At 42.8% G+C, this 72,089-nt stretch overlaps 1 long non-coding RNA gene across 4 annotated transcripts; it reads left to right on the top strand.

The window, feature by feature from the left end:
- Positions 1 to 32,360: 32,360 nt before the first annotated feature.
- LOC308483998 lies at positions 32,361 to 61,319 on the top strand. Of its 4 annotated transcripts, XR_013989859.1 has the most exons (4): positions 32,361 to 32,517; positions 55,231 to 55,294; positions 60,561 to 60,617; positions 60,888 to 61,319. It is a non-coding gene; the product is annotated as an uncharacterized lncRNA (long non-coding RNA). The 4 variants fall into 4 exon arrangements; XR_013989860.1 differs by lacking the exon at positions 55,231 to 55,294 and having other exon boundaries at positions 32,361 to 32,767; XR_013989861.1 differs by lacking the exon at positions 32,361 to 32,517 and having other exon boundaries at positions 55,080 to 55,290.
- Positions 61,320 to 72,089: the final 10,770 nt, after the last annotated feature.

Here is a 72,089-nt window from a genome sequence, read left to right as displayed (position 1 = left end):
CACACTCTTCAGCCAAACTTCTAGTGAGAAACTCTCTTAATTCTGTGGAGAAGAGAAATCGTTGACCCCCTTCATCATATATCTAAAGTCCTGGTCAAGGGAGGGCAAAAGGTAAGAACATCAGAAGAATCTTCTGGATCAGGCCAAAGCCCTGTCTAGGCTACTGTTTCCTCAGTGGCCAATAGTCTGGCTCCAGGAGCAACATAGGCTAGGCATGAAGGCAACAGCCCTCTCCCGTTGTTACTGATAAGAACACAAGAAGAACCCTACTGGATGAGTCCAGTGACCCATCTAGTCCAGCATCCTGTTTTCACAGTGGCCAACCAGATGCCTGTGGGAAACCAGCAAGCAGGACCCAAGCACAAAAGTACTCCCCACCCCTGTCGTGATTTCCAGCAACTGGTATTCAGAGGAACACTGCCTCCGGTAATAGAGGCAGAACATGCCCATTGTGACTGGTAGCCATTAGGAGCCTTATCCTCCACGGATGTGTCTAATCTTTTTGGGAAGCCATCCAAGTCGGTGGTCATCACTACATCCTGTGGCAATGAAATCCGTAGCTTAACTGTGTGTTGTTGGAGGAAGAAGAAGAAGAAGAGTTTGGATTTATCACTACTCTAAGGAGTCTCAAAGCGGCTAACATTCTCCTTTCCCTTCCTCCCCCACAACAAACACTCTGTGAGGTGAGTGGGGCTGAGACACTTCAGAGAAATGTGACTAGCTCAAGGTCACCCAGCAGCTGCATGTGGAGAACCCAGTTCACCAGATTACGAGTCCACTGCTCTTAACCACTACACCACACTGGCTCAGAAAGAGGTACTTTTGCCCTGAATCATCCAACACTCACCTTGATTGGATGGCCCTGTTGGGTTTCTAGTAATTATGTGAGCAGGGGAAACCTCTCCTATCTACTTTCTCGACACCATGCTGGACAGCAGCGCTGGTCACACGATCAAGATCTGGAGATACTGTGTGTATGGAGATGGTTGGGAGGGGAGGCAGTGATCCAAAAGGCCTGAAATGGGTTATGTGAGAGACAGATTTTAATATTTTGCCTAAAGGCAGCCCTTCTCACAGTTAAGAAACTGTGAAATATAATGCACACTTGTGTTTTCTTCTGTAAATGCCATGCATGTTGTTGTTTTTTGCACAAAACACAATGGACGAACGGAGAGTGTCAGGGATGGGCTTTGGAGGGGAGGGGGTGCACAAGGTGTAAGTGCCTAAAATACCAAAGCTCAACTTCACTTCCAGGCACTGTATTTTATTGCCAAGAAAATATTTTCTCAGCTGCTTTTGCGCAAAGGTGGTGATGAGTAGCTGGTAACGCCATGTAACGCCATGTGCTTTGACCATGAGATAGCCCACAGATCTACTCGGGCATACACTTCCTGCTCGGAGGTGGCAGTCTGCTTGGTCGACCCAAGACAGGTCTTGAACCTTTACATTCAGCTGAAATTGTTCTCCTCCCATGAAAGATTATGCCCCTATAAAATACAGTGGAAAAGTGGATCTTAACATCAGCTGTGAGATTAGAACATCTGTCTACCTTTCTGTGCTGGGGTGTCATGGAATGGTCATGAATATTCCAACATTCGAGGAGGATAGGTCAGTAATGGGAAGCTTGCAGTTTTCATGGGGAGGCCATTTCAGCTGGGGAAGGGGGAAGGATCCCTCATGTAAGGTCTATAACAGCAATAACCCCCTGCCCTTTACCCCAAGGTCCTATGGTGGCTTACAATTAAAACACAATATTAAAACTGGTTTAAAACACATTTAATATGCACATTCCCCCCCTTGCAATTTTGCCAATGTCCACATCTGCAAAGGAATTGTCCCCAATAGCATGCATTTTTATATGTTGTCTTCACCAATATATGCATTTTTGTGCACATGACTTGGCTGGTTAGCGGAATTGCAAAATTCAGAAAAAAAATGTGAATTTCAAATGAAGTCTTTGTTCAGGTTTTCATATTGTTTCAGAAAGTACACATTGGACAGTTTTGCCTTTTAATGCAAACTGAATTGGATTTCTGCCCCATCAGCATAGAGGTGCTGGCTGGAATGACAGTCCAAGTCATTTAGACGGTTGGCGAATGCTGGTGTAGAAACCCAGGCGAAGCTTGCAAGAGGGAATTTGCAAAAAAGAAAGAAGAGAAGAGAAGAAAAGAGAAAAATATTTCCTGCAGCATCTCAAGGGAAAATCAGGGTTGTTTCCTCCACCTCCCTTTTCTCTTATCTGAACGGCGGGCCACATGGCCAGTTGACCTCCAGGCCACTTATGTTCCGGGGCTGATTTACATGAAGCATCTGCCTCTTCTCTCTGTGTAGGAGCTTCGCTCTTAGCAAAAGGGCATGGCTCTCACCCTGGGACATTATAAGGGATTCTGTCTGCTGAGATGACCACTTGTCCTCTTTCAAAGGGAAGTCGCAATCAGACCTTTTGCTCTGGCTTCAGACTTCCTGTTCCTGGTTGACTTATCACGTCGTGGCTTCTGCCTGACTTGAGCTTCCTCTTGGGTCAGCTAAGAGAGATCCTTCATCCTGTATCATTATTACCTCTTCCTGACACAATGGCTCAGATTTCTCAAGGGGACAGCAGTTCTAAAGAGTGCTGGGCTCCCATCATTGGTAGTATTGGGTCTGTGTGGAAGAGCAACACCCATATTAAAAAGCAGCACCATAAGACAGACGTGGGGAACCTTTTTCAGCTTGAGGGCCATATTGTCACCTGGGCAATGTTCCGGAATGATGTATGGTTCCTAAATGCTTAGCTTTGGAGCATACCGTGACTAAAAAGCTTCCCTTTCATGCTGATTGGATGGTTCTAGGACACTGGGGACAGGGACAATGCTGCAGAAATACCAATGGGTTTCCCCCAAGACTACAGACCACTGCACATCCATCGTGTTTCCTTGTATGCATCTTTTTTTCTAAACTAAACATTTTCTTCCTGAAAAGCTGACAGGTAAAGGTTTTATACCTGTCTTCCTTTCCTTTAACATGGAAAGAAGCTACCGAACATGGGTTGTTGTTTTCTTAATCGTGAAGTTTTACGTTCTGGCTTTACGACTTGGGCGCTCCATCGTCCACGCCGCAATTTCCCCCTCGTAGCATGGAAAGCAGCGGGGTACCTCCTTCATGTCCGAACATTAAAATCTTGGACTTCTTTCAGGAAAAACGGTGAGGGAGACATAACCCACTCTTCGAGATTTATCTGCAGCCGAGGAGCCAAAATTACGTTTGCTCAGAGTTCAAAAGATGGCGGAAAAATATTTCAAGCCGTTTCTCCTATTAATAATAGTAGTCAATCTGTGCAAATTAACATGTCAGCTTCTTTCGGCCTGGGCTATCTCAGCGCCCTTTCATCCCTTCACTCACGGCCGGTGGCCCTGAAAAATGTTTTCACTCCATATTTCCCCCCTGACGGCTTTTGCAGGAAAAGCAATTACATTATTAAAACTTTAATTGCTTTCCTGTATATAATTTTCGACAGTTAAAGGGTTTTACCGGGGTCTGGGAAAGAAAGACCTAGTTTCCTTCACACAAATGCTTCTCCTACACAGACACCAGATTCACATCCATTGGAGAGAGGGTGTTCCATTGATGTGTACATGACATGTAAGTCCATTTTAATTTGCCGCCCCCTCCGTGGTATATTTATTTTATTTTCTTTCTACAAAGATGGGCACTTGGGTTTAAAAAGTGCAGTGATGGCTGAGATGGAAGCAATGCATTAGCAGAATGATAAAATGGTGCCTCTTCAGTCAGCAGGTATGTGCACTCTTATTATGCCTCTGAATACTGCTTGAAGATCAAACCTCTCCATTCTTAAGGAAATCAGCCCTGAGTGCTCACTGGAAGGGCAGATCGTGAAGTTGAGGCTCCAATACTTTGGCCACCTCATGAGAAGAGAAGACTCCCTGGAAAAGACCCTGATGTTGGGAAAGATGGGGGGCACAAGGAGAAGGGGACGACAGAGGACGAGATGGTTGGACAGTGTTCTCGAAGCCACCAGCATGAGTTTGACCAAACTGCGGGAGGCAGTGGAAGACAGGAGTGCCTGGTGTGCTCTGGTCCATGGGGTCACGAAGAGTCGGACATGACTAAACGACTAAACAACAACAACTGATTGATGGGGATCACTGGTGGGAAGAGTGCTGTTGAACTCATGTCCTGCTTGTGGGCATCTGGTCAGCCACAGTGAGAACAGGATATTGGACTAGAAGGGGCATTGGCCTGATCTAGCAAGCTTGGCTTATGTTCTTATGTTCCAAAAAATACAAGATCTTGAGCAGAAAGAGATGTTACTAGCAGAAAGCTGCACAATTCTACTTCAGTGCAATGCCATAGTTACTTATGACTTCTTTCCTGTCCACAATAAGTGTTGGGTAGAATCCAATTAATGGTTGCACCGCAAAGGAAGAAAATTAATTCAAGGTCTATCTGTATGTGCATTCGTTTACATAGTCCTATTTAGTCTAAAGTGTGTGGAAATAATGCAAAGAGGGGACATGAGGCAGCATGCACGACACCCGCCCCAATATTCCCAACTTGTAGGCTGTACCCCTGACATTCCTGTGCTGAGCAGGAAAGAGGATTTCTTCATGCTATACATGCTTAGAATCCTTTCCATAGCTGATGGCACTCACAGCCTGATACTTTAGCATCACACTAAGGAAACTCAGGGTGGAGATATGGGGACAAAGAGGTGGGATTGTGCAGATCAAAGAGGTGGGGCCATGTGGATAGGGCCTGGCTCACTGACTCCCATTCATTTATGGGAGACTCTGTGGAACATGATCTGAGACAGACTTACAAGGGAAGTAGAACCTCATCATCAATCCATCCAACTAGGTTCACTAGGGTAGTCCATTCAGGTCTCCAAGCACATCCTTTTACATTCTGCCAAGAGAGCGTCTCCTCACCTTCAAATTGTGGGGAATGGAGACGCTGCCTCTCTGTAGTTTGCATCACACTGGTCTCTTCAAAGGTCCTGTGTCAACGACTGCTTATTTTCAGATCTCACTGGTTTAATCTTGGAACAAACATTAACCCTCAGTGAAAGCTTGGATGGATGGATTGCATTGATGAATCAATTAATTTAACCAGCTCTATGCCTTATATTTTAGACGTTTATGCCCCTCATTACCCTACTTGTGAAAAAAAATATGGTGCTGTTTTGATGGCTGTCATTAGAATGGCCAATCATAATTTCCATTCTACAGAGGGTTTTTTGGAAAGGATTTCTGGGAACAATGCCCGAGCGAACAGGGTGCCAAATTCTATTTGGAGAAACGGGGAGAGGAATTAGCGATGAGATGCTAAAGGTCCCACGCATACCCAGATGCCTTCCTGCAGACCAGCCACAAATTTCCAACCCTTTCAAAATGGCCTCTTTTTAAGACGCAAAATGTGTGAATGGGGTGTGTCTGTGTGTCTCTAATTTGTAGTATAGATGTATTGGCAGTGCAAAGGAAGAGGGACACATTTTAATTTAGAAAACACAACACCACAAAACAAGGAGGCGATGCATTTAAGGTTTGTCTCCTTGCAGTTTTTAACAGCAACACTCACCAGGATCAGAAACCCAAATAAACCAAGCCGAATCAATGAAAAAGGAATTGTGTGCCTGTTTAATATAACACTTTCACACAAGCATACAGAAGCTAGGAATGAACTCAGCTCTGTGCCAGATAGTGAAGGGACGAAAACAAAACAACAATGAGAGGTCCAGTCCTATGAGCTGTGGCCAGGTTGCTCACGGTTTGAGCCAATCCTGGTCTGACTGCACTGACAGCCAATTAATTTCCAAGCCCAATTCAAAGTGCTAGTTTCAACCTATAAAGCCAAAAACCGCTCAGGACTGCAATACCTTAAGGGTGTGTGTGTAATTGTTTGCTTTTTATTATGTATTTTGTGTTCTCATTTTGTATTTTTATGTTGTGAACTGCCTTGTGATCTTTGGATCAAGGGTGGGATGCAAATTTATATATTATTATTATTATTATTATTATTATTATTATTATTATTATTGAATCATGGAATGGTAAAGTTGGAAGGGACCACGAGGCTCATCTAATCCAACCTCCTGCAATGCAGGAATATTTTGCCCAGTAAACCCATGACTCTGAGATTAAGAGTCTCATACTTTACCCAATTTCAGTGTCTCTGAGCTGAGGCCACATACATTCACAACATACATTTAAAGCATCATGTTACCACAGTCATGGCTTCCCCTAAAGAATTCTGGGAGCTGTCATTGGTTGAAGATGCTGACAGTTCTCAGGTGACCCCTATTCTCCTCACAGAACTACTGTTTCCAGAATTCTGTGGGAAGAAGAATAGACTGTTGAACAACTCTGGGAATTGTAGCTGTCTGAGGAGAATAGGTGAGTCCTAATAACTCTCAGCACCCTTGACAAACTTGAGCTCCCAGAATTGTTTGCGGGAAGCCATGGCTGTTTAAAGCGGCTTCCTAGTGCCTTCAATGTATAGTGGGAATGTGGCCTAGCAGCATAGACTGCAACTCTGTAACAGCTGCAGGCTTACCCAAGGATTTCACCAAGACAATCCCCACCCCAGCTATACTAAAATCTTGGATTTCTCCATTGGTTTCAACAGGCAGCTTCCAACATCTATTTCTGGAGACATTTAAAAACAACATCAGGAAAATTACCTATCCAGAGAATGGCACCCACCTCCTCTTCTTAAGCCACACCCTTCACTGATGAGGACTCAGCAACACAGCTGCAAATAAAACATTTTAAGTGTGTTTTAAGTGCAATATACAATGTGACTTTGGATGGCGATGGTGAGCCTTATGGAAAATTCAACGTGTTTTTTTCTTTTCTTTTCAGAATGGCTTTTATATATGTGTAGATTCCACCTGAGTGTTGCACGCTTTTTGAGTGTTTTTGTGTGGCTAGATGAGTCCTCAAATGCTGATAATGTCTATTCTTTGCCTGGATGGATGGATGGATGAAAGAGCGTGAGGGTGCATATAGAAACTAGCCTACTGTACAAAGATAATGTTTACATTAATTGCTCCACCCATTTTTGCCTCCAGCCACGCCCAATACTGACCTGTGGCCCCCAGCAAGTTGTCTAGATGGAACTGTGGCCCTCAGGCTGAAAACTGTTCCTCACCCCTGATATAGATGACCTGATCCACCTGGGCTCCTCTTACATTCTTGTATCCCTTGTTGGATCACAGTCTAGTTTCCGCCCTGTCCTGCTCCGTATGTGGGTTGTTTACGCATGTAGCCCCTTTCTTATGTTTAGCAAGAAGATGCCATTTAGCTGCAGGAGGAGTCTACCTCATACCTCTCTGGGCAGATGGCTGGGTGGAAAATGATTCACAATAGCGAGAGAGTTGGAAGACAGCAGAAAAGAGGAAGTTGCTTGGTCCGTGGTGCTCTTTGGTCTTCTGGTCTAAGATTTCAAAGTTCCCCTTGCTTTGAAATTATTAGACCACCAAAAAAGTGACAGGCTGCCAAAAATGACTGTAAAAGGTAATAATTGTTAATAACTTGGCAACCCCTTGCTCATTTGAGCAGCGGGGGTTTGGCATCCAGTAAAGACAACATTGTAAGCAAACAGAAGAGCAAAATGCCTGGTGTGTAATATTGTTAACCACATCATAACTAAATATTAAACTGGAGGCAGCAGCGCAGTTTACACTCTAAATAAGGCTCTCTGCAGCCGCTTTGCAGGGATTAACATGAGTCAGCCTCAGAAGTTGCTAATTATAACAGGGGGAGATGGAGAATTTGGAGAGATCAGAAGTGCATCTCTGACCTTATTTTAAAGCTATTTTTTACTTCAGAAATTTAATTGAGAGTTAAAACAAGCTTTAAGCTTGGATTCATAATGGCATGTATTTAAAGATCCATTACCCTGTTTTCTTCTGTTGTAGGCTTTCCCTGGTCCCGGGGAAGACATGTATGATCTCAGTAAAGACTGGGAGAAATATTTAGGGTTCTCCCCTTTTCTTTTAACTTTATGTTCTTGCAGTGGGGAGTCTTGGTGTTAGGAAGAAAGCACTGATTTCTTTTCTGACCTTCACACCCCCCCCTCTAGTTAATGCTTCCTTCGTTAGGAAAGCCAAACTGCCCTCAGCTGATCTTCTAAGAACATTAGGAAGTTGTCTTACACCAAGTCACACCATTGGTCTATTTATCTCAGTATTGTCTGCACTGGCAGCAGCTCTCCCGGTTTTCAGGCAGGGGATATTCCCAGTCTTACCTGGAGATGTTAAGGCTTGAACCTGGGACCACCAGCATGCAAAGCAGAGGCATGCTCTTGAGCCATGGTCATTATCTTCTTATGGTACTGGTCTTTTCTTTTTGCAACTACTTTTTTTTTTTTTTTTTGGCAAGTCCCAGGTATGCCCTTCCATCCACGCAGGTGCCATTTCTCTCCATCCAGCTAAACTAGCAGCCACCAGCAAGCAATGCTCATTTAACTATCATATTCTAGCAATCGGTGCCAATGGAGGAAGCATCTTTTTGAAGGGGAGAGAGGTAAATTTATTGCCTGCTTCCTTAATTCTTTGTAACAAAGTGGATGGACTTGTGTGGCAGGGTAAAGAATTGGGAAATGGGGGTGGTTTCCAAGAAAGGCTTCTCTTTCAAAAGGAAACACACACACACAGAGAGAGAGAGAGAGAGAGAGAGAGAGAGAGAGAGAAAAGGATCAATTTCTGCTTTCAGCTCAAATGGGAGAGGAGAGCTTATTCGCTGGCTTTTGTTTTTATAAGTGGCGCATGCTAAACTGTTTTTCCAAGGCTTGCCAACCAGTGTTAAAACATAATGCCATTAAATTTGAGGTCCTACTGGGAAAAGTAATGCAAACTTCATTAATGCTAACCAGGGTTTCCTCCCTCCCTCTCATTCTCCACCCTGCCCCTCCCAGCTCTGTTTTCTACAAGAGCTTTTTTTTTTTTTTTTTTTTTTTGCTTATAAAGCACTCACTCAGTCAACAAAGTGGCTGGAGCCAGGATGGAAAAAGGTCAACCCAGCCCAGCAAGGGCTCAGGAAAACAGCAGGCAGCAGTGCAGACACCACAAGCATGGCATGGGTGTAGAATGGGACACACACAATTACACGGCAAGAGACCCTAAAATAGAATGTTTTGATTTCACTTTCATTTCCCCTGATGGGTTTCAGACAGGAGTCTCTTCCAGCCCTACCTGGAGATGCCAGAGACTGAACCTGAGACTTTCTGCATGCAAGGGAGATGCTCTGAATGTAATAGCAGCAATATGGCTGAAAATCCAGACAAAAAAGTTGTTGAGCTTTTTTTACTTTTGCCCAAAGTTTTGCAAAATCTAATGGCCGAATCCCAAAGGCAGAAGGGCAGGCTTTCCATATTTCCCCATATTTACATCAGGTCCGGCCAATCAAAAGGCTTTATGGTGCCTGCCACTTCTGCAGGCTGATGTTATGCACTCCTAATCCCTTTCTCTGTCTGAAGAGGGCACCAAAGCTTGAGTGTGTCCAACCTTAAGTACCTCATTTGACTTAATCCCATCGAACAAACACACAACAACAAACAAGCAAACCACCTGAAACCATGGAATCTCTCACAGAGAGACCAGTTCTGTGCTGAATTTTTGCCCGTGAAGATGCTAGGGTAAAAAGTGAGATTCCTAAATGTCCCCCCAAAGTGCAATTACTTGGAGGCTGGGTTAATAATAATAATAATAATAATAATAATAAAAAATAATAAATTTTATTTATATCCCGCCCTCCCCAGCCTGCCTTCCAAAACCAAAACAAATGCAAAATCAGCACAATTTGTCAAAGGCAAAATAGGTAGGTTCACATTAAAATCTGAACCAAACCAAATTCATCTCCCCACTCGCTATTCTCCCTGTCCCAAAAACTAGCTGGAATTACATGATGGAGAAGAAAAGCACCAAGAATACCACAAATGCAACCTCCATGAGCTGCCTGCACCAATGAATTTTGTTAGTTAATTAATTAAATTTATATTCCACACTTCCCCTTTAAGGTGTCCAGGGTGGTCAACAACAATCAATAAGATAATCTTTAAAATCTTTAAAACAATTGCAATACAGATGCACACCGGAAAACTTGTTGCCTATCTGATATTCAAGGGGACGGAATTAGGTGCCACAATACTAAAGGCCCAATTCCTACACTGTGGGGAACTGGCTTTCTGGTAAAATGGTGTTTGCAGGAGGCCCTCACCTCCAGAGTGCAATGATCAACTGGGTGTGTAAGGGGCAAGACAATCTCACACTTATCCTTGTCCCAAGCTGTATAGAACTTCATGCACAAAACCGGCACCTTCAGCTTTGCCAGGGAGATAATTGGCAGCTATGTGTTAGTTTACACATATGTTTATGATAAATCAATAAAAACGATAACCAAAAAAGTGGGGCAACCCTTTGGTGATACCCTGCCCCAGTGCGCAGTCAAGCATTTTGCAACAGCTGTAGCTTCTTGATCAACCTCAAGGGTAGCACATAGGGTTGAACCTCGAAACTTCTGCTTCAAGAATGTATGACCTGGCAGTTGCACTGCCTGGCGTAATTGCATTTGACATTGTCCTTCCAGCAAACAGTTGAACAAGTTCAACATCTGAGCTTGCCATTTCTTCTAGGCACTGGACTGACGTTGGCCTCAAGCGTTTGCTTGCATTTAAGAAGCCCTATCAGGACAGAGGACCCAAGCCTCGTTGGCTGCTACCGTCTGTGCTAAATCTTCTCTACCAGTCATTGTTTCCCCCACAAAAAACCCTTTTGTTATTCAGCGTGTGAGTCCCATAGTGTTCTCCCTGTGGTGTCTCCGTTTTGATAAGAGGCACCAGAATAGAATTATCAGCCTGCGGAGAATTCGTATTTGTCTAAAATTCAACAGGTTCATTACCCAGACATTGCTCCCCACCCCCAAACCCTCTCTCTTGCAAATGTGAGCTTGATCTAGCTCTGTGATTACTAAAAAGCTATGAGTCTCCCTTCTGTAAGGGCATTTCCGGAGCAAAAATCAGCAGTGTGACATCTCTTTCTTTCCAGTACCCCTGGAGTATAAGTGTGTGTGTGTGTGTGTGTGTGTGTGTGTGGATTAAGTGAACTACGCCTACATGGAAAGTTCCCATTTCCTCCTCTAAACAACACACACACAAACACACATACATACAGAAAGGGTCTTTCGGCTGCCTTGTTCTACAATTGTGGCAGGTTCCCGCCGGAGCTACACTATAGGCCAGCTTTGGCACCATGCCGAAAACTCTCGTCTGTTTTCCAGACAGGAAATATGAATCAAAATAACATGACAGAAAAAAACAGTAATTAGCTTTTGTGTGAGACTGCTAAGGCCTTAATGAGGAACAGGCCTGCAATAAAAATGTTGGCTTCTCCCGCTCCCTCTTTCTCTCTGTTTGCATGTGTGTGCGTGCGCACGTCTCTGCGCGCTTCTGAAATGCACATGCTTTGAAAAAGCAGCCATTTGCTTGTAAAATGAGATGGCTCCCCAATGAGGGTGGCAGCTTTTTGCATTGCCAAAACAGAGGGAATGCGCTGTCCAAAAAGTACAGAGTTGCATGAAGTTTACATATGCTAACTTATAGATGCAAATTTAGAAACAATTTAAATAGAAATTCAATAGGCCCTCCCGTAGTGTGGGAGACTGCAGAAGGGAGTCCAAGAATCTTAGGAACACAAGAAGAGCCTTTCTGGCATAGCTGTCAACTTACAGATTTGAAAATAGGGGACCAACAGCCTTAAAAATAAGGGATCAGCAGCCAAAATAAGGAACCTGCAGCCCCACCTGTTCCAGGCACTCCAGTCTTCCTGTCCTCCTGTAGTCTGGTCAAACTCATGCTGGTAGCTTCGAGAACACTGTCCAACCAACTTCATAACCAGAGGTTCAACTGAATAGAATCTGAATCACATGCACCACAAGGCCTATGCAGCCTCAACTTAAGATGGCTCCCCGGCCTGGCTTTGCACTGCAAAGTTTGCAGCAGCACGTGCAACAAAATGGCGTCCAGCATTCAAAACCCCCCTCAGCTTGCATTAACTAGCCACACACACACAACCTCCCCCCTCGCCATGAGATCACCAGTTACCCACCATTTTAGTCAACCAGCTCCTTTCTTTTTCCCCATAAGTCAATCGAAGGAGCCTCCAAAACAAATTCAAAAGCCCCCCCCCACGAGATCTCCTTTCCTTTCCCCCCACCATGTGCCCCCGCTCCAGACAGTCCTTTTCGCCGGCAAGGGTGAGTGGGCCATTGATGACGTATCCATCTGATTCTGATCCGAGCACTCAGCACAGGTATGTTCAGCTTCTGAGCCCCTCTGAGCCAAAGGCAGAAAGCCCAGCCAGCAGCCAAACGAAGCCCCAAGGAAAACCACCGTCACCTCTCCGCTGGGAAGCGCTGAGCAAAGGCAAGTCCCCAGGCAACACAGCCGATTTGATCAGCACAAGGCATGCAAGCTCCACTCCCCAGTCGTTCTTAGACTTCTTATTGGGTGAGCAACACAGCCAAGCAACACAGTTGGAGCCTCCCTCCTCCCTGGCCGGGAGGGAGGGAGGGAGGGAGAGGAGCTGCTTCCTTTGAAATTTAAGGGCATCATTTAAGGGACATTTAAGGGACATCCATCAATAAGGGACAGCAGTGGGACATGGCGCTGGAATAAGGGACTGTCCCTTCAAATAAGGGACGCTTGACAGCTGTGCTTTCTGGTTGAGGTCAAAGGTATACCCTCCAACATTTCTCCAATGGAAATAGGGATGTCTTAAGGAAAAGCAGGACATGCCGGGATCAAATCAGAATCCGGGATAGCTTCTGTAAATCTGGGACTGTCCCTGGAAAATAGGCACACTTGGAGGATCTGCAAAGGTTCATCTAGTTCAGTAGCCTATTCTCACAGTGGTCAACCAGATACCTATGGGAAGCCTGCAAGCAGAACCTGAGCACACTCCCCACTAGTAACCCACAGCAACTAGAATTCAGAGACATGATTGGACAGAGGCTATAGCCCTTGATAGCCTTTCACTCCCTGAATTTGTCCAATCCTCTTTTAAAGACTTCCAAGTTGGTGGCATGTTGTGGTGAGACGTCTGCTATCCAGGCACTAACTGTTGATGGGCAACTTCAAGGCCTATGCTCCCCCTTTCTTCTGTTTCTTTATCCTTAAACTTGTCACGGGCCCCTCAGTGCCAACAGGAACTGGCATGGTTTGTCAGCCGCTGGCCGAAGAGGTGGTGGTGGAAGGAGAAGAAGCAGAAATCACAGTCTCTCGGCCTACCTACCTCCCAGAGTGATTGTGGGTATGAATTAGTGAAGCAGGAGAACTGTGTAAACCACCTTGAGAGTCTTGTAGGAAAGGTGAGATATAAATCTAATCATAAACTTAAAAACGTCCCTGGTCCAATTTCTGGCACCTCTGCTCATCAGAGAACCTGGACAGCTACTGCCAGTCAAACAGAAGAGACCATTGCGGACTAGACGATAATAAGGCAACTTGTTGTTCTCCTGACATGGTAAAAAAAATGCCATATCTTGCTGTGTGAGGGTGAATTCCAATGGCCCAGGACCGCAATACCTCAAGGACTGCCTCTCCCCATATGAACCAACCTAGTCCCTGCGATCATCATCTGAGGCCCTTCGTTGTGTGTCCACTCCACAAGAGATCTGTTTCGAGAGAATAGGGCCATAAGAAGGAGTGGAAACTCTGACAGAATTTGTTCGTTTATTTTTTAAATTAATGGGTTCATTATTAGGTATGGCCATAACTTCTCATTGTATCAGGAAGGACACCAGCTTTTGCCCACATCCATGGTTTGGTACCTGGAAAGTACGAAGCTGAGAATAGCTGCATAACAGTCGTATTGTTCTTTCTTCCCTTCTTGCCACTACATCAGTCCCAAATCTTACCATTTCCCCTCTGATGTCATTTGAAACATTTCATCATAGCTGATGTTCTCCTCTCAGACTTCTTGTCCACATGGACTCCTAAGAGATATTCCTACTGACAGCCACAATTTGGACAGGAAACATGGGAGGCAGGGAAGCATGAGGGATGGTGGCGGTGACTATTATCAGCTGACAAGCACTGGCTGAACATATCCTGAATGGAAAGTGAGCCAAGGTTAAAGTTGATACCTTTCCCAGCTTTCAAATTTAAAATTGGAAGCAAAATATTTTTGGATTGAAAGTCTGTAGGAAAGCTTGTCCTGCTAGCGACTTTCTTTCTACAACCTGGTTCAATGGGCCTGGGCACAACTTTGCACAACCTTGCTAACTTTAAAATTTAAAGCGCAGGAACAGGGATGGCACCCTACCTGACCCCACCCCCTTGGCCAAAGGACAGTCCACAGCTACACTCCCAAGGAGACTCCAAACATGCAGGCAGGTCTGTACAATCTTGTGCCCACGTGTTGCCATTATGATACTGCTATGAAGTAAGAACCCAGACAAAGGAAAGGAAAGAAGAATCTAGCCTCTCTTTGTTTCCCTCATTGTCTGACCTGAACACTGTACTGCCACAAGCAAATGTAGAGCTTCATTCTTTTGCTAGAGCAAGGCAGCTTCCTCATTTACCAGGGATATTCACACCATTTCATTCAACAAGTATGCAATCTGTTTACCTATGTACACAGATGGACCACTTGTTGAGTACACCTCTCTAGTACTGAAGGTAAGAACAAGGCTTAAGATGTCTTCAGTCAAGAGATGCCATAGCTCTGTTTGAAAATGAAGTTTTTTTACCTGTGTTGGGATCCCAGAGCCCATGTACATCAGCTCTGCCCCAAACATCTCCACATGAACCAGCTTCACCCTCTCTGTTTCCAGCCTTCCCCCCAGGGAGCAGGGATACCTGTGTTTGCTTGGACTAGAACTTTTTGTGCAGCTGGTAACCTTGATAAATAGGGGTTTCCAATCTCACAAAGGATGCTACTCCTACTCAAGCGAAGGTGCATTGAAACCTCCTCCAGATCTTCACTGCTAAGCAAGGGAAGGTCTGGAACTAAGCAGGTGAGGATGGGACATTTAAACCAAGGTCAGCATGTATGGTTAGGAATGGAGGACAAATCCAATTCAGTTCTCATTCAGAGGCAAAACTATCAAATTTGCACCATCTGAAACAATTTGAGAATTGAAACAGCCATCCTTCAAAATTCACACTTCCCTAAATTTAGCAATGTCATTCTCCAACCAAACAATGCTTACAAAAATGTGATTATTAGGGGGAAGTGTCATTTTAATGCATATATTAGGGGAAAGTGTGTATTTTAATGCAAATATTAGGGAAGATCACATATAAAAATACATTAAGTTATGCTTGCAAAAATTCATCAAAACTGCACACAAAAGCATTCTTATTCAGAGAAGTTCAGAGAAATTCAGGAAAAATGTACTAAAATACTGGTGAATTTCATGATTCTAGCATTATTATTAAAACCAAAGTTGCAAATTGCTACAGAGATGCAGAGAACTGGATTTAAGATTGGAAAATGATGGAAATGGACATTTCCTTCCATCCCTAGGAATTGCCCTATGCTCCCAACACAGATCTTGTACCCAAGACTAGTTAGAGGAGACCTGCCAAAACTAGTGGACATGGCTAACTGTAGGTCCATTGATTTCAATGGCTCTGCTCGGCATAGAGTTTAATTTGATGCAACCCAATATTTCCTGATGCTTGAACAGCTGCTGGAGAGGGGGAATCGGTTGTGCTTGGACTTTGATGAAACTCCTGGGGAAGCTTTCGTTGAAGTGATCTCAGAGAGCTAGTTGAAAGAGGAGAGGGGAGAGCAACGGGCAGGGCAGATTAAGAGAGAAAGCGGTTTGGTGAATCCTAACGAGGAAGGACTCCCCCAAGCATTTGCAGATGACAGCACAAATTGCATTGGACCCGTAGGATGTGTTCCGCAGCAGCGACTGGTGTTACCACCCATTGAAGGGGAACTGATTTGGGAAGCCTGCCTAGTCTGAGTAGAGAAGGGAGGTGAAAGGAGGGAAAAGCTCTTCTCAGAAAACATTTAAATTGATGTAGACATTTATGACTTGTGAAAGTTGTAAAAGCATCACACAGCGTTCTCATAAAAAGCAATAAACCCTATTTACAGCCTCAGCATTATTGGCCCAGTAACTCAAACCAGAGCTGCCTCCTCCTCCTCCTCCTCCATGCCTTTGAATGGATTGATATGCATTCAAGAAGGCCCTTCTCAACTCGCTTGGAAGCATAGAGAGGAGCCCTACTGTTCTGGGGATGGGCGGAGGGAGGATGAAGAAAGAGAAGGAGGAACAGGGGTGGGGGAGAGATTGCTACATTTGCATTTCTTCATGTTGTTTGTTCTGCGGTCACATGGGCACTGTTCTTTTGAAGCTGAGAGGTGTAGTCTTTGCCATTTTGCATGCATGAAAGCAGGCCAATCAGAGGCCAATCCCAGAATGCAATGGGAAGCCGTAGTCCTGAGCTGCCCATAGTTACAGAAAAACCATATTCACAAGCCACATTTAACACGTTTAAAGCACTATTGTGCCACATTTGTTTACTGAGATCCTGTTAAACAAACAAATCTGCCTTAGCCCCATCTGCACTATACATTTAAAGAAGATTCACACCATGGTAAACAGCCAAGGCTTTCCTCAAAGAATTCTGGAAACTGTAATTTGTTTAGAGTGCTAGGAGTTGTCAGGAGACCTCTCTTTACAGAGCTACAATTCCCAGAATTCCCTGGGAAGAGGGATGGACTGTTAAATCACTGAGAATGTAGCTCCATCAACCATCAAATACTATTCCCAAGGTTATTTAAGGGAAGCCTTGACTGTTTTAAGTGGTATCATGGTGCTTTAAATATATGGTGCAGATGGGGCCCAAGGATGTGCCCTGCAGGGAGCCGGGTTCAGGCACCAAAACAGAGGACTGACCCCTGAGTGCTCTTCAAATAGAGGACTGGGCTCAGTAAAGTAGGACAAGAAGGGCTGTAACTGACTGGCAAAGCAATTGCTCTGAATGCAGAAAGTCCTAGGTTCAATCCCTGCCATCTCTGGGAACACCCAGAGATTCACTGCCATTCAGCATAGACAGTACTGAACTAGATGTGCCTATGGCCTGATTGAGTACAAAGAAGCTTCTTAAGTTCCTCTGATGCACAACCACTCTCATTTAATACTTAGAACCTTAAACTGAGCTTGGAAGCAAATTGATGCCAAATCTCATTGACACAAGGCAGCCGCAACATTTTGGACCAGTTGCAGGTTCTGAGCAGCTTTAGGTCAATCTGGAGGTACCTGGACTTTCTAGGGAACTGAAACTGATATTGGGGCATAGATCAGGGCTGACTGTTGGGAAGGGGGCATAGCTCAGTGGTAGATCATCTGCTCTGCATGCAGAAGGTCCCAGGTTCAATCCTCAACATCTCCAGGTTGGGCTGAGCCACTGCAGGTCAAGGTGTCACTCAGAGGAATCCAGCTCCTTATTTTTCTGTGTAGGTCTACTCTTCTGCGTTCATTCTGTATAAAGAAAAACACCATATATCTTCAGCACTCTCTCATTCAAAATGGAAGAGAGCCCCATCATGCTCCTGGATCTTCCCACCAGCCAGGGAAATGAGGAACTAGGAACATAAGAAGTTGCCCATCAGTCCATCAAAACCAGTATTGTCTACACAGACTGGCAGCGTCTCCCTCCAGGATTTTGGACAGGGGACATTCCCAGCCTGACCTGGCGATGCCAAGGTTTGAAGTTGGGCCCTTCTGCATGCAAGGGCTCTTCTGCTCTACCTCTAAGCTATGGCCCTTCCTCAACACAGTCAGATGTTTTAGCGACAATGGCGTATCCCAACATTACAGATGTTAAAGGGGAAAGAGAGCGGGTGGGTGAATTCAGGGGAGCTAGCCTGGTCCAGAGCGTATGAGAGCCATTGATGGAGGTGGTGGGGGTGGGGAAGGAAAACCTTCCAGTCACTTAATTGGGCCATCAATCAGCCTCAGCATCTGTCTGATCCAAGACGTGAGAAAGGGCCGTTCAGGAAGATTTGTTTATAATTCAACTTTCTCAGCATAGCCAAATATATGAAAAGAGGCTACCCCGTGGAGATAGCTGGGGTGTCAAGTTACCGTTGGTGGGAAGCCCACCCCTCCCATTGGCTGCAATCAAATTGTATCTGACTGTTGTCATCGTCCAAATGAACAGAGCTGAGCCTTTAAACCTCTGCCAGAGCATCTACTACTGACTGTATATGTCAAGGAATTATTGATTGATTTATTTTTTTAGCAGCGCCTGTAAAAAATGAACAAGTTCAAAGTAAGTAGCACAGAAAGGCAGCCATCTGGAGGGGAGGGGGGCTCACTCTCAGGATTTTTTTTAAAGACTAGGATTCTAAACAGAGTTAAATTTCAGGATTGTGGACTCCTTGGACTAACACGGCAAACTTCCTTATGTTTCTTTAAGGGTGCCTCCACTATTTGATGTGAAGGCTTCAAGCACATACGAGAACTTTAGGTTTGGGGAGTTAATGTGGTTTCAAGGGCTCTGTTGCCCTAGGGCACCAAATCTGCTTTTAAGACAAAAATCAGACTTTTTTGCTGTAAGGAAAGTGATGGGGAAATGCATTGAAAAGTATGGGGCAAATGAATGGCTAATGGGGAGATGTGTAAACACCCCACAAACAAACCAGGACGAAAGCAGATGAATGTTCATTATAGCACAACGATCCTACAAACAAATAAGAAGAAATTCTCAGTAAAGACCAGATATAATCTGACTTCCACAGAAGCTTTGTGCAAGCAAATCAGGATGAATGATCACCCCACATCATCTAGAGTGGGAGTATATGATTTCTGAAGCCAATGTCCAGAATCCAAAGAAATATTTCAGATGAGCCCAAGAAAGCTTTGATGTGCTCAGAGGGACTGATAACCACCTCCCTGGTTGTCATTCCACAAACTTTGCCAGCTTTCCAGGTGTAATGAGCTTGGGTTTGTTTGTTTGTTTTTAAAAAAGAGAGCGAGAAGAGGAAGAACTTATCACCATTATTAATTATATTTACACCCTGCCTTTCCTCCAATGAGTTTAAGGCAACACACACACTAACATTTACCGGTATATCATCACAACAACCCTGTGAAGTAGGTTAGACTGAGAAGTGGTGTCTAGCCTAAGGTTGCCCAATGAGCTTCATGGCTGAGTGAGGGATTTGGACCCAGTTAGCATAAGACCATAAGAAGAGCATGCTGGATCAGGCCAATGGCCCATCTAGCTCAAGCATCCTTTTCTCACAGTGGCCAACCAGATGCTTGTGGTAAAACTGCAAGCAGGAAACTGAGCACAGAGCACTCGCCCTTCTGTGGTTTCTAGCAACTGGCATTCAGAAGCATTACTATCTTCCAACAGCTAAATATGCAATGAATATTTGCTCTTAATTGGGTGAGCTTCCAGCTCTGACATGGCAGACCCCAAACACAGGTGGACCACCACCTCTGCTGCTCATGAGAACTAAATCTTAAGCATTATGGTTAATTAAAAAAAAAACTGAGTTTGAGGAAAGAGAAAGGGGGGTCTGCTGGAATAATAAATGGCAAGAATTTATGGTTCAGTCAGCTATTTCCTAGAGAAGACCTTGCCCTGGGAAAGAAACCTGAGTAGGCTTGTACCTTTGAATCAAGATCTTTAAATAGCTCTTTTCCTTTAACTGCAAATCTCAGGGTGGGGAAGGAGGATTTTCCTTGCCTTTTGCATCAACTGTGTGCACACACAGCAACTGCATCTGTCTCTCGTTCCCAAAGAACAGGACATGAGGAAGCAATATTGTATTATAAAGCCAGAAGACAGGTCCAACCCGCACTGAATTTTCTTTTGACGGACAATTAACCCAGCCTAGTTCAGTTGGCCTTTGAAGCATTGCTTCTGTCTAAGGAATTTGCTTCATAAGAACATAAGAAGAGCCCTGCTGGATCAGACCAGCAGCTCATCTAGTCTGGCATCCTGTTTCCCACTGTGACCAACCAGATGCCTCTGGGAAGCCTATCCTCAGGATCAGCTCCCACTACTGATTCCCAGCAACGGCATTCATAGGCACACTGCCGTAGATCCTAAAGGCAGCATATACAACCATGACCGGCAGCCATGGTTGTCATCATGACACCTTATGGGAGCAAATTCCATAGTATAATTATCAGCTGTGTGGAGAAGTCCTTTTGTCTGTCCTGACTCTTCCAACATTCAGTGTTATGAGAGAGGGAGAAAAACCTTTCTTTGTGTACTTCATCCATGCTATGCAAACTTTTCTAAACTTCTATCATGTCAGCTTTGGGTTACCTTTTCTCTAAACTAAAAAATCCAAATGCTGCAACATTTCCTCAAATTCCAGGGTTATGAGAAATGGATGGGGAGAGTCTCTCTGTCCACTTTCTCTTCCCTTTGCCTAATTTTATGCATCTCTATCACGTCCCTCCTTATACTTTCCCCCCTCTTCTAAATCAAATAGCCCCTAATTTTGTAACGTTTCCATATAGCATTGCTTTACATGCGACATGTTGCCAAAGCACATTTGCTACCATATAGTAGCCCTATCACATCAGGGAGGACTGAGGCAGACCCACCTTGTACCTGTCCACATGGTGACAAACACAAGCACTTGGCATCCATACGTTTTGGTTTACAAAAAAGATGTGACTTGATTGGGGGGAAATGGAGACAGTGAGAATAAGTGAGGCAAGGTATTGTGAATGATACACATTGTATGATGGGAGGATACCACTTCTCCCTTTTATACCACTTGAACTGGAACAGACAAAAAGAAGTACTTTTTTACACCACCATCTTAAAGGCTGCATTCTTCTGTACATGATGCCTGGTATGCTCAACATCTGAGGGCGTTTTTCAGATGACCACTTTATAGGGCATTCATCCTGATTTATTTTCACAAAGTTCTAGTTACAGTTAGGTAGCTGTGTTGGTCTGCTGTAAAAAAAAAAAATCCTATCAGTGGCACCTTAGAGACCAACTAAGTTTGTTGTTGGTATGAGCATTAAGTGTGCATGCACACGAAAGCTCATACCAGTAACACACTTAGTTGGTCTCTAAGGTGCTACTGGAAGGAATTTTTTTTTTAATCACAAAGTTTGCATGAAGGTTGTACAACCTCTGCTTTGTGTTAATGATGAATTCTGCTTTTTTTGCACACAGTGTATAAGACAAATTACAAGAAAGGGAGATCCTGACTATACATTTTTGGGGAGGGGGAACCTTCTTGATGGTAAGAGCTGTTCAACAGTGGAATGGACTACCCTGGAATGGAATGGACTCTCCTTCATTGGAGGTTTTTAAACAGAGGATGGATGGACATCTGTCATGGATTCTTCAGCTGTTATTCCTGCATTGCAAGGGGTTGGGCTAGACGACCCCCAGGGTTCCTCCCAACCTCCCAACTATGATTCCATAATCACACTGAGAGATTGTTATCCTACACTTTCCAGTGCATTTCCCCATTACTTTCCTTAATGTAAAAGTCTCCCCTCTTTTTAAAAAGTATGTTTGTTGCGCAGGAACAACAAATTCACTTCAGTTGTACAACTGAAATTTTTCCACCCACAAAATAATAGCAGTCTAGAGCATATCTTGGGGACACGGGTGGCGCTGTGGGTTAAACCACTGCACCGCTTAATCGAAAGGTCGGCAGTTCGAATCCCTGCAATGGGGTGAGCTCCCGTTGTTCAGTCCTAGCTCCTGCCAACCTAGCAGTTTGAAAGCATGAAGTGCAAGTAGACAAATAGGTACCACTCTGGCAGGAAGGTAAACAGCGTTTCCGTGTGCTGCTCTGTTTTTGCCAGAAGCGGCTTAGTCATACTGGCCACATAATCTGGAAAAGCTGTCTGCGGAAGCAGACAAACGCTGGCTCCCTCGGCCTGTAAAGCGAGATGAGCGCTGCAACCCCAGAGTCATTCGCGACTGGACTTAATTGTCAGGGGTCCCTTTACCTTTACCTTAGAGCATATCTTTGCCTTTGATCAAGATGCTAAATAAATAGTCATTCATTTTATTATTTATACCTTGCCCATCTGGCTGGGTTTCCCCAGCCACTCCCTAGTATGGTGTCACACCCATGGTTTTTAAATATTGGTCAAGATGGACTTCCTTAGCCAGGTCATTGTTTGTGTGGATGTTTCCCCTCCTTCTGCAGTTCTGTTTTTCTTAAGAGTATTTGCGAATTTTGTTATTCGCTAGGTTTAATGATAGAGATGGCAGAGAATTTCAGTTCACTTTGCCACCCTATTCCCCCCCCCCCATGGACATATTTGAAAAGAAAAAAATCATGAAAATTACTTGTACATAGGATGTAAGTGAGGATTTATCAGCTAAGTAGTAAATGAGCTGTTTTTTTGTGAGCTGTGTAGGAAACCATCATAGGCTACCATTATGATTTTTTAATGGAAGAGATTACTTTGAACTGTAGGGATGGGGAGGGGGGGGATAAATTTGATTCCTTTTGCATTTAAAGGTGGACTCACCTAATTCACACTTCCTGAAACAATACACAAATCAAAATACAGCCATCCTTTGAAATCCACTCCTCTGAATTTTGCAATGTAGTTCTCCATCCAAGAAATTAGTACAAAAATGCATGTATTTGTGAAAGCAGAATACCCTAGTGTTAGCAAAAGTTGCTTGCCAAAAAAATTGCATATATTGGGGAGAACTGCATACAAATATGTGTATATTAGGATAAATCTGCTCTAAAGTGCTGATGAAAAATGGCAAAATTTGATAGAGAACCAAATTTAAGATTGGAAAAATGAGAAACTGAAAAAAACAAAAATTGACAGCTTTCCTCATTCATAATTTCTACCTGTTTTAACTATGGTATTTTTCTAAACTATACTGGAGCCATTCAGTAATGTATGGGTTATAATAACAAATAAATAAATACAAACATAGATTTGAGACAAGTCCATGGATATCTGTGGCTCATGTATGTTTCCCATAAGAATCCACTTCTATCAGCCTGGTGCCCTGGAGAATATACGTCAAGCTAATTCATGCAGTCATGCTATTTAGACCTTGTGCAATCTCTCGGCTACGGTTAGGTACCAATTCTAAATATTTGCTTTTTGAAGTGCAAATATGAATTTTCCCTTCTCTGTCCTGCCTCCACCCACCTCATCCACTAAAAGTCCAGGCACATTTTCTTGAAAAGATTGCAGAAAATAATGTCTTTAATTAGCACCATATTTTTAGGACACTCTTATTTTGAAGGGGAGAAGCAACAACAACAAAGATATCTTGGCTAGTGCAATCTTGTGTCCTTGCAGGGTTCTGAATGGGTAACTTGGAGGAATTTTTTTCTTGACGGGCATCAGAACTTAATTTACAGTTCTCATTACAATAGTGATCTGAGACAGTGCGTTTCTCCACTCCTTTTTATCTGAAGTCCATAATTTGAAGGACTTATAACAATTGCCCCTTCTAGGATCCGCACGGCCTTCATCACCTTTCCTAGCTCACCATCCTGGACCATTGGCCATGTGGGCTGAGCTGATGGGAATTGAACTCCCAAACATCTGGAGGGCACCAGGTTGGCTACCCCAATCCATGAACTGACTGCACAGTACACTGTCTGCTTGATCCCCTTTGAAGCCATGGCTTGGATGCATATTCCCAAGGAACTTGTGGCCCTCCAGATGTTGTTGGAATCCAACTCCCATCATCCCCGAGACCATTGGCCAACAACATCTGGAAGGCCACAGGTTTCTCATCCTTTGCCCCAAAGGCAGGGGCCTTGCTGTATTCTTGGCGGCGGCAGGATATACATTTTGTACTTTACATTTTATCTTCCTGATGTTTCATCTGCCACCTTCCCAGCCCTGCACATCTGATATTAATTCTGCACCTCCACAAAACCAGTGTGTTGTTATTTCCTATTTCATGGGGCGCTCGTAATATTTTTATCCAAGGCCCTGTCTTCACCCCACTACAGTAACTCTTTTATGCTCCAGATAGTTTTAAAAAGGGGGAGAGGTGGAGAGAAAAAAAGAATAAAAAAGTGAAAACCAAAACCACAGATTAGAATTATTGCTACGAAGTTGCAGGCGCTTGACAGATGCTTTCATCCTGGATATTTAAATCCTCTAAAACAAAAATACCGCAGCTTCTACATAGCCTCCCCGCTCTTTCCTTTTTCAAACAAAAACCTCTCCATCTGTGTTTCAGGAAAGAAGGAAAGAAAGATCCACTTCTCTGTTCGATTTTCTTTTTAAGGTGTACAAACAGGTCTTTAAAGGCTACAGATGGTTTGAACAGGACAGTGCTACTTCATGCCTCCCCATCTCTCCATGTGCTAGAACAACAACAAAAAATGCAGAATCTGGCTTGTAGGCAGAGGCTTGCAGGAATCTAAAGGATAGCAAATTCCATGTCAGAAAGGGAGCAAGGCAGCCCTGTTTCTCTTGGCACAGTGCCCCCTCACTTATATGAACTTGTAGCCATTTCTCGCTCTGCGGGGCCAACCTCTGGAGGGAACATTTCAGAAGGAGATCTGTCTCAGCTTCAATGAAAACTGTCACACTTCCTCTCCTCCTCCTGCTCCCCCCCCCCTTGCAATTTACCTTGGGAATATATGGGGCATGTGAAAAAATGCAGCCACCCACACAATGGGAACCCGCCCACCCGCCCAGGCTGCTGTGAAACATTGCTCAGGACCTGTCCAAGAGCACCCACTGGGTTAGAAAAAAAAGTGGATTGTAGCCAGCTGTTATAAGCACAGTAGAGTCATTAAAATTAATGGACCTAGGTTAGCCGTTCCCATTAATTTCAATGGGTCTACTCTGAGTAGAACAAACGTTGGATGCATACCTGTTTCTCTGCACATTTTTTTAACCATCAGCAGATAAAAGGGAGACTGTGCACAATCAGGCACAAGCCACGAGAGCCATAATGCTGTTGAAACGCCAACACTCCCTGCAGATGGAAAGCTAGCACACCAGGGAGATAGCAAGGTGAAGATCCAGACTAGATGAAATGGCAAAAATGTGGCTAGCAAATGCATGAGATGCTTTTTAGAAATAAATCTCAGACATAGGGAACCTGATCAGTTAACCATGTGCCCCCACTGTGGTCCTGATCCAGATCATGCACCCTACAACTGCATTGGCAGTGAGGAAACCCTTTTGCTTCAGAGGCAAATTGGCCCTCAAACACATTTTTATCATGTTAACCCCCTCCCCACAACACAGGTAAGATATTGTGTTTCATTTCTTTTGTGGAATCATTCAACCATGTCATGCTTTCTCTACATGTTTGAATAGTGTAGGAGTGGCCACAGGTCTGCCATACAGCACATGATCTGCTTGAAGAAGTTTGTAGATTCAGAATTAAGTGTGAATACACACACAAATACACACACAAACAAACATCAGAATTATCTCATTCCAATCACTGGAGGCAGCCCAGGACATTTTGCTACCGGAGGCAGAGGACAAGTTCATCTCCACCTTCACATTTCATGTTCAGAAGTCTAGGGTTGCCATACATCCGGGAATTCCTGGACATGTCCTCTTTTGGGGGTCCTACATGCCCATGTGTGTGGAGAGGGGATTTTACATTTTAAAGCAAATGTCCTAGATTTTGGGGTTTTTTTTAAAAAAAATGTGTGCAGGAAGCTCTAGCGGAGGGGTGATAGCTTTTTTAAAAAGCTCCAGATTTTTACCTCTTGAAATACGGCAACCCTAAAGTCAATGAGATCAGTAGTTGGATCAATGCTGGCTGAGAGGCAGCATTGTGCAACACACCTGAAAGCTGTTAGCTAGTTTTCAGAGTGCAAGCTAGGCCAGGTGGCGCAGACACAGCTCTGTCCTACAACAGCTGCAAGGGCTGCCACCTGGCGAGTAAGAAGGCATCATCTTCTGTCCTGCCCTGTATTCATCTCATGCAGCACTGCATCAGTTCTGCTGCAGTTCATCTTCCACCCAAAACGGCATTAGTCATATCACGGTCCACTGTGGCAGAATGACGTAACATACATGATTTATGTTGTCATTGTTCTATCCCACCCCATTCATTTCAGGAGGAGACGCAATGGAAATGGAGCAGGGGGACATATTGTTTGCGAATTGTAAGCAGCAACAACAGTGAATACCAATTGTGTTCGCTGGATTGATTTCCATTCTGGACATGGGACAAATAAGCAAATGTCAGCAATTTCTGCTCCCGTTTCCATTTTCACTGGAATCTTCTGACATCCCTCATGGAGAGGTAGCTCACTTGGTAGAGCATGATACTCTTAATCTCAGGGTTGTGGTTTCAAGCTCCACATTAGGTGAAAGATTCATGCATTGCAAGGAGTTGAACTAGATGATCCTTGCAGTTCCTCCCAACTCTATGATTCTATGATCACTGCCACTGCAGCCCCTTACAATCCCTCAACATCTGCTGCCTGAGGCAGCCACCTCACTCAATCTAATGGTAGAGCCGGCCCTGATCATTTAAAAAGATCCTGAGGATCATCAGTTCTTTTTTCTTGAAATCTTGGTGAGCTTCTCTCAGTCCATGAGTAGACAACACGAGCCATGAGATGGGCCAAGGGTCTGACTCAGTATATGGCAGCTTGGCATGAACAAATCGTCTTCAAGAGTCGCTGGTGCAGAGTTACAGCATGTGGCTTCTTTCAAAGACACGAGTTACGGTGGCTTTTTGAAGACCACCAAGAAGCAACAAGATATTTTTAGGAGCATCTGAACATTTGCCGGTTCTTATTGGTTATTCCTCATTTTCATCCAAGCCAAACCAATAAGAATATCAAGTGTTGCTTGGGTGGGTGGCCTTAATGATTTTACCATTATAGCCATCGTAACCAAGAGAGAGAGAGAGAGAGGCCCAGTGGATTGCCCTAGTTAATTGGGAATAGTTAAATTTGTTGCATATGAACAAACAGACAGCTAACCACGGAGTTGTTAGCGGCTTAGGGAACAATGTTGCAAAGGTAGTCATTGTGCCACTGATAGAGTGGTGGTCCTGGAACCCACCCAGCTTCTTGGGAGTCCAGAATCCTATGCTCCCTTTTTTTGTGGAAAAAAGTGCTAGGAATGTTGTGGACGCAGGCATAAGTCAGAGTCGGTTCTCAGACCTTCTACTCTTCAACAGAAATATTATAGCTATATGAACACGGGCAGCTGCTTTGCTTTGCAACAAGTCAGATGGCTTGCTCCTTTGACTCAGTGCAGGAGTAGCTGATGTGGCAGGCCTCCAGATGTTGCTGGACAACAGCTCCAACCAGCATGGCCAATTGTAAGGGATGATAGGAGTTGTAGTCCAGCAACCTCTACAGGATGCTGCGTCCTGTCTCCTTGAAGCAGAAGCAGTTCTTCAAGGAGAAGTACTGTCTCCTTGAAGCAGAAGCAGTTCTTCTGGATATCACATTGAAAGCAGGATTCCATAGTGTCCCCCTCAGGTTTTGTGTACATGCATAGGTACATATGTGCATATACGTATGTGAACATATTGTGGGATGTGAAACACAATAGCAGTCAAGTACAACATCCCTAGAGTGAACATAAAAGGGGATGTCTGGACCAGCCAGTTGGAACTTCCTGTTTCTCCCAGGCTGGGACAGATTTCTTCTGCATGTGACTAGAGGTGGGCGTGACCTCACCTGCCCAGGTAACAAAAGAGCAGGACTGGTCAGCCATCTCTCTCTCTCTGACCACATTCGTCAAAGAAGTAACATCAGCTCAGCCTAAGATGCTCTCTTGGCTTGCAGCCAAGAGAGGACAAAGGGGCTATCTCCTTATGGGATAGTTTCCAGGTGTATATTACTTTTGTAACTTAAGTCTGCCTTCTGGGATCCACCTGGAAACAGAATGTGAGTGAGTAAACTCTTTTTACACTTTTATAGAAGACTGTGTTGTGCCTATCCTTTTATGAGGGACTTAAGGGGAAATTAGGGACGCGGGTGGCGCTGTGGGTTAAACCACAGAGCCTAGGACCTGCTGATCAGAAGGTCGGCAGTTCGAATCCCCGCGACGGGGTGAGCTCCCGTTGCTCGGTTCCTGCTCCTGTCAACCTAGCAGTTCAAAAGCACAAAAGTGCAAGTAGATAAATAGGTACCGCTCTGGTGGGAAGGTAAACGTCATTTCTGTGCACTGCTCTGGTTCACCAGAAGCGGCTTTGTCATGCTGGCCACATGACCTGGAAGCTGTACGCTGGCTCCCTTGACCAATAAAGCGAGATGAGCACCGCAACCCCAGAGTCGGTCACGACTGGACCTAATGGTCAGGGGTCCCTTTACCTTTTTAAAGGGGAAATTACCAATGAAACTTATTTTAGAGGCTTTAGCGAGCCTGAGCAAATGCATCCGCTGTGCAAGTTTAAAAGGGGAAAGTTGCTCTGCTAAATTGTAGAACTTGTTAACACAAGTTGGAAAGGATATAATCAAACAATATATCCTCTCCTGTATCCCTGAACATTCCCACACATATTCCTCTACTGAAGGGGGTTGGAGTAGATGGCTCTTTGGGTCCCTTCCAACCCCATGATTCTATGATTTCTACACATACATGGACATATATGTATCGGTATATGTTTTGTGTTCATTCATATGTGTACATGCCCCTTAGGTATCTGTGCATAAATGGCATCCTTCTATCCCCTTCTCCCTCTCCCCCTCTCTTAAAAAAAAAAAAGCTTTGGGCATTTCAATACCATTATTGTAACCTTTCTTTGCAGTTTGTTAAGTGATTTACTCCTCCCCCCCCCCCGGAAGGCGACCGCCCCAATGATTCTGGGATAACAGCAGCTCTCATTGTTAAAAGGCAAAGAGCAAACTGATGGATGGCAGGTAATCAAAGTGGCAGAGAGACCTTGGCCCCAGCAATAGTTACCTTACATCTGTCACTCAAGACATTTTACTGCCAATCAGCTTCCTTAAGAAGGCTGGCTGGAACAATAGAGGCCTTTCTGTTTCGTTCCCGCTATTGACGCGAGCTTGTGCCTACAAAGTTCACCCTTTATGTAATCCTCAAAGCATGTGTGCTGGCTTTCTCAGCCAAGTTTTGAGATATATATCCCCCAGTGTCAATGAACTGGTTCGTGGAGGGGAGGGGGGAGGCCTCTCCTCGCAGCCAAAGCGTTGAAGGTGGTCCTTTGCAACGGCGACTGGGATGAGCGTATGATCGGCTTTGTCCGAAGATGAGGTGTCAGAGTGATAGGAATTCATTCGGGACCCTCCCTGCAGCTGCCAGAGATGTTAGGGGCCTTTGATGGCTCAGCAGTGACCACTGTTCTCGGATCATTTCTAGCTGTGAAGACGCTCTGTCAAAACAAGCCCTTTCTGCATGCGGCTGTGTGCGTCATCCTGCCTTTGCCGGGAGACCAGCTTTTACAGGGTGATTCAGAAAAGCCCACAACTTAGGGCAGGATCCTGTGAATGTGGGAAGCCTAGAGAAAGTGTGGATTTCTTTCCCCTGTATTTCTCTGGTCACACTCACATCTTACATTTAAAGCACTATGATACCACTTTAAAGAGTCCTGGCTTTCCCCAAATAATCATGGGAGCTGTGGTTTGTTCCAGGTGTGTAAGGAGATTCCATTCCTGTCACAGAGCTACACTTCCCAGAGTGGTTGAGCAATCATTCCTTCTTCACAGGGAACTCTGGAACTTGTAGTTCTGTGAGGGAAATAAGGGGTCCCCTAACAACTCACTAGTGCAATATCAAACATTTCCAGCCCACACCAAAGTACATTCAGATTGCAGAAGACATGAGGGTTAGTTAAATAACACAGAATTCCTGACCACACTTTACTGAGGAAATTGAACAAAAACAGTATACAATTTGTGGAGAATGGAAAAGAGACTTGTTACTTCAAGCTTTGTACATAGCAGGGAGATATTTAATCACAGACAGAGAGAAAAATCTCCCTCAGAACTACACAGCCAATCAGAGCATACATCACGACACTCTGCTTGCTTGGTATGCAACACTGCCACCACTCTCTCTCCATTAGCTGACTTTTTGATAACAGGAATAACCCTTAAGGTACAAACTTAATTATTCCTGCCATTGCACTCCCAACACCAAGACTATCTAGTGTGCATGTGGGCAACCTGTGAACTTTAGACCATATGTAGACCATGCAGCCCCTTGAAGGACCCTCCTCAGCCACCATGAGGCAGAAGGATTCTAACTAGTGTGGCATAATAATTAGAGATTCAGACCACGACTGGGAATAGATTTATATCCCAATCCAGCCTGGAGGCTCACTGCATGCTCTTGAGCCAGTCCCTACTTCTCAGCTTAGCCTACCTCACAGGAACGTTGTGAAGACAACATGAGGAAGAAGAGAAGAGAATGATGCATGCTGCCTTAAGCTCCTTGGAAGAAGGATTTTTTTTTAAAAAAAGTAAGATTTCATGACAGTGACAAATAGGGAGAGAGATATGGAGACTAGACAATTTCATTGTGAAGGTCACAGGAACCTTTCAAAAGAGAAAGTATGAGGACCACAGGGAAACGAAGGAGGGGGGTTTGGAATTGGGATTTTGCCAAAGTAACTAGCCGACTTCCAAGACACGTCTGTCAATGCATTTGCTCTGGAATTTCCTCTGCCTGTACTAGAGGGTTTAATTTTTCCACAAGCCTCAGTATTCTCCTCGATTGAGGATCATGTTATTAAGCAAGGGGCACTGACCAGCGTTTCAACCTGGACTCCGCTAACCTGTTTTGCTTCTGACATTCTCAGAGGCCAAAGCAAGGATCATGTTCTTTTGACACTTCTGTAGGGGAGGCGATAAAAGATGGGCTGCCAGATTCCAAAGCAGGCTTGATTTGCCCGGGCGTGTTTCTGGAAAACAGACATTTCAGGGACATGGAATGGCCAAGCTGCAAAGGAACTGAGTTTGCATGAGACAGTCGCTTCCCACACTCCCAGCCTGGGAAAAGGAAAGTGCCACTTCCCCTTGGGCATCTCCACACTCAGCTGTGGATCACTTGCTTATTGCCCCTCCTCTTATTGCTGAAGGCCATGCATCTCTCTCCAGCTCACTGGGTCTTCGAGCTCAGACCCACTATTAACAACCCGGGTTCATATATCTTATTCTGGATGGGCCATAGCTCAGTGGTACAGCATCTGCCTTACATGCAGAAAGTCCCAGGTTTGATCCCTGGCTGGGAATGCCACCTGCCTGAAAGCCTGGAAAGCCACTGCCAGTCAGAGCAGACAATACTGAGCTAGATAAAACCAATGGTCTGACTCAATATAAGACAGCTTAACTGAGCTTAGATAGCTCAGTTGGTTAGAGCACGGTACTGATAACACCAAGGTTGCAGGTTTGATTCCCACATGGGACAGCTGCATATTCCTGCACTGCAAGGGGCTGGACTAGTTGATCCTCAGGGTCCCTTCCAACTCTACAGTTGTATGATTCTAACATTCCTATCTTCAATCTACTGGTCAGGGATTGCATGTTTTAAGGATCTTCCACATAAGAAAATGCCAAGAAAATGGAAATCCAGCATGTAGGGTGATGGGGGTGATTCTAGCCCCGATATTCTTTGTGCAAAGAATACGTAACTCCCGATTTCTGGCAACATCAGCTGACCAAACCAATCATTTTTACCAGAAAGGTTGCCAACTTTTGAGCTGGCCTCTGTAGCTGTTCCTTGAATTGTGACACAATGTACAAACAAGGGCAGCTGATAATGTTTACCTCCATACTGTGAAAGCTTCCCCTGACAATTCCTGCAGCTCAAGCTGTTATTAAAAGCAAGAGACCAATGCCTGTGGGGTTTTTTTCCCCTTCTTCTTCTTCTGCTGATTAGTTGGCAACCCTATTTGTCAGCCTCTTCAGGATATGGTCATTGTCCTGCAGTTCACACACAATGGTGCAGTCCTCTGAGAGAAATCAGGATTCTCAAGAGAGCAACCATTCAGGTTCCAGGGCCATGAACAGGTGACCTTCACTGACCTTGAGGTAGGTTATTATACTGTGGTACCTCGGGTTAAGAACGGTACTTAATTCGTTCTGGAGGTCCGTTCTTAACCTGAAACTGTTCTTAACCTGAAGCACCACTTTAGCTAATGGGGCTTCCTGCTGCCGCCGCGCCGCCGGAGCACGATTTCTGTTCTCATCCTGAAGCAAAGTTCTTAACCTGAAGCACTATTTCTGGGTTAGCAGAGTCTGTAACCTGAAGCGTATGTAACCTGAGGTACCACTGTACTGGAAAATGCTTTGTGCCTTGTTTAGCTGAGCCCTTTTTAAACTGCAACCCGTACCCACTTCAAAAGAAGAGACTTCTTTTGCAGTGGAGAAATCTACTAAGCCGGGTGGACAAATGGTCTGAGTCAGTACAAGGAAGCGTCCTCATATAAGTAAACTGGGAGGTCTTGGTGACGTAATTCAGAAGCAGCAGCGTGAGGAACGCAACACGGAACATTTTAAGCTCTTCTCCTCGTCCCTTTTGGAGACTCTTAATCCACCCATATCTGACCAACCTTGAGGAGGATGAAAGGGAGCTGCGTAATGCTACAGCTGTCGAAAAGGTAAAAGTTCAGAAGTGCACGCACAGGCACAATGAAGATATCAGACCTCCGCTTTGTAGAAATTTAAAGGAATATGGTTCTGAATCATGGCTTTGGAATGCGGCTCTGACTTAATAGCTGCAAGCAGGACAGATGACAAAATGGAAGGTTTGTGAGAGGGCATCGCACCGCAGGCCATCTGAAAAACAAGACAAGGCGATGTTGAGAATGGGAGGAAATTCTATGCCGGCTGCTTTCACTAGGGGAGGAGGTAAGCTCATGTAACACGCCAAGATAGGTTATGTTCCAGCTCCCAGTGGTTTCAAGGGGAGATTTATGGGTTTCAGCTGGAGCCTTGGCTATTCCCATCCAGAGCTTCACAGAGCTCACACACAATGATCTGTCACTGCGAGGGCCAAGGCCAAGACCCACCCAGCTGAGTCCAAGATTGCTGTGGATTAAGGCTTCATGAAAGGGTGAATGAGATAGGAGGGGAACTCGTGGTCACTTCTCCAGCCTCATAAAAGAAAGAACAGGGAAGATGTTCCAATGGATTTTGGAGATGCAGAAAATAATGCCCAGCATATTTATTTTTAAAAACAAATGTATGAGCTTCGTGTTCAGTTTTAGCTACACACAATATTATATCAGTCACCAGTATAGGTAGTGGTTGTTGTTGTTAGGTGATATCCAGTTCTAGTGCTATTTAACTTGCTGAAGTTAATAGGCACCAGTAGCTAAGGTTCATGAATGTCAATGGTTCCATCCGAGTTCTGCTTTTGAACTTCCCCAGAGGCATCTGGCTGGCCACTGTGGAAAACAGGGTGATGCATTGAATGGGCCTGATCCAGCAGGACTCTTCTTATGCGTTGTATGCAGAAGGTTCAGTCCCTGGTATCTCTAGCTAGGACTTTAAAAGAGCCCTGCTTGAAGCCCTGGAGAGCTACTGCCAGCCAGCGTGAACAACACTGAATTAGGTGGGCCAGTTGTCTGACTCAGCGCCATAAGGTAGTTTCATATACTGACTATGGTTGCAGCTCTCTAAAAGAAACTAAAAATGGCTGCCGGCCACAGCCAGTTGAACGCCATCCTGCTGGGTGCTGGCTACTTCAATGCCATCCCTTTGAGGGCATGACGTTCCAAGGAAATTGTTAAACTGTGGTGCAGATGTAAATATGTGCATATTAGCAGGGGACCAGCGGTTAGATGTGGTCAACGGTCAAGGAGATAATTCTTTCCCTTTTAGAAGATGAACCATACAGTGTTTCCATCAGAATGGTTCTTTTCTTTGTACCATCTCATGGGGCAGTTTCCATCCTTTGCGGTTTTCCCATCTTGCAAATTTTACAGAAAAATAAAGAAAAATAAAAAACCAAGACCCCAAAGCCTGTTTGCCGCAGCCTTGAATCATGAGTCACAAGGGAACAGTATATCTCTGAATTAATACGGATTCTGGAGATAGGAAGCAGAGAGAAAGAGAGAGTTTGGTTGTCTATCTTTGTACCCAGCTTATTACTAAACAAACCTTTAGCAACAAGGGTCTCACTTTCAAGTTAGGCTGCAGATTTGGGCCAAAGGGGACACAAGTCATGATCATCGGGGAAGTGTCCAAATATTACTCTGTTTTGGACATTAGAAAAAAAATCCAATGAAGATTTCCTTTCAGCTGACAAAGTGGCATTGAGTCCATAAATGCTTTTGTGTGAAGAAAATAATTTTGTCCGTCTTTAAGGTATCACAAGAACGTAAGCCTGCTGGATCAGATCAAAGGCTCATCTAGTCCAGGATCCTGTTCTCACAGTGACCAACCAGATGCTTATGGGATTCCCACAAGCACAGGAGCCAACTCCTAGGGGCCAAGGTCCCTTAGCCCCCCCCCAATTAAAATATTTGAGGGGGTTGCCCCCAAGATGATGGCCATTGCCGTTCATATGCTATGTGTGTGCCATGTATTTTGATTGATTATGTGGGGCAAGGCTTACTTGCCCCCATATTTTATTCAAGTTGACACCCCTGCACACAAGCAGGACCTGAGCACAACAGTACTTTCCCCACTTGTGATTCCCAGCAAGAAGACTCTTTGTTGTTTTAACCGCAAGAAACAGAAGATGGGCTAACCCTCTTGAATTTTTTTAGCTTGGCAATTGCCTCTGTGGTGAGCTGGCTTTGGAAGCGGGTTCAGATCCCATTTGGTTGCCCTTTTACCGGTTATCATTTGGCTTTGGACAACCACCCTCAATTCAATAAGGACAGGAATTAAAAAATTAGGCCTCTGGATCTTAAATGTTTAATTATTATCTGAAATCACTCTGACTGATTGAGATCACTTATGTGAGTGATTTTTAAAAAATGACCCTCCTTCTTATGGTCCCCAGTAGGGATGGGTGAACATGTCAATTTTATTTTCTCTGTTCTCATTTCCTTAATCTTAAGTTTCATTCTTCACATTTCCACACTGGCTTCCACTCTATCTATCTACCTACCTACCTATCATCTTCATAGATTGTTGATTTTTTTAAATGATATTTATTGAAAATTTAAAATTACAGAAAGAAAGAGGAAAAAGCAAGAAAAAAAGAAAAGGAAAAAAGGTATACAAAAAAAGAGATTAAACAATATAAGTCAATAAAAACAAAGGTAAAAAAACACACAAAAAACTAAAATAAACAAAAACTTTAAAAGCAAATCCAATATTCCCAAATCCTTATCTTTCATTAACTTGTTTCATCGACCTCCTCACACCTCCCTTTTTTGTATTCTAGTTATTAATTATCTCAGCAAATCCTTTCCATCTTTCACAATATTCTGTCATTAAATTACCTTAATCTATTTTAACCTTATCTTACCATAAAAACCCTAAAGCTTAAAACTCAAATCTCATTTATACCTAATTCTTTTTAACAAAACATATTTATACATAATTCTTTTTAACATTTCTACTAAAGCCAAATAGTTTCATTCCAACATTTTTCTAGTACTCATTAATTTTACAATGGTTTTCTAAATGAAATTTTTAAAACTTTCTTCCAATCTTCATCCGTCGTCTCTTCTTCCTGGTCTCGAGTTTTGTCAGTCCTTTCTGTTCCATCTATTTAGTCCATCAACCTGGTGACCTTCTATCCGAGGCTCTTAAGTCTTTTCCATGTCCCTTCTGCAGGTCTTCTTCATGTTTGTACCTGCACTTTATTTTATCTTCTGCTGATCTTATTCTTAATTTCCTTCCTTTCTCTCGGGGAGACTCCAACTTGACAATATCTTTATCCCTTCTCAGCAAGTCAGCCCATTCTCCATAGTCAGCACTGACATCCAAAAGATATTTGAAGGCATGTTTCAAAGTCCCTCCAAGGTTAAGGGCCCCCACAACTCCAAACTCCCCCTGACCCAAAACCAAATCCAAGAAGTCAAAACATCCCTGCATAGGGGGGTCTATCCAACTTCCCATCTCCAAACCAAACAGTACTCCATCTCTCCAAATCTGACTTTCTCCAGGTTCAGTCGTCAGAAACAACAACCTATGTTCCTGCAAGGCCGCAGCTCTCTCCACTTCCACCATTTGAGGTTCAGCAACAACCTCCTCCTCCATCTTCCTCACAACTTGCCCTGCCAAGACACATTCCTGGACCAATTCCTGAGTGGTTTTTATATGAGTATTCACTGTTTGTCCAAATTTGCCAACTGCAACAGTCATCAAATCCATCTTCTCATGTAACTGTTCCAGTAAAGCACTTGTCTTGCAAAAAGCAAGCACTAAAGCTTCTTCTGGGCACATTCTTGTTCAAGGTCAATGTCTGGTCTCACGATCTTAATCTCTAGAACTGTGGAAATCCCCAGATCGACTCCAGCAACAGTTTCACAAGCTCCCTCTAGAGGTAACAATTTCTGTTTGTATCTGTCTTTTTTTTAAAAAAAGCAGATCCCGCAACGAAATTTCTTTCTTTTTTCAGATATTTTGTTCCTTTTAAGTGCAAAAGGGAACATTGGAATCAAAATGTTTCTCTTTTTTAACTATCTGTCAAAAAAAGAACGTTTTATCCACAGTCAATGAACTTCCCCAAAACGTCTGTCTCTGACACCCCGCTCCCAGGTTCAAGATGATGGAAATTTATCTTTCTTTACTCTCTCTTCTGCAGGTTTAAACAGTCTAAGATTTCCCCCCTCTTCTCCTGCTCCCAAGGGGGGTTTAGTAATTTTAACTGATGGAAATTTAGTCCTTTACAAACGACTTTCCAGACTCTAGCTTGAAATGTCTTTGCTTCAATCTATTTACAAAAGCGGAAGGCGGACTTCCTGTTTAGACCTTCCCGCTTCAGTGCCAAATTAAGAAGTTTCATAGTCCGATTTTCCGTTCTACTCGCGGGCAGTTGTTTAAAATCCAATTGTTCACAGGAAAAAGTCAGCACTCTCCGGCAACAGCAATGCGGCTTCACTCCGTGAAAAGAGCAGTCGATTCGAAGCACCGCGCCATTCACCCCACGTCACTCCGGATCCCCGAAACCGGGTTTCCCCGCGAGTAGGGGAGGCGCAGAAGGTGCCAGCCAAATCCCACGTCCACAGGCTTCTCCCGCCTGTGGTTTTTGGTGGGTCTCCGCCTCGCCGTGGCGGTCCAGACCCTAATTCTCACGAAGCGGATTCCTCCCGATCAGAGGAAATCCGCCATTGCCGGAGGCGCTAACCCGGAAGTCCCCATCGTCATAGATTGTTTTCTGATGCAAGCCAAAACAATCATTCTTGTGAAATTTGCACTTCTCTGAATTTTGCAATGCAGTTCTCCAGTCAAGTAATGGGTACAAAAATGCATAGAACTAGTGTAAAGCATGCCTCTTAATGCATATATTGGTGGAAATAACCAATTTAAATGCATTATGTTCAGGAAAACTGCTTTGCGAAACTGTATATATTAGGCAAAATCCTCACTGAAATGCTGGTGAATTTTCATGGCGACTTTTTTAAAAAAACAACAACAACAACCAAGATTGTTGCAGAAATCTGGAGAATTCAAATTCAAAGTGGGGAAAATACAAAATGGGAAGAAATAGAAATCTCCATATTCTCTCATCTCTAATATTAGCTCATCCGAAGGTATTACTTTCAGCCAGAAAAGAATGGATGGAAGAATAGATTTTGCACACCCAGAGCCCATTGTTGGCTTTAAAGATGGTGGTCAGGAACCCAGGGTCTCCTGTAATGGAGCAGAAAATGTATCACATTCTAAAGTCGCAGTTATACCCACTCCTATGGCTGTATAGACACCTCATTCCGAGTAGATCAAGTGCTTGCTATAGACATAAGGGGGTACTATGGGAACTAGCATGGTTTGGAGGAGATGTCAAGCAGATGTGAGTGAGGCCTGCATGCACAATTCCTTTACTTTTGTTTCCTGTTTAAGGGCATCCTCTGGAGATGCCCGTGGGTCTGGTCTGTATGCTGTGATTTTCCTATGGATCATCTCTCTTCAAAGAAGCCCCCATTTGTGACAACTGCTCTATGAATTAGCTGCAATGTGTGGAACGGCTCCAAATTGTGAAAGGATATGATTATATGCTATTATGATTATATATTGTATATGATGGTGTTCATCACTATATTTGTCAGTGGTTTCACACTGACTCTTTGAAGTATGTGATCCATGTAGTTCTGACTCTATAATGTGACAACGCCTTTTGGAAGATGGAACAATTTTGGTGCAAAAAAATGCCCCAAAGCCCAGCAAGTGACGTCATGAAAACCTTTCCTGGCCTATTTTGTCGCCCGCAGATGTTTTGAGAAGGAGTGTTGAGTTATTATTTGGACCTCCAATTGATTGATGGGCCTCCTGTTTTTGTTTTGTTTCGCTGAGGTGAAATATGTTTACTGTGGCGTGATGTGGGTTAGGAACATTTTTCTTGTAATATAGCCTAGCTGGGTCACTGGGCACAACCAGCTTTTTATGTCAACCTCTATAATTAAAAAGCTGGGAGGGGGGTTCAAATGTTAATTATAAGCCCTATTTTGGGTCTTGTTTGAAAAGCTTCCTCTGTGATGCCAAATGTCACCATAGGGGTCTTTCCAAAAAAACCTGCTCTCTGTTTTGAATCACGACGACGTCAGGAATTTGTGGCTGACCAGTTGGAGGAAGTGGTCAACTGTATCCGCCTCTCCATTGAATCATGGCCCTTGGATTCCATTGGCTGTGACCACTTGAAAACGTAGAAGTGCTGTACCCAAGCCAAATCGGGACAAAATATAGCACAAGAGTAGTTCACTTGGGACCTGTTTTCAACATGGCATAGGAGAATGAATGATGGGGAAGGGCCAGTTGGTCAGGCTTTGATATTTATTATGGTTTATTCAATTTATTTGCTGCTTTCCTCTAAAGAAAAAAATATATATCAAAGGAAGGAAAGCCACACAAATACAATTCATACAAACACAACATTTAAAAGCAATATCAACACACTAAAAAGGACCGCCCACTGATAAATATTTTTAAAAATACAGTATTTTTCGCCCTATAGGACGCACTTTTTCCCCTCCATAAATGAAGGGGAAATGTGTGTGTGTCATATGGGGCGAATGCAGGCTTTCGCTGAAGCCTGGAGAGTGAGAGGGGTCGGTGTGCACCAACCCCTCTCGCTCTCCAGGCTTCAGGAAGCTATCCGCAAGCCTTGGGAGCCCGGCGCGCCGGGCTCCCAAGGCTTGCAGATAGCAGCCTGTTCTGGGCGCTGGGGTCGGGGGAAGCTCGGGCTTCCCCCGGCCCAGCCCCATGCCGGGGGGGGAATATATTTTTTTTCTTTATTCCCCCCTCCCAAAACTAGGTGCGCCCTATGGGCCGGTGCGCCGTATAGGGCAAAAAATACGGTAATCTCTTCCCGCACTATGAAGGCATGGTTGCCAGCTAATATGAACACAAGAGTCACAACACTCTTAGCACATGTCTGGGTTTATTCTATTTTTATTTTGTTATTACATTTATATTCCACTTTTCCTCCAAGGAGCTCAGGGTAGCATACATTCCCCAGTTTTTATCCTCACAACACCCCTGTGAGGCACGTTTGACTGAGAGACAGTAAAGCGCACACGGTCACTGAGTGAGTTGTATCTGGCTGAGCGGGAAGCTGAACGCTGGTCTCCCGTGTGCTCTTCTTAGAAACCAAAAACATGTCAATATCCGCACCAGGTGAGCCTTTCTGGGTAGAACATTCCACAAACAGGGGAGCCACTGAAATGGCACATTTTTTTCATTGTCATTCTGCAAGGGGTCTTCTAACAACCCTCAGAACCATTGACAAACTACATTTCCCAGGATTCCTTGGAGGAAGCCATGACTGTTGACTGTCATGTTGACCATCTGCTTTAAACGTATGGTGCAGATGGGGGTTGAGGCGGCTTCCTTTGTTTACTAAGAAGAACTTTCCACATCCATAATGCTGGTGTCAGGAGAATGGGGAATAAATACCTTCTGAATTACAGATGGAGAACTTGCAGCATCCCTAAATGGACGTAGTCTGATTGACCTCCATTAGTGGAAACTTTCAACTCCCGGCAAATCAAGACCAAGATTCCCAATCTGTCAACTTGAGTCTTGATACCTTGTTTCTGCTTCTGCAAGAAGTAGATCTGGATAAAGTTGTTTTTTAAACCTTAAACAGGCAGGCTTGGTCAAGGCATTGACCAGCCCATTGCAGTCCTACCTTACCAGGTCATAGTGGGTGGGGTTACACAGGAACCTGCAAAGACATCATAGCTCAAGGAACCTTTCCCTCTGCAACCATAAACAGTTTGGCACAAAGGGTAGTAAAGGAAAGGTCCAGTGGCTTCCAGTTCGAATCCTAATAATAACAATCTGTTTTATCCAAGAGATCTTGGAGTTGCATACCCTCAGGCTGCAACAGAGGGAAAGAGTGGAACTAGGGCTATTCCAATACCTCTGCTTGAGAGACCAGCTGCCATTTGCTCTTCTCCTAGCAGCAGCCATTCACATCAGGCTGCTTTATCTGTCTCCAGCTGGTGATTATAAAAATGTTTGAAGAACTGATACTTGTCTGTGTGCTTTGTCCACCATCCTCATCACTTTCCCTTTTTCTGCCATGTATTTTAGACTGTAAAGCTGAGGACTGGGACTGCCTTTTTTCATTACCAAACTGAAGAGCTGGATTTTTATTTTATTTTTTTAAAAACCGCTTTAACTAAAATGTTTGAAATGCTTTGAGTACTAACATCTCTTGGCAACTTTGGAGAACTTGGCCATTACATTCCAAAGAGCTAGAATGCTGGCCTTTGACTCTGTTTCTTCTTTACCAGAGTCTGCATGTTGCTCGCCAGGCGATTGCAGCTAGCTGTAAAAAGAGAGATTTCTGAAATTTTAACAGGTATTTTGTGGTTGCGCCTGGGCTGCTGCAACATTTCTCAAAGTCTCCAGCTCATACTTATTGCTAACCTTTTGCAGGTTTCTTTCATAGTATTGTTGTTGCAAGGTTTTCACTGAAAACCCTGGAGATGTGTATTTCATTTCCAAGGGAGAGTCTTGGCAATGGCCCGGCAAGGGCGGCTTGCAATCTGGGAGGATGGGGTAGGCCCTGCCTCAGGCAGACGTGGTGTTGGCTGAGTCCTTTGAAAGCAAGATTGAGACCCGTAAAACGGCCATGCATCATTCTGCTTCAGGACCACACAGTGCTATGAAGCTGGTTTCAGAAAATGGTGCCCTTTCTAGGGATGGAGGAAGTCTTTCATTCTGCTTGTCGCAGCAGATTTAACAAATTCAATGCTCTTGGTTGGATTATGCATTTCTCTGGATTCTGTGTTGCAGTTCCAGTACACAAACGGCACCCACGAAAGTATGCAATTTACATTAAAAGATGCAGATTGCAGGTATGCATATGAAATGCATATTGCATAAATAAGGGAAAATGCATAGAGAAGCACTGAAACATAATTTTTTAGGTTATTCAAATGTGTGTAAGGTGCATACTTAATGAAATGTGGACCTTTCATACATTCTCTCTCAAAAAACCACCAGTGGAACTGAAGTGGGATGAAGTTAGGCTGCTCATTCCGTTATTAGCATTTCTTCATGCACACACAAATATATACACACACACACTTGTGTGTGCAATACTTATTTGGTGTTGAAGACTATATAATTGCTATTCTTCACTAGGGATGAGAGAGAAATTTGATTTAGTTTGCCTATCAAGTGGAAAGGATTTAATCTGCACTTTCTAAAACAATAGACAAACTGAGACATTGTTAATTAATTAACACACATATATCATCTCAGTGGAGCATGAGACTCTTAATCTCAGGGTTGTGGATTTGTGCCCTCCATTGGGCAAAAGATTCTTGCATTCCACGAGGTTGGGATAGATGACCCACGTGGCCCCTTCCAACTCTACGATTCTATGATTCTATGATCTTAAGGCAATATACAGGATACACTAAAAACAGTACAAAAATAACAAATGATTTTTTAAACAAACAACAAATTGTATGGCCCCCACAGCAAAGACCTATTCATATAGCTGGGAAAACCCATGGAAACAAAATGCCTCCAGCTATTTCTGGAAAGTGGAGATAGTGGGGCACCACCCATCTCTCAATAAGAAAGCAGTTCCACAGAACCCGGACAGCCACAATAGGTGCCAAGTAGCTGTGAAATCACCATACTTTTTTTCATGAAAAAGTAGTTAAAAATTTGGGGCCGTCTTATACATGGAGAGTGCACGGGGGGGGGGGGGGGATGAAGGATTGTTTGCTGCCGGGAGCTGGAGATTGTCAGCAGCTATTGGTCGTGGTTTTTTGTGGCTTCGGGAAGGGCTTATGTTGATTGTGTGTTGCTGCGGCAATTGGGCAGGCGGGGACACCTCCCAAAAAAGCTCAACAACTCTAGGCAATCTCCCCCCTCCCCCCAGTATCTTAATTTGGAGTCCCCCCAAATACATGCGGGCATATTATACACGAAAAAATACGGTAACTTTGAAATTCACACTTTTCCAAATGTTGCAATGTGGTTCCCCCCTAAGTGTGCAGAAATACATCTGCTTGGTCAAGTGTGGATATGTTAGCGAAAATAACATACAAAACACATTTATATCAGGGAAATGTAGCAGTGTTCAAATTAGGGGAAATTGCATGCAAAAAAATGTGCATTGTCAGGAGAGAGAAAAAATTGAACTAAATGCTGGTGGATTTTCACGAAGACTCCCCTTCTCCTATAAATAAATATCAAACTTATCTGGAGAACTAAATTTAAGATAGGAAGAATCAGAAATGAAGAGAAACTGAAATGGACATACCCACCCATCCCTATTCTCTACCCACCAGATTGCATCCATAATACAGTGTTTTTTAAATCTGTGTCTGTGGTGTATATTTTGACATCAGAATACCAAATACATTGTCTTCATGCATCTAGTATTTTTTTTTTTTAGCAATAGCAATAATAACAATAGGCCCCAGTGCCATTTTATAACAAGGCCTCACGCTGAGCACAATTAAACCTACTGTTTCCAATCAGGTTTAATGCGAGGATAAAGTGAGCGCTCCCTGAGATTTGAGAGGAGGATAATTTGTCAGTAATAATAAGTGAAGACAAACAGGATGTACTCCAGTGAATGTAGCCTGATTAGAACCAAATGTGTTCTTAGGGATCATTGCTAAACTCCTTAAAACGAAGGGATTGTCCAAGCCTAGTAATGTGCATTCTTCATCTCTCCAACTCTCCCCACTTTTCAGGCCTGCTTTGCAGCCAACAAATGTAGAGGGTAGAAATTATGTGAGTAACTAGGTTGTGGGGTTGTCATCAACCCAGTCTGTGCTTTTTAATACATTTTCTCCAAATTCAGCTTTATAACCTGCCTAGGGGAAAGCATTTTAACAAGAAATGAGGGGGGACTGCTGGATTTCCCTACCCCCATCCCATTTGCCAGCAAAAAGCCAGCACACAGTATTTTGTACACGTCTGGTCAGAATTTGGACCTACGCCTAGGAAACCTGGGTTCAAATCACTCAGCTCTCTGCCACCGACTTGTTGTGTAACCTGCATAGCCTCAATCTCGCTCTGTAAAATAGAAACAGAGAGAACAAACAGTTGCAAAGCCCTCTGCAATGTTTGGACAGGGCCTATTAGACGATTATAATAATTAAAAAAATAGTCATAGCCAATAATAGCAGGATAGCAAACCAGAGACTTGTTGGGTAAAGATTTTTCTTTCCTTCTTTTTATTTGGTTCAAAGTGTTGCGGACGTAGAGGTTGAAGCCCTGCATCAAGAAGGGTTTCTCCTTGGCTGAAGAAGAATTTCCATAACCCAACATAACAGCACAACTAACAGACTGGCAAAGCCACTAATTAACCAACCGCCTAGATGCAGACAGACTGCCTGTTTCCAGGCAAAATGCAGCTCTAATTCACCATTGCTCAGTCTGTGCAGGATAGCCCAGCGGAGGGTGTAAAATTGACTGGCTAAGGAAGAAGCAACTATAACATCAGAGGCATTGTAGACATAAAATATGCCTCATGGAGATATGCTTGGGGTTTTAGACAGGCATCTGGTTGGCCACTGTGAGAGCAGGATGTTGGACTGGGTGGGCCATTGGCCTGATCCAGCTAAGCTCTCCTTACGGTCTTGCCATTAGTGCTATCTTTATTATTATTATTTAGGGCTGTTTATTTCTTTTTTGTGTGATTTTCCAGGGGGCATTTCAAATCCCTTTTCTTAAAATTTCTATTCTGCTGATGAATTTCCTTTTCTTTCTCAGCTGCTTAGAGCAATATTCTGTTGAAGAGGGGGGAATATAAATATTCTCACAGTGCCATTTCTATGTGTGTCTACCCAGAACTAAGCCCCATTGAGAACTATAAATAAATGGCTGCCTTGGGTTGATCAAGTATCAGTTCATCTAACTCTCAGTACCAGCTAGACTGACTGGCTCCGAATCTCTGGGGTTTTACATAAAGATCTTTCCCCAGCCCTACCTCAACATGCCAGGGTTCAAACTGGTGACTTTCTGCATACAAAGGATGAGCTATGGACCTTCCTTATACCTGGAAATTTAGAATGGCCTTAGGACAGTTTGCTAGTGCAAGCAAGTTGGATCCAAGGGCCGTAACCAAGGCTGGGTGAGTGTGATTTGGGGGGGACTCCTGAAACACTATCTCTATCAGGTCATGTAGTGTCTTTCTTGCAAATCTCTGCTTTCACTGATGCTGAGAAAACTGTCCCATCTCAAGGAGAGGATCCACATTGAACCAGACTAAAAGGCCTATCTCAGCCAGGATCCTGTTGTCTAGATGCCTCTAGGATGTCCACAAACCAGACCTCAGTGAGTGCAGCAGGACTTGTGCCACTTCTGATTCCCAGTGACTGGAAGTAGTACATAACACATCACAGCAGTAGCCATTGATAGCCTTATCCCTCAAGAACATGTCTACGTGAAAATACAATTACTCCTGTCCAATGAACTGGGCATAAGAAGAAGGAATGAACGGTATGGTGAGCCACTGCCTCCACCACCTGCCATTCTCAAAGTGGTCATTTGAGGGTCTCCTGAGACATGATTCCCTGGACTTCAGCCCTGAGGTCCAGGTCTAACTGCACCACTGCCTAAATTATCAACTAAAATCTGATGGAAGGCTCCCTCTCTGTATCCCACCTATGGTGGAAACCTGGTGGCTTAAGCAGGAGTTAAAGCCACACCTAAACAGTGGAATACCTTGCTCCATGAAGTTTGTATGATCCCCTCCTTAACCATCTTCCATTAGTACAGTGGTACCTTGGGTTACAGACCCTTCAGGTTACAGACTCCGCTAACCCAGAAATAGTACCTCGGGTTAAGAACTTTGCTTCAGGATGAGAACAGAAATCGTGCTCCGGCGGCGCGGCGGCAGCAGGAGGCCCCATTAGCTAAAGTGGTACCTCAGGTTAAGAACAGTTTCAGGTTAAGTACGGACCTCCAGAATGAATTAAGTTCTTACCCCAAGGTACCACTGTAAATATGTTGTTGTTGTTGCTGCTGCTGCAGGCTTTTGCCTTGCTAGTTACAATGCTAGTTATCAAATAATTTATCTGTTACACCAGCCTCCACTGTAGGGATGAACCTAAGAGTTGACTTCTGCCCCATTTCCATTTTGTCCCATTCCATGCAGATATTTTGAGAGAATACATGAAAAGTCTGCACTTAATTTGTGTGCATTTTATGTGCACTTTTTGATGTAAAAATAAACATTTTCTCATTGTTTTTCAGTATATTTTGTATGTATTTATTATGTAAAAAGTATGTATCTTTGTGTGTGCTGTTTGTACACAAGAATTGCATTGCAAAAATCCAAAGGAGTGCTTAATTTGACTGAGAACTGCTTTATGATCTGCAAGCAAGTTTAGGAGCTTTTGACTGGATTTGTCAGCTGTGAAAAGCAGACCAAATGAATTCATCTCTATCCTGCCTTGTTAATGTTGTCATTTTGTTGTAATTTTACCTGTTGTGGTGCATTTGCAGGATAAACATTCCTGAATGAATATTAAAAAAAAAAAAAGTTTGCCCAAGATAGGCAGAAAAACCAAACTATGAGCTGGGCAAAATGGGAGGAAGAGAAATATATGAGATCAAATACTCAGATTATCCCATCAAGACTGACAATGTTTCACATTAAAAATGTGATTGCTTGGGATGAATTGGTTTTTAAGTGTTTCATTTTGTTTTGCCATTTCTCAGAACATAAAGGAGAAATGACAGACACAACACAATGGAACGACTGCATAAAAGAAAATAATTTACGGGAAGTGGACAAGGAGCTATCAGCCTGCTTCAGAAGGCTGTTCAGAATATGGGCATCAGAATCTGACAATGAAGTAACAGCACACTGTCCATGTAGAGAGATAATCAGCACTGGGATGAATAGGTACAATAAACAGAGGGGGGTTTTGGGGGGGGCATACTGAAGCTCATGAAATCCATGCGTTTATCTGAGTGCATATTCCTTGGCAATTTTATTTATTGGATTTCATTTACAAAACTACTTCCTATGAAAGATCTCAAAATGATGTAACAAGAAAAATACCAACAAGAAAACCTATGCAAAAGAATTCTGTATTGCAAAACAATTGAAAACAACTTCATATATAAAGACAATTAAAAGCTACACACCCACACACCCACAATTCCTTACCCAGTGCAATGGCAGACCGGTATAAAAATTTCCGCTTAAAGGCTTGTTGAAAAAGAAATGTCTTTGATAGGGCCCCCAAAAGACAAAAAAGTACATTTCCAACATCATATGGAACAGACATCCCAATTATCCTATTCTAGCAGCACCATCTAAATATATGGAAATTTGCTTTGGTAGTTAATTGAATCACGCACATGTAATTCAGGGAATCTGTACCAAACTGCTAAAAATCATGCACCCCCAAAAGCTATCAAGCTGTTGACAGTTACACCTTATGTTTAAAAATACAAACTGGTCTGTTCTAAAATTTTCAGGGGGCAAGCCTGCTAATTCCCACTGTGAAGGGCATAAGCCTCACTGAGTTCCATGGCACTTATGCAAGAATAACTGAGTTCAGGTTTGCATCATGAACTTATGGAATGCTACTTTCTTCTTTACTTTCCAGGTCACCAAAAGCAACAAAATCTGATTGTCAAATTTAACCAAATATTTTAGGAATTAATAGTATGCTTTAAAAAAGGGAAAACACCTCATATAAAATTGCAGCAACCACCATCTATGACATACACACTCCAAAATAAAGCAACAATTTCATTTATGTAATATTTGTGAGACCTAAATAACATGCCCCATAATTCCTCTAACAATCTCAGACAAACACCTGCACTTATTTTCTCTGTCTTTCTACGTCTTTCTTCTCTTTCAACTGAATGCAACAATACCTTAATCTCACAGAACCCATAGTGCTCCCAGTGCTTCCCAGTTTAGCTTCCACTGGTCAATGATTTCCATTGCCATATTGAAGATTAAGATGCTCCTTTTCCTTTGTCCTGGCCAATGACATCTTTGCCACTGTTAATAAAATAAATACTAATTCATTCCCACCCTTGGATCATATGTTTTATTCAAATAGCCTTTTTAAAAAATCATAAAAAGCACCATCACAACCTTAATTCTTGCGATGCTTAAGAAATTCAATGTACATTTTAAGCTTTACTTTTCAAAATATGTCCAGGGAGACAATTAGAAATGTTTTGCTTTCGGTACATCAAACCAAAGCAACTCTTGGGTGTGTATTTGTATTACAACATTTGATCATTTTAAAATAATAAACGTAAACTGAACATGGCAAAACAAAGCATGTCAGAATGCCTTTCCTCCCCTCCCCCTCCCTTTCTTTAGAAAGTGTATGTTTTCACTGGGAAATTATCTGCTTGTAATAGCCGTTTTATAGAAGGAGACAAACTCATGCTAACATTTTGTCCATAAAAAAAGGTTATATTGCTTGTGTCCTGATGGAAAAGGCAGATGATAAAAACAGCGAACAGCAATTATGGAGGGGGGTAAAGCATATCTTGCGAGAATGGAAAGATCTCTTTTAAATTGAGCAAAATACTGTCAATTAAAAAAAACACCCAAATTAACGAAGGCTTAAATGGCATTTGAACAAACATCCACACACTGGATTTCCACCTCTTTCTGCCTCTCAGACTAGGATTCTTAAGTGCCATCACCATTTCCTAGTCATGCGGTGCGTGTGGGTATTTTATTAGGAATAATAAACCCCCGTTTTCATACTTGGGTGCTGTCTTGGGGGCCCTAGGAGTTTGACCATCAGATGCATCAAACAGACAATGAAGGAACCAGGGAACTTTCTCAAGGGTTCAAAGGAGCAATTTGCTGTGTCTCATAAAGGTAATTGCCTCCCATTTTAACTGCAATCTGTTTTCTTAGTTGGAGAGGATCCTAGAGACAAATGGCCCTTCTTCCAACCACTCCACTCTTTCTTTCTCCTCCTTCTACGTGAACAAATATATATTAGCAGTGGCACTTTAGAATGCAGACTTCTAAAAGAGATTTGGAAACAGTTCACATGCATAGAAGAAATTCATACCCTAAAGGGAAAACAATGAGCCCTATAGGGACTGAGGGTAAGTAAAATGATCCAAAGGAGCGGTGCAGGAAAGAATTGTTAACCAAGGAAGCTTTCTATTTAAAGATCTTGGGGACTTTGGGGGGCGTTATATATTGGAGGGTTGTTTTGATTTGAATGTATTTTGGGATAAAGTAAATACTCCGTTCTGGAGTTTCAGGTTTTCTGTGGTGCAAGAAAGGTGATGGTGAAGAATGTGAATTAGTCTGTGGTAGGTCCAGCATATGAAAGGATTTTAGCCAGTGGGTATCGAATCCCTGGAGCTTCCTAAATTCTCTGCACATTTTTTTATAAGAAAAATCTGATAATTGTGCCTTCACCCCAAAGAGGGGTTTGATCCTGTTGAGATAAATGATCCAAATCTGCAAAAGTTGCCATCAAACAAACAGAAGCAAATCTTATTCACTATATATACAACTTTTCTTGTCGACATGTATATCATGGGCAGCGTTACTATGTGCATTACAAGTTAAAATAAGCGAATCGAAATGATGGATCCGAATTAGATTCGGCTCGCATCAGCATCATGCAGGTTACTAGACTTTACAAAGGTGCAGAGCCACACTGTCCATTTACAGCACATTAGGCACACATTTAAAGCCCATGACTCCCCCCCAAAGAATCTTGAGAAATGTAGTTTTCTCCACACAGAGCTATAATTCCCGGCACCCATACAAACTGCAGTTCCCACGATTCTTTGAGGGAAGCCATGTGCTTTAAATTATGATGATGATGATGATGATGATGATGATTTTCATTTTCATTTACATCGAATGCGTACTTGCAAAAGAGCTGGACGGCAAAGTGACCCACCATTTAAAAACAAAAAGAAAACACTGGGAAACAGTTAAAGCTATCTAAAGAACATTTATGGTTCAAAACACATAAAAAGCAGTTTTTAAAAAATCATCCTATCTAGGGACAGTATCCTACGGAATGCCTTGGTAAACAGGAATCCTTTCAGATTCTTCCTGAAAGTTGGACACAGGCACACCTTACTAGGGAGGGCATTCTACAAGTGGGGAACCACCACTGAAAAGGCCCTGTCATGGGTCAACACAAACCAGGCAGCCCCCAATGGTGGCATCACCTGCCTGCTGATGATTGGTAAATGTGCTTTAAATGACTCTGCCTCTCATGAGCAATAAAAAAACTTAGGTCTCTGCCCCAAGAAGCTTGCCTGCTAAATTTAGAGAGAACGGGAAAAGAACACAGGATTAGCCAAGGAAAGGAATTGGTTGCATAGTCTGGCCACTGTTGTCAAAACCATTGTTTTTGGCAAATATCCTCCCCCTCTCCCCTATAGCTAGGCCTTTGTAAACATTAGCTGAATTCTCTTGTACTGTATTAACTGCCTGTAATGCTATTCTATTTGTTCCTGCCATTTTTAATTTGCTTTGATTTGCTATTTTTCATGACTGTTTTAGTAGGCTGCCATAGAAAATATAAGTGGAAAGTTTGGGTAAATTTTAACTAACTAAATATTAAGAGAATAGATAAAATTTAAATTTAAACGGTGGGCCGTGCAGTTTGCCATTCTCAGGCTTAGTTGTGGCTAGGGGATTTTGGCTGTTATTTATTTAAAGCATTTTAATGCCACTTTTCCAAGACGCTAAAAGAAGAAGAAGAAAGTTCAGAACACGTGCACACACACTGAAACCGGGAAGTCAAATCAAATAATAGAAATAGAATAGGCGTCATTTACAAATTCACAAAAACTGCCTGACAAAGATACATAAAGCACAACCTGCTAGACCAAAAGTTGTTCACTATTGGTCTGCATTTTCTGGAGGCAATTAAATATATTCTTCAGCCTGGAAGCCACCAGGAGAGAGACAAATCTGTCACTATTGATTTTTCTCAGTTTGTCATTTTCCCAAGCTTAAGTGCAAATCTTCACATTTCCAGATCAGTTTACACTTATAAAAAGTCCTCATGAAAATTCATCAGCACTTGAGCACACCTTTCTCCTAATGTACACCTTTTCCTATGCAATTTCCCCTAATAGACCCGTTTTTTGCCAGCCAACTTTCCCTAATATAACAGGTAGCATCCAGCTCAACGGAGACCCGTTAAATTCAATGCACCCATGTCATGCCCATCAATTTCAACATATCTCCTCTAAGTAGGACTAATGTGCAATACAACCCAATGCATTACTGCATGGCATTTTCAACAACACATGCCTTTTTATTTATGCTTTACCCTGGCATATGCATTTTTAGACACATCACAACTGTGTTGCATTTTTAGACACATCACAACTGCGCTGCAAAATTCAGAAAAGTGCCACTTCCAAAGGATGGCTGTTTTTCGGCTCGCGTATTATTTCAGAGCCTGTGAATTAGGTGGGCTCACCTTTAAATGCAAACTGAAACACATTCCACCACCCTCATCCCTAGTGTGAGATCATCAGGCAGTTAAGAGTGGCAGAAGTGGAGGAGTGAAACCTCCTGGGGGGGGAGGCATCAGGAGATGAGGTCAAAGAGATAAGGGGTGGGGTGCTGCCTCTGATTCATAAATCAATAGCCTTTTAGAACCAGATCTAAATAATGAATTGTTCTGTCTGTTGATTCCCCCACTCCCCGCTTTTAAAGAAATATAAACTCGCAAGTTACAATGCTAGTGAGTCTCTCTCTTTCTGTCTGTCTTTCTCTCACACACAAACACACAGTGTCTGCTAGGAAATCCTCCTTGGCAGTCCCCAGCTCACATTTGTTAGGCTGCCCAGCCTAACTGCCAAGCGCAAAGGCATCATCCATTAAAAAGTTGGCTGGATTTTTGGAATGGTTCCTCCAGATAGCTTTGACACCCATCTCTGACTTGTTAACTCCCCCACACAAGGGGGAGGGAGAGAGTGGGGAGGATAGGAATAGGTGACAAGCTTCTTTGCCCAGCACATTTCAAGGGTAAATCACAGTGGGAGACAACAGGGTCAGCTTGGATCTGCGATTCCAGTGGTTCAGTCCTTCCCTAAAAAAAGAAGAAAAAACCCCAAAAGGGCATTGTGAACCACATCAGATTGCCAGTGGCCAAACCATCTCCAAGGCCCAGATCTCTATATGAGGTTAGAACAGCAGTGCTAATCTCCTATCCAGTGTTTATAGAGCCTTCTCATCACTGGGAGGGAATGGAAGGCAGCCAAGTTGCAAGAAAACATTCATTATTTCTCATATATATATATATATATATATATGCGCGCTACTGTCAACAGTGACATTCAAATTCTCGGCATAACCCATCGTTAGAAATCTATGAACCAATCTGAAGATAATCCTGGCACAAGGTCAGTTCACACCCTGCAACCCCAAAGCATCTGAGTTCAGCACTGTGGAAATCCAAAAATTATATGTCAGAGAAGGTCGAATTCTACGCTGAAATTTCTGCAAACCAGAAAATAGCATGTATGAAAAGTTGGCTCATTTCAAATCATGTTACTCTTCTCTCTCTCTCTCTCTCTCTCTCTCTCTCTCTCTCTCTCAAATATTCTGAACTGTATCAGTGGTGAAAGCAGGCAGCTACAGCGTGCTGGCAAAATATTGAGAGCTCTTGCTGCATCATTTCACCCAATTTCAGTGCTGAGTACCAGAAAAAGCAGCAAGAGAGTTCTAACCATTTCACCGCTGAATCAGAAGTGTATGTTTTTGGAGAAAGGTCCATTGCTTTTGCAAGAAACATCAGGCACCTGCCGTAATCCCACGTGTTTTGACTTTTACATTTCTCTAAAGATGCTCAAGACGCAATGGATCTTCAAGAGAAACGCATTTCACATTTGCAGGGAAGCCACTGAGAAGACCCCTGTGCATGCGCATGATCTTCTGAGCTGGGACTCAGAGACAGCACCATCCCTTGAGGAAGGGATGTAAGTGCAATGTTAGAGCATATGCTTTGCCTGCCAAAAGGCCCAGTTTCAATCCCCAGAAGAAAGCGCTGGGAAGATTGACCAAAAGCCTTACTCAGGTGGAGAACCTGTGACCCTCCAAGAAGATGTTGTAGACTTCACCTCCCATCACCCCCTCCCATTGACTAGGCTGGCTGTCAACGATGTGGAGTTGGAGTCCCAACAATATCTGGAGGGCCACGGGTTCTTCATCTCTGTTGCAAATCGATATGCCAGCGTTGCATGGTTGATCGTGGACAAATGAGAGAAGATGTGACTGAATGTAACTCAGAAGCCGTGGTGCTTGAGGCACAAGTGTTATGCATACATCAGTTGTACTAAAAAGGAACTGCTGTCTTCATTAGCATGGACCATACTCATATCATCCCTGGTCATTGGTCATGCTGGCTGGGGCTGCTATATACCACCCTAGATTTGCATAGCGCTGACCTTCCTACCACTTTGCCTCTCCCCCTCTTCCTCCTGGTAAGCAACAGTGACCCACCTGCCAGGAAGCTATTGTAGTGATTTTGCCACTCCTAGTAAGCTGCTTCTGACTGGTGTGTGTGTACACACACCCCTTCACTTTAGAGAATTATCCCCAGTGTCACACTAAGGTAAGAATTAGCATGACAACTATATAAATTGTGTGTGAGGAGCTTTTGGGCATCCAGATGCTGTTGAATTTCCTTCCTTCCAGTTGAAGTCAATGGGAGCTTTCTTCCCACCTGGAGCCAATGAGTTTTCCTTCCATTTGGAGACAATGGGAGCTTTCCTTCCATTGCAAACAGCAGGCATGTGGGGATTTGAATTGGATCATAGCAGAGGCAAGGATTAAAGCTTACCTTCCCCATGTCACAGTTCCAGTCTGTTTACCCCAGCCTCCCCGGAGCTATTAATTTTTTTAAAAAAGAAATCAACACTGCAAGGGCAAAGCTTACTTCTAATTTTGTTATCGGATGACTTTTTATTTTTATTTTTTAAGTGATTTGAAAGTTTTGCTTCTTATGGTTCTTATGAGTTCTGGAGCTTTTAATTTTATGAGGTGCATTTCATTATTATCTTTTGCCATGATATACAACTTGATCTTTTAGATGCCCCAATTTTCTTTGCTACACACATTGAGTGGCGTCAAGGCAGTTGGCAGTATCCACTCAATGTAACGCCAAACATATTTGTGTAAAATTAGTACACAGGATTTGCTAGAAAGTATATATACTTTGTTTATAGAAAGTATATACAATGAGTATTGGATTTGGTGACTTAAAATTGCAGTTTTTCAAAAATGTTTGCATGAAATGGAGAAAAGTAACTCAGTTTAAAAGGATTTTGCTATGTTTTTAACTGCTTCAAACAACCTTTCTTTTCTGGTCTCTTTATCATTTTTAAAAGTTGGCAAATCTGCCTATATTCCTAGACAGTGAGCTCTTTGTCATAGTGGCTTCCTGGTGTTCCAATGAGCAAATTAAAAATAAACAAAGTTTTGCCTTCAGTTTGGAGAAACGATAAAAGAGACAAGATTTGTTTCTACTGGCAATACAAAAGGTTTTGGACAACCTTTACTCAACATTTGAGAAGTGAAAGGAAATTCAGAATCGTGCCCTCTAAAACCAAACCACTGACACAGATTTCACTTGTGGGGCCAGAATTTATCTCAAGAGGAAATCTGTCTTACATTTATCTGCATAAATTGAAACTTGCACCATTTAATCCTGCACTATGGGCTAGCCCCATATCAAGCTTTAACCAATTTCTCAATGAGCGATTATGGCTGATTGTGGGGATGGTCAAATATATCAATTTCAGTTTCTAAAATTCTAATCATAAAATCAGACACCCCCTTTTCTGCACCAGATAGCAGTTTAAAAATTGTGCAGAGCTTTTGTGTGTGTGCATTTATACTAATGCATGCACTTTTGATGTAACTTGGCCTAATATTTACCATTTTCCCAGGGAATTTTGCGAATAGAATGCATTTTTATACATTATGGTTAAGCTGGAAAAGTGCCTTGCAAAACTTGAGGATGTGCAGCTTTCAAAAGACAGCTGGTGTTGCAGTCTGCATTCTGATTTGGGAAATGCAAATGAGGGAGGTTCCTATTAAAATGCAAACCAATCAAATGCACCCCCCATCCCTGTGCTAGTGATTGTGGAACTAAATAGTGACAAGAATTCGGAATTTATTAGCATTGACGCGAGCTTGTGTACATGGTCTGGAAGCAAACAGATTAAAATGAATTCCACTTAGCTGTTATTCTTGAGTGTAATTTGGTTTCTGGTTTCTTAAAATTGGTCTGAGATGCTAACAATACAATGTCTACAAATCCACATGAAAATACATTGTAAGTGACACAATTCTGTCTTGTTCTCTCTTACTTTGTGCGAGGAAATACTCCAGTCTAAATTTCTGGAGGAGCAAGGAAATTATGAAATGCTGTGTAAATGTTTTAGGAGCATGGATTGCTTTAGGTTCATGGAAAATTGCTCCGGTCTTTTATGAAGTACAGTTTCTTTTAATTTTACTGCCTTTCAGGCCAGGGAGGTGGGGAGGGAAAGGCCCGTCTCTCCTACTGACATGTCCGGCCGTCAGATTTGCAATCTGTTTGTTTCAGAGTTTCTGTGCAATTCCGCCTTCCAAGGCAGCCTCAGGAAAACGAGTAGCCTTTATGCATTTGTTGTGTTTCCTTAAATGATTGTTTAGTCGGGAGATGTTGCCAACTTCCTGATGGGTTATTTCTGAAGCTGTGCTAGAGAGACATGCTTCCTTTATTTTACTTAAGGAAAGGGAGACCGGCAGATGAGAAGCAACCGGCTTGGGAGAGAGGTGGACTCTTCAATCTGTAGGTACCAGATCTTTCTCTTTCAATGTTTTGCCCATCTTCCCACCCCTCCTCCACTTTCCCAAGACTGAAATGCACACACTTTCTCAGGAATCATATAAGACCTTCCAGTTTCAGTGTGTTTGGAACCTTTCTGGAGAAACCTCAGTAATCTATCACCCTATTAAGAAAACTTGTTGGGTAAATACCGGTTGCTGTTGAAAGTTACTTCAGAGGTCTGCATGCCCTTTCTTCACCGTAACTTTTGTTTTTATAACATATTTTGCCCTACATGCTTCAGATTTTCTTTTCGAAAGCTGCTAGCTCTTTTTCCTCGCTGCAGATTTATTGCAAGCCGATTAGAGGTTTCATTAACAGATACAGCATTCCATCTTATGCATCTCTCCACTGAATGCGTACATCTCTACATCTGTCAGTCAGTTTTTAATTTGTCTCGCTCCCGGAAGATTTTGGGCAGGCAACAATATTTTTTAAAAACCACACATTCAGAATCTGGGGAGATTTATACAAAGAAAAAGCAGCTTTTAAAAAGTTCACATGGCTCACACTATTTCACTTGGTTTTATTTTACTCTTTCAATGCAATTGTTTTATCCGTATTTTCTTCTTGCTAGCAGAATTGTTGACATTTGTACATTAGTATTTTGTCAAAATGTAGCTTGCTGCATTAAATCCTTAGGATTTCAATTTTATTTCTGCATTATAAATATGTTTACCTTAATCCCAATAACACTGGATACATAGAGAGGCAGGTAGGCACCATCTTTAACAACAGATTTTAAAAGACACCACTAGCGATATGATAAAAATCTGTAGGACAGTATGTCTTGTTTGCAGATGGTTGAAATAAGCGGGGAAACAACTAGTTTCATCCTCTGTATGAAGTACAGAAAGAAAGATTTTGCTGGAGCTGGAGGGCGGGGTGACCTCTGCATGGGTTACTATTTTGTGAAGAGTCATAGGAATTATTTCAGAATCTGTTGACAGGTAACATATATGCAGCGAGTGGGATGTGCAGATTATATGTGCTGACATAATGAAATCTCAAATCCTGGAAAGTTTTTCAAAGAACAGACAACAGAGCCACAGCCCCCAAATTCACAGATTATTATTTTTTAAGCCATGCTCCAGAACATCAATGGCCCCACATCAAAGTCAATGAGTTGTTCTTTAAATATAAATGAAACCAATGACACTTGGTAATGATGACTAGCTTGCAGCGCAAGCCTACTCAGAAGCAAGCCCCATTGAGCTCGACAGGACTTGCACGCAGGTAAATGTATTACACCCGGGATTTCAGCACAATAAACTTTCTTTGAATCAAATTCAAAGTTCAAATTCAGGCAAAGGGAGAATCTCTCTGTGTGCGGAGGCTTCCACAACTGGAGTGGAAGGGGGAGATAGATCTGTGAGCACATCAAAGCAGGTTTGGAGTCCACGTGTCTTAATAAGACTAAGATCCGAGTCATGGCACCAAAAAGAAAAGAAAAGAAAAGAAAAGAAAAGAAAAGAAAAGAAAAGAGACTATGGAGACACATTTATGATACTCAGGTTGAAGCAGAGATGTCTACAGCAAATAGGAAGATTTTTTTAAAAAACAACAACAACCCCACAACTTTGATAAACATTACAAAATTCAAAGATTTTGACAAACAAAAGCAAAGTTTTCTGAGTGCAAACAATGTATCACTTTTATAAAATGTTACTTGTTTATTAAGGAAGGATTCTGGCAACAATTCAATTTTCCCAGTCACAAGCAACAGATTTCCATGGAAAATTCATTTAGCAATCTGGAAACTGTCCAGATCAGGATGTGTGCCCATCATTTTCTGTTTTTGGAATTACTCTGGTTAGTGTTAGCCCACGAATGGCAACCCAACACATCCATTGCCACTCCAAGTTACATTATCATCCCACTGTGTGCGTACTCCTCAAGTAGCGCAAACCCTTAGCCTTTCTCATTAAGTGTGCATTTCGTTCGCAGTTGCATTGCCTCATTGATTATGTAGTCTTTAAATGTTTTGTTCTGTGGATGAAATGGAACAGGTGTTAATCTGGAGAACAAATGTTCACAGTGTTAAAAGAGTTCCCAGTTTTAAAAAATACACTGTGCAGAATTGACAAAAAAGGGTTAACCTATTGTCTGGGTGCTTGTAAGTGCTGCTTTGAAAGTGCTTAAATACTTCCCAAATGAATGGGCATGAATTTTCAGATCAAAACTGAAAACCGCAGAATTCAACTTGAATTTTGGTGTTGCTGAAATTCGGGAGCCACCCTCTTTCAAGTACTGGCGTGCAGCAAAGAAATCCAAATATTTTTCAAGCCTCCACCTCAGCATTTTGTTATTCTTCCAGATAAACTTTTGCTTTGTAAATCTGTTTTAAAGGATTTAAAGTCTGGGTAAAGATCTTTATCAGGAGGAAGCCTGCTGAGCTGGTTAGGAAAGGAGTTCCATCTTCATCCATTAGGGGGCATTGCTACTTCTGCAGATCAAACCAGGGGAGGAAAAAACCTTCAAGATTCCGAGAACCTGACAATTTAAAGCAGATTCGACCTCATCATCTCTGTTTAGCTGCTCAGAACACTAATTTGGTGTAAAACCATCGTTTAACAGTTAAAAGGAGCTGTTCTTGTTGCTATTTGTGGCTTCAAGCATTAAAATCTTGGTGCATCAAAGGTTGTTCAGACTTCCAGTATGGAGAGAGGAAAACTGGCTGTCTATTTGCAAACCATAATTAATTAGTCTAGCCGGGCACAATTCAAGGTTTTTGCTTGTTCCTTTCTTTTTGACTGATCCACATTTTCCTCCGGTGATTCATTTAATACAGCATTTATCCCGTATTAAAAGGTTAAGGTGTTTAATGGTTAGATTTCTAGGGTAAGTAGGAAGCACTGGCTCTCAGGGATGTTAATGGGGCAACATCAGTTTGTTCAAGGAGCGTATTGTGGACCAACGAATGGCAAACACTGTTATTCCAAATTCTTACTAATGAAATATTTTGTTTTTATTTTTGTAAAAAATTCTACCACATCCGTCTAGTGTCAATGCATCACTCAGGTCAGATGACAGCATTTTAAAATCACAGTATATTAAATATACATCACAATACAAATAATAAAACAAGGTAAAATTCACAACATATAAAGTACACAACTTTTTAAAAAGAAATCTATGCAAAAGCAACAATGACAGAGATCACGATAAAAATAACCTCCTTTTTTAAACCTTAGCAGGCAAAAGCCTACTAGAATAAAATGCCAGCAAAAATGCCAGCAAAAATGCCAGCAAAAACAGCTAGAGAGGCTACAATCTTATACCCATTTACCTTGGAGTAGGTGTTATTGAATTCAATGGGACACCCTTCTGAATAGATTTCTGGAAAGAGCCAGCCTGGGGTAGTGGTTAGAGTGTAGAACCAGGACCCAAGAGACTTAGGGTTAAAAATTTTACTGAGTGATTTTGAAAACTAGTTTCTCATCCTAACCTACCTTACAGGGTTGTTGTGAGGATAGATTAAGGAGGGGGAGAACCTTGTATGCCACCTGGAGCCTACATATATCTGATAATAAAATTTGCAATGAAAATGAATATTTTATTGCAAATTGTCCACTTGTTAGGGTTTCAGTCTTGTTTTAAATGTATTTGTTGCTGTGCTTTTACCTTTTTTTTACCTGTTATGTAAATCACCTTGAGATGGTGGCTGAGAAGGTGATGAATAAATTGATGACAATTATGATGATAAACCACTTTGAACATATTTTATGTGGTTATTTTGGTCAACCAGATTCTCTTGGCCATTGTATGTGCACCTTCCACAGAGGTGAGCAAGGTAGTTTAGAAACTGGAAATAAAATCCAAGAAAGAAAAAAGAAATTTCTGCCCCCCTCCAAGATTTCAGTCCTTGATGTAATCTGGGCTGTGGAGACGTTTAAATTGCTGATAGGTTACTGAGTTTATCCTGGGCTAGTTGACTGTTTTGGAGCTGATTTTTTTAGATCATTACAAAGTGTGGCTGTTTTAGAGCGGTGGTAACAGGGCCCTCCAGATCCTGCAGGACTCCAGAACCCATCAGTCCCAGGCAAGATGGACAATGTTCAGGGATGCTGGGAGATGTAGTCCAGCAACATCTGGCTAATAGGACTGTGTTGGCTTACTCTTCTTTTAGTGCATTTCAATGGTATTTGCATTGGTCATTTTTATTACTGAGAGCCAATGTGCAGTAGTGGTTAGAGGGTTGGATTAGGACCTGGGAGACCAGGGTTCAGATCCCCACCTGGACATGAAGCTCATCGGGGGACCTGGGGGGACTGCCTTTCAGCCCATGCTTCCTTACAGGGTCGTTGTAAGGATTAAATGGGGGGGGGGATAGAGAACCCTGTATGCCACATTGAGCTCCTTGGAGGAGAAAGTGCACTCCAAAAATAATACTGCATAGGACTTTGTCAAGAATGTTTTCTGAAAAAAAGAGTTTATAAATTTATTAGGCTTGAATTTAACAACCAAAGCACCAGGCACACCACTCATTGCTCAGGGAAGCAATGTAAGTGTCAAACAGCTGGACTTCCCATCTCTAATGGAAGCTTAACACAGTTAGTAAAACAACCAAAATTTGGGGTTGTGTCCAATGTTAGCCCTGCTCAAGAGTAGACCCACCGAAATCAATGCTCTTGCCTAACAGGTTCATTAATTCAAATGAGTTTACTCTGAACGGTATTTAGACTGATGCAACCCATAGGAATTTCATTTGATTCCCCATCAATATTACATCAGGTAAAAAGAATATTGAACGTATTACTGGAGGAAAACAGGGATCATTACTCACTTATTTAATCAGTTCAGCTCTGCAACAATAGATTGATCAGTGGTGTGATTCTAGACATGTCTACTCAGAAGTAAGCCTCATTACGTTCCACGACATTTCTTCCCAGAGGAAGGGAGTGTAGGATTGCAGCCCAAGTATATCACCCCAGACTGTAAATAATTCTTCTAAATATGTTCAACATTTTTCCCTTAGGGGGAATGTTTAAACATGCAGCAGCCCCATGAACCCTAAGCATGTTCACTCGGAAGCTAGTTCCCTTGAAATAAAAGTGACTTAGACTCATGTAAATACTGCACAATCATAACAGAGCATATTAAAATGAAAGAAACATAAAATTTGCTGCATGTAATGATAATAAAAGACATCTTTCTACCCCCATGCCAGATTAGCAAACATATATACCTATAAATGTGAAATGTATTCATTTTGTGTTTTGTTCTTTCTGCAGCAGGGAGAGTTAAGTCTTGTGGGCTGCATAACTAAATTCCCAGAGTGATTTCCATAGGTATGATACAATTTCTTTTCATATGCACATGTTTGCTACATTAACTTTTTAATTTATTTGGGGGGTTTTTAAAGTCCAGATTTCTTCTTTGATTGACGTTAGATTGCTTAAATCAGCAACAAATGAGATTGTCAGATTAAATTTGTTCAGATTTACATTTTAACAAGCAGTTAATTATTCTCTGGCTAATTCAGCTTCACAACTTGATCTTTAACTGATACATTGTCTTCTCTCCACTAATCACGACCTATTCCTCTTCATTCACCACAGATTTCCCTTCCTATTTCCTGACATGTTTGGGATCGCTGGTGTCAGCAGGGGGAATAACAAGTCAAATGAGCGGCAGAAACACCAACAGACTTACACTGTGTTGCTGTATGAACCCGACTACAAACAACAACTTAAATATTAAAAAGGAACAAATGCAGCCTAGTGTTTTATCCAAGGTGTATATTGCTGGGCTCTGCCACAAAATGTCAAATCTTGTAGCATTTCCAGTTGCGGGATTATTATTCGTAGACCTGTAAAGATTTCTAATTTACGTTGTTTCAAAGGTTGCAGCCAACTTAAATCAAAGTCTTGCTGTCTTTTATTTATCCTAGTGCCATTCTGCGGAATGGAGAGTTTCTGTTCATGACTGACGTCTTAGGCGCAAATTAGCCCTAACGTTAAATCTCGTATTTGCATTGAGGCGGCAGGGTTTTTTTTAAATAAAAAAAACCCCGCACATGAGATGCAAAGATTTATCTGCTTATATTATTTATATCTTCTTGTTTGCCCAAAGACCTCAGGGAGGGTTACAGCAATTAAACATTGTCATAATCAAATATTAAATCAGGTAAAAGCCACCACCAACTAACTGTATTCTGTGTCATGTGTTGTTTTCCTTTAGATGAGCTCTCAATATATAACTTTCCCTCTTCGTTCATGGACTTACGTTATTTTCTCAAAAGTCTGGTGATATATATATATATATATATATATATATATATACCAGCTAGTTTTTTCCAATGCACTTTCTGAAGTGTCTTGAGTTCATACCCCACCCCCACCCATTCAGCGAAAACTAATTTTGGGAGAAGCTCTTCGGCAAGTCAAATAATAGGGTTGTCTGTGAGTTGGCACATTCTGTTTTGTTTGGTTAAGGTGGAGGAGATTTACGAGAAGCAACTGGCACTTCTGACTTTTGACCATCCCTTATTAAATAAGGGAGAACAAACAGGTTCTCAAATATACAAAAAGAAAGCATTTCCCCAAATAACACATCGTTCATGTGTGGAATTTTCTGCAAAAAGAAGCATCAGCGGTCACTTACTTTACATGGAATTAAATGGAGAATATGTTTATTGGTGCTTATTGGCCCTGACAGTTAAATAGAGCCTCCATGTTCATAAGCAGTTTACCCAATGGTACATTTATAGGTACACTCAGTATATGTAGAAGGGCCCATGCAGCTGAGAGACCCCTCCCTGAGTTATAATATTTTTCGAGAGCATTTCATGAGTTTGGCAATTTAAAGTCATTTAGAAAGCTAGAGTACTGCAAAAGCTAGAGTATTGGACTAAGTCCTGGGAGACCAGGGTTTGAATCGACTCTCTGCCATGGGTGACCCTGGTCAGTTACTTACTACCCAGCCTAGCCTATTATGCAGGGTTGCTGTGGAAATTAAATGAGGAGGGAGAGAACCACGTAAGTAAACCTTGAGTTCACTGGAGAAAAGGTTGGATGCAAATGTAATAAATAAAATAAATAATAAACTTCAGCCCTCTAAAGTTCTGCATTGCAAGACGTAAATTACAGCAAGTCCCTCGAACGGTTTCTGCAAAAGGAAATGCCAGAAAAACACACACGTATATTTTGTGACTACCTGTGAATAGTTTACAAAAGTCTTTTAATTTTCATCCATTTTGTTCCCTTAAATAAAATTCATTTTCTGACAGAAGGTGGTGTTTTCTTTTTATAGCTCTCTATGTATACATATCATTAATAGGAAACAAAAAGCACAGTTTAATAATATAATAGTAAAGAAAGATAACTTGTGTTATTAACTCATTCTTATGCATTTAGCTCTGACCTAGTTTCAGACACATTCATGCTTACTTGGGTGAAGGAATTACCCCCCCCACACACACACACAAAAAGAGGGCCCCACAGACCATAAATCCACCATTGAATATACCCGTGAACACCAAAGGGCAGTGGAGGGAACAATCAGTTTATGAAAAATACTCCTTTAAGTTTTGCTTGTGGGATTCCCAGAGCTTCTGGTTGGCCACTGTAGGGAACAGGCTATCAGAATTAGGGATGGGAAGAAATTTTGTTTTCATTTTCACGTGATCCCATTTTATTCACACTTCCCAGAACAACGTTCAAATGGAAACACAGGCCACCTTCGAAATTCACACTGTTCTGAATTTTGAAATTCAGTTGCCCGAGCAAAATAGTTTGCAAAAGTCTGCATATTAGGGGAAATGGTGCGGGGGAGGGGAATGCACACATATTTTTGCAAAAATAACATCCCTAAGTGCATTATAACAGAGAAGATTGCTTATAAAAAGGAAAAATACTAAAAAAGGAGAAATACTAAAAAGCTGATAAAGTTTTGTAAGGTTTTTTTTTGGGGGGGGTGTCACAAGCTGATGCAGAAATGTGGAGAACTGAATTTAAGACTGAAAGCAGGGAAATGAGAAACTGAGAGGCACCATCATTTACAGGCTTGCCCATCTCTGAACTAGATGAACCGAAGTGTGATCCAGAAGAATCTTATGCATTGAAAATACATAGAAATATACATAAATGTTAGACAACAAACAGGAGAGGGGGAGACCAGAACTTAATGGCAACAGACAATACGCTGAGAAATATGCTGCATACAAATCAACACGTTTATTAATTTGACGGCAAGTGTTCCGATTTAGTAGCAAATAGGCTTAAAAAAAGAGAGATCTGTTTAAAAAAGAAATAAAGATCTGATCCCGTGTCAAGGGGAAAGGGCATAACTCAGTGTCAGAGCGTGCTCTTTGTACATACACAGAAGGTCCCTGGCAGAATTGCCAGTTCTCGTTGTTGTTTCAATTTCTTACCCACCCTTCGCTGTAAGATTCCAGGGCAGGTTACAGCCATTAAAAGTTTTAGCATGAAAAACAGCTTAAAACAAATTACAGCTGCAATAGCAGGGTGGGTGCTACAAACATATCTTCCAGGTGTCAAAGGCCAGGGTAAAGAGGTCCATCCTCAGAAACTTCAGCACTACAGGTTTAAAGAAGTATAATGGCATTTTAAACAGTCATGCCTCCCCCCACCCCCACCCAAGAATCCTGGGAAGTTTAGCGTGCTAAGAGTTGTAAAGAGACCATTACTCCCCTCATGGAGCTACAGTTTCCAGAGTTCCCTGGGAAGAGGGATTGGTTGTTAAACTGCTCTGAGAATTATAGAAGGGAATAGGAATCTCCTAACAATTTTCAGGGGATGCAGGTGGCGCTGTGGGTTAAACCACAGAGACTAGGACTTGCCGATCAGAAGGTTGGCGGTTCGAATCCCCACGACGGGGTGAGCTCCCGTTGCTCGGTCCCTGCTCCTGCCAACCTAGCAGTTTGAAAGCACGTCAAAGTGCAAGTAGATAAATAGGTACCGCTCCGGCGGGAAGGTAAACGGCGTTTCCATGCGCTTCTCTGGTTCACCAGAAGCAGCTTAGTCATGCTGGCCACATGACCCGGAAGCTGTACGCTGGCTCCCTTGGCCAATAAAGCGAAATGAGCGCCGCAACCCCAGAGTCGGTCACAACTGGACCTAATGGTCAGGGGTCCCTTTACCTTTACTTTAACAAATTCTCAGCCAACCCTGACCTGCGTGCCTTCTTGATAACATCCATGTTGTCCTCATAGAACTCAGCAGGGAGCAGGTTGGGGACAAAACTGGGATTACTTGGCTCTACTTATCATTTGCTCTGGCTCCCCCTACTGTTGACCTCCTTGTCTTCTGCCCTACCAGTCCCATTGGGCCTCAGCTATCACTGGGTGGAAGATAGCCCTCTCTGGAGCTTTTCAAACAAGAGCTGGGTGGTCATCTGTTGGAGATACACTAACTCTGGACTACTTGCTTCAAGTCCAGGGGTGCGCTTGATGACTTTCAACCACGCCTCTGACTCTCTGATTCTACTGCCACATTTTTAGAAGAAGGTTTCGCAGGAACTGCTCCCAAGCCAAACCATAACAACAATTAGGGTCAGGAATTTTGGTGTTCTATCTGATGCTACACAGAGTAGAACCACTGAAATATTCGTTTCAGTGGTCTACTCCGAGTAGGAGTAGCATTGGCCCACAACTCTTTTTTCTTTTCTTTTTTAAGGTACGGCCTATTCTTTAGCCCATTGTACAAATAAGGAATTAATATGTATTATCTTAATAGTGGCATTTCATGTAAGCATCTAATATCAGTTACATTCAATGTGTTTCTGATCATTTGCTGTTGAACCCCTTCCAAGCCTATGAAACTGAAACGCACTTTCCATTGTGCTGCTGCCCTTTATAACCCAACTGCAATGATTCCCCCACCCCTTCAAAATCTTTGCCTACAGTAAGATTTTGTTATTAATATGTTGAGGAATTTGCAAACGTTTCAAAGAGCAAGGGCAAACCCAACGAAAACTGTTTTGGCTGGAGGTGCTGGGCGCGACCCTTTACGATCTCGCCTAAATTCATTTGTCCGTGATTAAATCCAGCCCACAGAGTGAAATGTTAGGCATGTTACTTAAGAGCCCCACACCCCTCGAGTGGCAAGACAGAGGATCACCTGGCCCCTCCTTTGGCATAAGCTAAGAAAGTACGGAGATAAAAGCTGAGCATGACCTGGTGCCTTCTTTCTTTTTGGCAGAACACCAACCAGAATGTAAATGCATATTTTTTTAAAAAAAATAAATAAATCTGTGAACTGCCCCAGAAGTCGTCACCAGCCCCATTCAGGTGTTACTCCTGCTGCATACAACAAATGGAGACAAGAGGGGCTTGGTCTTCACTGGGTAGAACCCCCCTCCCCCAACCCCTGACATTGCACGTGCTGAGATTTTATTGCTTTCAGGTAGAGCGGTGGGGAGCAACCATTTCTGGACTGAGAGCTGCATTGACCCGTGGTCAGCCCTTGCGTAGGGGGACACATGCCAAGGTGGGTGTGGCCAAAATTTAAAAGGTCATTTGCATCGCACAGTGGAACTCACCGCCACAAGATGCAGGGGTGGCCACAAACTAAGAGCCAGTGTGGCGTAGTGGTTAAGAGCGGTAGACTCCTAATCTGGTGAACTGGGTTCGCGTCTCTGCTCCTCCATATGCAGCTGCTGGGTGACCTTGGGCTAGTCACACTTCTCTGAAGTCTCTCAGCCTCACTCACCTCACAGGGTGTTTCTTGTGGGGGAGGAAGGGAAAGGAGATTGTTAGCCGCCTTGAGACTGATAAAGTGGGATATCAAATCCAGACTCTTCTTCTTTTAAGGTGATTTTAAGTCAGACAAATTCATAAAGATTGGCCTAGCAATGGATAGCCTATTAACAAATAGCCTATCCGTGATTAATAGTCCTGACAAGTAGGACCTGAAATGGAATGTTGCATCATAGAATTCCTCCTGTTCAGTGTTCAGTCTGCCGTGCTCTCTTTCAAAATATTCCATTCCAACCTCCTCCCAACCTGGACTTTCCATGCTCCCACCAGCTGTCCGACAGGTAGGCAGCCGTCCTTGACCACCAAACATCCTCATTCCTCAATGGAGTGTTTAGGGAGTCCCTGACCCCATTGCAAGCCCCAGTTAGGTATCTCCCACCTCTTTAAAGATAATAGAATCATAGAAATGTAGAGTTGGAAGGGACCTCAAGGGTGTCTAGTCCAACTCCCTGCAATGCAGCATTTATTTTTATTTTTATTATTTTGCCTAATGTGGGGCTTGGACCCACAACTCTGAGATTAAGAGTCACGTGCTCTACTAACTGGACTAATGAGTGAGGTTTTTTTAAAAAAATAACTTATGAAAATGCTGAGGTCCTCCCAAGCCTGTTGCTTAATATGTATGTATTAAGTGCGAGTGATGACATTTTGGCTAAGCAAGCACCAGCACACACCTCTGGACATGAGTGCTAGAAGGAATGGTGGCCAAACAGACCTCCATGTTAAGATGCAGTGGCCTGCTTCTGAATAACAGCAGCAGAGTGGGGGGGGGGGGACTGCTGTCTTCATGCCCTGCTCTGTGGGCTTCTTGGTAGCTTCCGGCTGGCCATTTATTTTTTTTATCTGGTGTTTTGTTAATGTTGTTAATATCGTTTCATAGATTCTAAATGCTGTGTTCGTTTGTTAATCACATGACTTTTGCTGTAATGTTTAGCTCATTTGTTAGTCGCTGTTTTGTTAATAGTGTTTTATAGATTGTGGTTGTCTTACCGATGATTTGGTAATTATTTTCTGTGATTTATGCTGTAGCTGCAATGTTCTGTTATGCTTTGTTCTGTTATTGCTATTTCTTGTTTGCAAGCTGCTTTGAGGTTTGTTTGAATGAAAAGTGAAACAGAAATGCAATAAATCAAAGCAATCGAGGGCAGAATGTTCAACTATATTGTACCTTTGGTCCAATCCAGCATGACTCAAACACTGGATCATTTCAGCTGCAGGACTATGTTCTGTCCGTCAGATTTGTTTCACCTGTTGTTTGTTAAAAGCATTTCTCAGCAGAATAGAATAGAATAGAATAGAATAGAATAGAATAGAATAGAATAGAATAGAATAGAATAGATACCAAACCTTTAACACACATTTCCCCTCCCCCAAAGAATCCTAGGAACTGTAAATTGTTAAGGATGCTCAGAATTGTAGCTTTTCAAAGGTAAACTGCAGTTCCCTGGATTCTCTGGGGAAAGTTGTGTGTTTTGAATGTGCTTTACAGGTATGGTGTGTACGCAACCCAAAATAGAGCAAAGTGAGTGGACAAAACTTACCCACAAAGACCAAGACATTGTGGAGGATATGAGTTTCTTTCCAAAAGTCAGCACTTCTTGCCTTGGGAATTCTTCACTTGTGGTAATTGCTTTCTTTCCTCCTCACCAGATACTAAAACTGGCAGTTCCTCTCAGCCAGTTAGTTCCACCTCCTTCCCAACCCTGCTTCCATCCTTTTATTGCAAATAAAATAAAATAAAATAAAAATCCATCTTGCCTGCAACAGAGCATAGTTTTAGCTTGGACATTATTTATGCCTTGTCCTACGTGTGTGTGTTTATATATATATATATCTCCTTTAATATTCCTGGCTTGTTAATGCAAATCCCTCTCCGATGTTATGGTCTGAAATGTTTCATCTCGCAATGTTTTTGTTTAAACACATTCTCACTCATGCCTTGCCAACACAACCATAAATGCAAAGTGAATGCTGAACGTCAGATTGAGTAGCTCGGTGCTATTTCGAGGTCATACCCCAATTTGAAAGGGGATTGGTGTTAGTCTTGTCTCCCAACCAAATTCCAGGAATCTGGGTAATTTAATTGAACTGATCTGATTTCCCTGACAGCTACAGCTGGCAATGACATTTTCCGCGAGAGCCTGACCTGCAGGAGTGTAATGCTGCGAGCTCTGAAGTAGCTGATGGATCTCACCCCAGAGGCAGCTGCATTTAAGAGAGACGGGTGGGTGGGGGTGGAAAGGGATTAAAGGTGCATACCTGGTCAAATAAAATGTGTGAACTGAACAATCATGGTGATCATTTTGTGATCTCTGCAGCATTTACTCTACAGCCACTAGATAGACAAACTACACAATCAGAAATAGGTAAAAGGTAAAGGTACCCCTGCCCGTACGGGCCAGTCGTGTCCGACTCTAGGGTTGTGCGCCCATCTCACTTAAGAGGCCGCGGGCCAGCGCTGTCTGGAAACACTTTCGGGTCACGTGGCCAGCGTGATGGAGCTGCTCTGGCGAGCCAGCACCAGCGCAGCACACGGAAACACCGTTTACCTTCCCGCTATAAAGCAGTACCTATTTATCTACTTGCACTTAGGGGTGCTTTCAAACTGCTAGGTGGGCAGGAGCTGGGACCGAAAGACAGGAGCTCACCCCGCCGTGGGGATTCGAACCGCCAACCATGCGATCGGCAAGCCCTAGGCCCTGAGGTTTTACCCACAGCGCCACCCGCGTCCCATTCACACAATCAGAAATATTACACGGTAAATTCATGCTGGGATTGCAGAATCAAATAGGGGGTGTTCGTTTAAATGTTCCTACATATTTTTTTAAAAAACCCTCCATGTAAAAAAAGAAGAAGTGAATATTATGGAGATTTTAACTAGGCCATAGATTTTAACTAGGTCTCTGCTTATGGAAGCACCCCCTGAACAGGGTTCCACGCAGGATGTTCACTAGAGTGGAAAGGGGGTATGTTTTTCCTCATCAATTTCCCCTTCCCTCTGCAGTCTCTTGTACCCCCCCCCAAAAAAAACACCCAACAACAACAGCAAACCCACAACAAATCTGTTCTAAGGGCTGGGGGATTGGGGGACCACCTGGAGCAGCCTGAAAAACTGTGCAAGGGGCTGCAGGGGAAATTAGTGAAAATTGCCTCCCCTAGTTCTGCTGGCAGAATCCTCCACTGGACCTCAGTTTTCCTGACCATGAACAAAAGGAACCTACCCATTTGTGGATGCTTAAGATGCATGCCACACTTTGGCTGTGGGGGAGCATGTCAAAGGTTAATTGCCACACCACACATTTGATGTGAGGGAGCTCAGTAATAACTGACTCTAAAAACCAGTCTGGACATAATGATAATAATAATATAGTGCTTTTGAAGGTTCATATACATTATAGAGTTGCACTCTTACAAAAGCCCTGTAAGGCAGGCCAGTATTATTATCTATATACTGCAGACGTTGCTAACACAGAGTGATTTGACTAAGGCCACTCAGAGAGTGCATGGCAAAGGCAATATTTGAAACTGGGCATTTCTTATTTGTAGCTCATCCCTTCAGGCACGTGCAAAGTCCATTTTGGGGGCATAATCTGGTTTGCCAGTTGGTTTAATCTGGCCCCTGTGGCAGTTTAATTCCTGGGGTAAAATCCTAAAAAAAAAGCTCAACAACTGCAACCCTAAAAAAAAAAAGCTCAAGAACTTCAATCCTAAACAAAGCTCAACATCCTCATGGCCCTTCATTTTATCAGATCTGGCCCTCTTTGAAAAAAGTTTGGACACCACTTAGCCCATAGATATCCAATATGGCAACTCTTCAGATGTAACTGGACACCAGCTCCCATCATCCCTGACCACGGACCACTCGCTGGGGCTGATGGGAGTTGGAGTCCAGCAGTATCTGCAGGGCACCAGGTTGACTCCCTCTGCCTTAACCACTCCACCTTCTCCAGCCCTCACGATCTTTGAAAAGCTACAGCTGAAAACAGACATCATTCCCAATAGTCTCATACAAGCAACTCCCTCCCTTATTAAGAGGGAGCTTTCTGCGGCTCCGAGTGTCTTTCTTTTCTTTTGGATCAGTGTTCTGCAGTTCACCCAAGGGTGCTCAAAGGGTTAATCCTAGGGGGTTGTCCAACTGGAGACCTCCAGCATCTCCTGCTGACATGATGGAGGGCTCACATTTCACACTTAATTACTTGCTCGCCAATCACGCCTCCAAGAGATCGATGTGTTTCTCTGTTTGGTCCCCGTGCAGCTGTGAACTGTTTATTTACTTATCATTAGGCCGGGAATGGCTGTAATTTAAAGGTTCAGATCTCGACTCCCCCCACCCCCATGTGCCAGCCCTTTCCCTTTAAACACTTCCATATTGCTTTGATGGAATGTCACTTGCAAAAAAAAACCCCTCTTTGCCTGCCTCTTTTTCTGCCAATTTGTCTAAGGGACAACAAGTGCTTGGGGGCTGCAATAGCCTGACTTGTTAAACCTTTCAGAAGGACTACACGCACACACGCATATATACCCCCTGAGAGAAACTACCCAAAAAAGCTCAAAATACTTAAGGGATGGAACACCTCTGGGTGTTGCTTTTCACAAGCATTGCACCGTTGCTGCCCTGACTGCCTCCCCCCCTCCAAAGGCCAAATGGTCTCACTAGGGTGCATGCCACCTCATGAGAACCAAATGGTACTAACTCCAGTATAATACAGTCATAGGTGTGAGCTCCCTTGTTAAGGAGAGCCCAGCATCATCCAGAATCCTGTTCTCATTGTGTTGAACCAGATGCCCCAATTGGAAGCCTGCAAGCAAGTCATGAGCTAAATGGTTGGGAGATGCTCTCCAACAACATCTGTAGAGCACCAGTTTAGGGATGACTGGTGTAGACAATGTTGAGCTCGATGGACCAATGGTAGACAGCAGCTTCGAATGGTCCATATGCATGGAACATGATCCAGAGGGCTATAGTTTCTATCTGCAGAGGTTTCAGTTCACTGGTGAAAGCTAGAAACCAGTGTGCATCCCCCCACAGCCAAACTTTTGGGTACATCTTGCCATCTTACGAAGTCAAGCTTTAATGGACCAGTAAGGAACTTGTCACTATACAAATCTCGAATTGAAATTTGAATTTTGAACTTTTGCTTCCCCAATAAACAAGAAAATTTGCTGCTCAATGGGGGGAAGAATGGCTAAAATTCTGACAGAGTCACAAGGCATCTATGCCATCGTGTGAGATATTAAACATGAGCATGTCATTTCGGTGCAGTAGTTCTCACCGAGGTTGTCGAGTTGAGTCTGGGCAGTCGAAGTGTTCTTACTGTTAAATTATTTCTGTTTATTTCATAAAATTTATACACCACTTGATTGTTTTCTTTAAAACAAACAAACAAACAAACAAACAAACAAACAAACAAACCTCAAAGTGGTTTACAAAGGGGGGAAACCACAACCTTACTTTAAAACATATATATGTTAAATTAAGAAAACAGATTGAAATTACCTAAACTTTCTAAGCATCTGTGTAGACTTGTCTTCACAAGAATGCTTTTAGCAGGTGCGGGGGGGGGGGGGAATACAGCGAAGGCGCCTAAATGCTCAGCCTAAATCTACCAGGGCAGTAGGGGACAAGACTTTGCCTTCTTCTGGGTGACACTCATTTATAGTCAACAGAAAATATGGGGTCATCTGAAGCTGGGGCCATCAGCTTCTACATGGAACTTCTGCTAGAAAAAGAAAGGTTTTGTAAATACAACCCAGCATTCTTTCCAATCAATGTCAGCTACTGTACGGAGTTAGCGTTTTTGGTGAAAACTCCATTGACCCTGGAATTAAAACCAATACAATAAGCATATTACTAAATACCATTGGGAAATTCCAAACTGGAGTGTAAAATCCAGAAGCATTAAAGGATTTACTACTTGGCATTGGGAAGGAGTGCAACTTTTGGATTGCTGGGCCCGTCTTTAATTACCAAACGCCCTGGCTTTCAATCTTAGCTTCATGGCTAGGCAGCGAAAACTTGTGAAACGAAAACAAGCAGCGACAC

Source organism: Podarcis pityusensis, assembly GCF_964106645.2.
Source record: "Podarcis pityusensis genome assembly, chromosome: 8".
NCBI classification, from domain to species: Eukaryota; Metazoa; Chordata; class Lepidosauria; order Squamata; family Lacertidae; genus Podarcis; species Podarcis pityusensis.
The sequence above is the reverse complement of the archived record's forward strand: the minus strand, read 5'-3'. Positions and strand labels throughout refer to the sequence as shown.